This window comes from Salmo salar, chromosome 09 (assembly GCF_965601325.2).
Source record: "Salmo salar chromosome 09, fSalSal1, whole genome shotgun sequence".
NCBI classification, from domain to species: Eukaryota; Metazoa; Chordata; class Actinopteri; order Salmoniformes; family Salmonidae; genus Salmo; species Salmo salar.
The window spans coordinates 81341917-81406573 of record NC_138299.1 but is presented as its reverse complement, the minus strand read 5'-3'; the positions used below and the strand labels follow the sequence as shown (position 1 = coordinate 81406573).

The window sequence follows — 64657 nt, the reverse complement described above, 5'->3', positions numbered from 1 at the left end:
GCATTACTGACTCAAATGAACGAAATGAGTCGAAAGATTCGTTCTTTTGACTGAACGAGTCGAAATGATCAGAGTCATTAAAAAAAGAGCCGAACTTCACATTTCTACCATTGTGATTTTGAATCCGCTGTATTCAAATCACTGGAATTCCTCTTTCTTTTAACGGGGCACGTCCACCCTGTTTTGTCTACCCCGCAGAGAAGGCAACTGGTTACTGCCACAATTAAATTGGTCCTATATCTAGGAGTTTAATTAATTAGTGTAGCTATGCAGACAAGACCAAAAGGCTCTGTACAGTGAAATGTCAGATGCACTGATGTCCCAGACAGTGCTTGAAACCGTGTGTAGGCACCAAGGATGTATATAAACCCTGGATTGCTGAAGCTTTGTATTGGCCACTGAGAAGCTTTTAAGCCATGGGTCGGCTATACACCAGTAGTAGAAGTCCTCCATAGAGCCCAACAGTGGAGGTGCCATAATACCTATAAAACCTAGCGGTCAAACAGGGAAATGGTTCCAATCGTTTTTCCACTTTTCCCCATAGGGGATTTTAGAAACACTTAAAATAAGAGCTGTGTTTCATGTAGGCTTACCCTGGTGTGATGTTTTAATAATCATGTAAATCTCTCTCTCAGACAAGGTGACTATCAATATTCAGATCTATTTACTCTCAGATTTTGAAAATGCTAATTAGCATCAAAGTAGGTATCATGCAAAACTACAAATCCCTGCAAGCTCCTGGAAACCGTCATCTCTTGCTGACACCTTTGCTAAGGTATTGTGTCAATTTAAAACTTGCACAAGGTTCACAGAATTGTCAATTTAAAGAAATGTAGCCAATTTATTCATTACTACATTTAGTTAACATTAGATAGTTAATCCAGAGCACAGGCGGCTGGTGGCACCTTAATTGGGGATGACGGGCTCATAGTAATGCCTGGAATGGAATTCAACACATCAAACAAATGGTTTCCATGTTTGATGCCATTCCATTTACTCCATTCCAGCCATTATTATGAGCCATCCTCCCCTCAGTAGCTTCCTGTGATACAGAGATTCTTACATTTATCTTGATTCAGAAGTCTCTTCCAGATCATCATGGCATGTGTAGTTCTTTATCATAGCCACATTAACGTTTTATTTTTTGGGGGGGCTAAATACAGACAAATATATTGATGAAAGTCACCTTGTCCTTGAGAGATTTACACGTTTATCAAAACGTCACACCAGGGTAAGCCTACACAAAACACAGCCCTTATTTGACATGTTTCTAAAATCCCCTATGGGAAAAACGTTTGGAACCATTTCCCTGTTTGACCGCTCGGGAATAAATTGAATTTTACAGTATTTCAATTAAATGCTTCAAGGACAAAATTACCTGTATTTAAGTATTTTTTTGTTTGTTGCTGTGGTGGAGACAGTAACATTAGTAATATCAAAAAATTATACTTTAAGGAAAATGTTTTTAAATAGTTGAATTTTAAATGTTTATGTTTAGCTCACATAATTTAAAAGTATGCATTAAGGTGTCTGTAATATGCACTGAACAAAAATATAAATGCAACATGTAAAGGGTTGGTCTCATGTTTTGTGAGCTTAATCTATGGGCTAGGTGGGATGCTAGCGTCCCACCTGCGGGACACAGCCAGTGAAATATTAGGGCGGAAAATTCCAAAACACAGCAAAATGAAGCACTAACCTTTGACGATCTTCATCAGATGACACTCCTAGGACATTATGTTACACAATACATGTATGTTTTGTTCGATAAAGTTCATATTTATATCCAAAAACAGCATTTTACATTGGCGCGTGATATTCAGAAAATGTATTACCACCCAAACGTCCGGTGAATGTGCACATCACTTTACAAAAATACTCATCATAAACGTTGACAAAATAAATAACAATTATTTTAAGAATTATAGATAGACTACTCCTTTATGCAACTGCTGTGTCAGATTTTAAAATAGCTTTACGGAGAAAGCACATTTTTCAATATTCTGAGTACATAGCTCAGCCATCACGGCGAGCTATTCAGACACCCGCCAAGTTCGGGGCAACCTAAACTCAGAATTAGTATTAGAAATATTGTATTACCTTTGCTGATCTTCGTCAGAATGCACTCCCAGGACTGCTACTTCCACAAGAAATTTTGTTTTTGTTCCAAATAATCCATATTTATGTCCAAATACCTCAGTTTTGTTCGTGCGTACAGATCACTTATCCAAAGGCATAACGCGCGAGCGCTGAACGAGAGACGAAAAGTCAAAATGTTCCATTACCGTACTTAGAAGCATGTCAAACGCTGTTTAAAATCAATCTTTATGGTATTTTTAATGTAAAATTGTGATAATATTCCAACCGGACAATAGTATATTCATTCAAGAAGAAAAAGAAGGAGGGGTGCGCTCGCGGGACCGAGCATATCCAATCCCTTTGTTGCCAGGCAGACCACTCAGTAACTGAGCTCCTATACTCTGCCCAGTGACAGGAAAATGCTCAAACCACTTTCTGAAGGCTAGACAGCCAATGGAAGCCTTAGGAAGTGCAACGTCACCCCACAGACACTGGAGCTTCGATAGAGAATCAAAAGAAGAACTACAATTCTCAGACTTTTCACTTCCTGCTTGGATTTTTCTCAGGTTTTTGCCTGCCATATGAGTTCTGTTATACTCACAGACACCATTCAAACAGTTTTAGAAACCTCAGAGTGTTTCTATCCAAATCTACTAATAATACGCATATTGTCGTTTCTGGGCCAGAGTAGTAACCTGTTTAAATTGGGTACGTTTTTCATCCGGCCGTGAAAATACTGCCCCCTAGCCCAGACAGGTTAAATAAAAAATATATTTTCTATACACACGAAATGCTTATTTCTCTAAAATGTTGTGGACAAATTTGTTTACGTCCCTTTTTGGTGAGCATTTCTCCTTTGCCAAGATAATCCATCCACCTAACAGGTGTAGCATATCAAGAAGCTGATTAAACAGCATGATCATTACACATGTGCACCTTGTGCCAGGGACAATAAAAGGCCACTTTAAAATGTGCCGTTTTGTCACACAACACAATGCCACAGATGTCTCAATTTGAGGGCATGCTGACTGCAGGAATGTCCACCAGAGCTGTTGCCTGATACTTACATTTGAATTTCTCTACCATAAGCTGCCTCCAATGTCGTTTTAGAGAATTTGGCAGTACGTCCAACCGGCCTCAGAACCGCAGACCACGTAACCACACCAGCCCAGGGCCTCCACATCCGGCTTCTTCACCTGCGGGATCGTCTGAAGGCGGGTGTTGAGGGGTATTTGTCTGTAAAAAAGCCCTTTTGTGAGGAAAAACTCATTGATTGGCTGGGCCTAGCTCCCCAGTTGGTGGGCCTATGCTCTCCAAGGCCCACCCATAGCTGCACCACTGCCCAGTCAGGAGAAATCCATAGATTAGTGCCTAATGAATTTTTCATTTGACTGATTTCTTATATAAACTGTAACTCAGTCAAATCTTTGAAATTGTTGCATGTTGCATTTATATTTTTGTTCAGTATAATAAATGTGGCAAAAACAAATGTAGACATTAATACATTCCGATAGCTTCCAAAAACATTTTTACAACAGCAGTGGGGTGCAAGGTTGGAGGCACGCTGGCTTCAACACAGCGCCCCCTATTAGTCATCTAGTGTAAATACAAATAATTGGCAGGCACAAGGCAGCAGCCGCAGCTTCTGCCTTCGTTCATTCCCTCCTAATAATATGGCAGGGTAATATGTATTTTGTTCTTTAGGGGATTGAGTTCAACATTTAATAATAATCTCTGCACAAGATAGCTGTCATTGTGTAACTGATTCTGTTAAATCATATTCTATGTGATACAAAACAGCTGTTCAGGGTTTGGTAAATTAATTAGGACCACATTATTTGCATGTGAAAATACTAGATTTCCCATTATGCAGTGTCTTGTTCTCCAGGAATAGACTTCAGTGGGAGGGTACAAGAGCCTCTGCATGCCCTGTTTCTGCCATCCACTTTCTAAAATCCAATTTATGTTTGATCCAAAAATGAGGTCGGAGGCTCCATATGGAGGGTGTGACAATTGCGCACCGCTGTGCGCCTCCCAAATTTTCTAACAATGCGGAGGGCTCTGTATAGTTCCGCATTGACATGATTGGTTGACAGTAGGTGGGGGCGGGAGGTCCTGTATAAAACGCAAACTCACCTTGACAATAGCTCTGCTTCTACTCCGCGAAGCGCAATAAGTATGAATGCCCTGACTCCTGCAGAGGCTGTATCACCGTTAATGCTGCACGGCCAATGCAGAAGTCGGATTGACCATGCAGCCCCTTCAATTCAGAATCAGGCAGGTGATAGTGAGGAGGCATAAAAACATGGCCTATGAGCAAAAGACTAATGTCTTTTTGGTTCAATGTTTTTTTTCCAGTGGTCTTGTGCTCAGTGGGTGGGGTAAATCATGTTGACTTATATGGATGTATTGTTTACAAATTGCTATTATTGACATGGCGAGTGGGATATTCCCTTGAGGCTATAGGCTTATAGAAGCCTCCCACCCTTTTCTATCGAAGGCCCTGATGAAGGCGATTACACCTAAACATAATAATAAACTTATCAGATCAATGCAGAAACAGAGCTCTCCTTTTTCTTTATATTCCTGGATAGTGTCCTGAGGTAAGGAATATTTTTACATTTTCAAGTCCCTCAGTCGAGCACCTGATTCCCTTTTTGTTTAAGCTGGTCTGAAGTGCATTTGGGTACACTTTTTTCCCCCTATTGATCCATAAGCATTACGATGTGAAGACATGTTCACAGTTGGTGTTCAGCAATAAATGACAACAATAAACAGTTGTATGAATCAGCTGAAATTAAGAGGACACCAATCAATTGTATTTTTTGTAAACTTTATTTTGAAAAATCAAAACAGACTGCTAATATCATTAATATATATATTGATACACTTAACGACCAGTTGTTTCTGTTCAGTTGGAATCGTGATTCTTGTACAACGTTTTGAAGTCTGCAGTTAATCTATTCAAACCTTGGGACAACAAAAGTGACCAAACCAATGGAGACATTTCTCTAAACCACTCTGTCAAGCATTCAAAGACAATTTCAATTACACGCCCCCCCCCCCCCAAAAAAGTCCTTGCTTTTAATTGAAAAGAAAGACAACAAAAAAATACAACCTTTTGGTCGAGTTTCCTTCAATGCTTGTTTCTTTCAAACGTCCCAATTCCACCACTGAAGGTGGAAGGAAAACAGATGTAAAAAAAAAAACCTACAAAAACAGGTGAACGGTTATCGCAAAAAAATAACAGCCCAGTGCTCACATTTAGTCAGACGCTACACAGAAGCTGAACCCCCTCACTCTAACGGCACGTCAGCTCACATCACATGCTCCCCTTCTCTTCCACACACAAACAGGACCCGCTCTGACCTTAAATACAGAGTTGATCAGAAGTAAATTGGAAAACAACTAAGTCGTGTAGAGCGTGTCATAACAGCAATGACTATAGACCCCCCCCCCCAACAAAAAGAACAGTTGTGTGAGCACATCACCGCCCCTCTTTCTGCACCTCTACTCTATCACTGCAGATTGTGTGTGTGTGTGTGTGTGTGTGTGGAGGGCACTAAGAGCGTGCTAGTTTGGGCTCGTGGGCTCTCAGTGTCCCCACAGCGTCCTTTACGGCATGGTAGATGATGTTCTTCACCTAGAGAACAGAGATCCCATCAAAATTACAATTAATTACAACAATACGTTGCTGATTGATAATCAATTCAAACCTTCATTCCTTCTCACAGCAGTGACCTATACTTTTGTGGCGGCGTAGTTAGTGCTCTACTTTTGAGCAGAGCCCTGGTCAAAAGTAGTGCACTACATAGGCTACCATTCGGGAGGCAGACGAAGCGTACCTGGAGCTTGTCCTCGTGGTTGGAGTGTGTGGTGGACAGGTGTCTGAACTCCTGGGTCAGTCTGAAACAGTGCTTCACGTGCTCAGGAGACACAAAGTCCTCCGCCACCTTGATACAGCTGTACAGGTTATGGACCTGGGGGGACAGCCAGGAGACAAGAGGGGAGTGTGTGAAAAATTTGTTTTTGAAAGAGTGTGAGAGGTGTCGTGACAGAGAGAATGTGTGTCTGTGTGTGTGTGTGTGTGTGTGTGTGTGTGTGTGTGTGTGTGTGTGTGTGTGTGTGTGTGTGTGTGTGTGTGTGTGTGTGTGTGGAGAAGCAAGAGTATAAATATTATACAGCAAAAGGAAAACCATAAGTGTACCCTCTGTCCCTATGTAACCATTAAACAACCCAAAACCTCTCAATCAAACCTCCACTGTTACATCCAGTGTTTCCCCTAGTACCCACCTGGTGGGGAGCCCCGGCAGGAATGAAGACTGCGTCTCCCAGGAACTGTACGATTGCCCAGCCCTGCACACCATACTCCTCATACAGCCTCCTGCGCAGCACCCCGTCCAGGTACCAGCTCTGGTCGTGGATAGGGTCATGGTCCGGCGGGTTCTCCTGGCCCTGCTCCTCACCCACCTGACAGTCAGAGGAGAGGGGGAAAAAAACACTAATGGTAAAGCATAGTGACACTAATGGTAAAGGATATTATAAACTGGATGGTTCGAGCCCTGAATGGTGATTGGTTGACAGCAGTGGTATATCAGACCGTATACCACAGGTATGACAAAACATATTTTTACTGCTCTAATTGCATTGGTAACCAGTTTATAATAGCAATAAGGCACCTTGGGGGTTTGGGATATATGCCAATATACCATGGCTAAAGACTGTGGCTAAGAACAGCCCTTAGCCATGGTATATTAACCATATATCACATCTCCTTGGGCCTTATTGCTTAAGTAACATGCTATGGTATATCAGAGAGACAATGTCTGTGTCCTAAATGGCACCCTATATCAGGGCTCTCCAACCATCCTGTAGGTTCACACTAACCCTGTTCCTGGAGAGCTACCCTCCTGTAGGTTTATACTCCAATCCTGTTCCTGGAGAGTTATCCTACTGTAGGTTTATACTCCAACCCTGTTCCTGGAGAGTTACCCTACTGTAGGTTTATACTCCAACCCTGTTCCTGGAGAGTTACCCTACTGTAGGTTGATACTCCAACCCTGTTCCTGGAGAGTTACCCTACTGTAGGTTGATACTCCAACCCTGTTCCTGGAGAGTTACGCTACTGTAGGTTTATTCTCCAACCCTGTTCCTGGAGAGCTACCCTACTGTATGTGTATACTCCAACCCTGTTCCTGGAGAGCTACCCTCCTGTAAGTTTATACTCCAACCCTGTTCCTGGAGAGTTACCCTACTGTAGGTTTATACTCCAACCCTGTTCCTGGAGAGTTATCCTACTGTAGGTATATACTCCAACCCTGTTCCTGGAGAGTTACCCTACTGTAGGTATATACTCCAACCCTGTTCCTGGAGAGTTACCCTACTGTAGGTTTATACTCCAACCCTGTTCCTGGAGAGCTACCCTACTGTAGGTATATACCCCAACCCTGTTCCTGGAGAGCTACCCTCCTGTGGGTTTATGTTCCTTGAGAGTTACCCTACTGTAGGTTTGTACTCCAACCCTGTTCCTGGACAGCTACCCTACTGTAGGTATATACTAAAATCACATTTCTCATGGGAACAGTAGAACTACAAAAAAAAGCCAAGCAACCATTTAGTTTCTTCCCTGAAAATTTCCCAGATATAATGCATTGCCTGAAAATGAATGTGCAGATATACATTACAATGAATGGGGTGACTGTGAACCCTGACCTTGCGGAGAAGCTCGCGGATCTTCTCGGCATCCTTGGCAGAGTAGATGTGCCAGAGCGCCCCGGGCTTCTCCTTGGCCTCATACACCCTCCTCTTGGTCATCTCATCCACGTCACCCTCCTCGATGGTGGTCATCACCTCTGCAGGACCAAACAGACAGACAGGGATGAGCAAACACGGGCAGTCACGGAGTGAGCATGAACTCTTAGGGAAGGATGGAGGAAAGAAGAACACTAAACATCACACATTGACATCCTGAGGTTGTGGGCACAGGAGAAAAAAACACTACACATTCTAACTTAGAGAAGTGCTGCTTCACTATGTCAGAATCATAAGGTGCCATTTCAAAATGACACTATTCCCCCAAACAGTAGCCCATTTTGATCATAACAGTATGTGGCCCTGGTAAAAGGTAGTGCAGCACATGGGAAATAGGGTGTCATTCAAAATGCAGCCGAGGTTAAGTGTTGAGTCATCATCCAGAACCAGATAGACGCTGAGCTGGCAGGGGAACTGTACCCTCCTTGCAATGCCATTTGAAACACAGAGTTGCTAATTTATTACTAATCAAGAAAACATTTAGATGGCTAATGATGAACGGGACTAAAACATTACACTAGTGGAGCTACATGTATTATTCACTTTCTGGTCACTTGGACAAATGACCCCCAGAGCTATAGAACAAGTTGCCTGCATGTGCGTGCGAGGGAGAGACGGGCGGCACTAAATGCGGGCGCGACTACACTGTGTACACAATTATTAGGCAAGTCAGTATTTTGACCATATCATCATTATTATGCATATTTCCCAACTCCAAGCTGTATAAACTGGAATGCTTATTGGATTTAAGCATATCAGGTAATGTGTATTTGTGTAATGAGGGAGGGTGTGGCCTAAGGAGATCAACACCCTATATCAAGGTGTGTATAATTATTAGGCAGATTCTTTTCCTCAGGCAAAATGGGCCAAAAAAGAGATGTAACTGACTCTGAAAAGTCCAAAATTGTAAAAAGTATTTCAGAGGAATGCAGCACTCTTGAAATTGCTAAGATATTGGGGCGTGATCACAGAACCATCAAACGCTTTGTTGCAAATAGTCAACAGGGTCGCAAGAATCGTGTTGAGAAAAAAAGACGCAAATTAACTGCCAAAGATTTGAGAAGAATGAAACGTGAAGCTACCAGGAACCCATTATCCTCCAGTGCTGTCATGTTCCAGAACTGCAACCTACCTGGAGTGCCCAGAAGTACAAGGTGTTCAGTGCTCAGGGACATGGCCAAGGTAAGGAAGGCTGAAACCCGACCACCACTCAACAAGACATGTTGAAACGTCAAGACTGGGCCAAGAAATATCTGACGACAGATTTTTCAAAGGTTTTATGGACTGATGAGATGAGAGTGACTCTTGACGGACCAGATGGATGGGCCCGTGGCTGGATCAGTAATGGGCACGGAGCTCCACTTCGACTCAGCCGCCAGCAAGGTAGAGGTGGGGTACTGGTATGGGGTGGTATTATTAAAGATGAGCTAGTTGGACCTTTTCGGGTTGAAGATGGACTCAAACTCAACTCCCAAACCTACTGCCAGTGTTTATAAGACACTTTCTTCAAGCAGTGGTACAGGAATAAGTCTGCATCTTTCAAGAAGACCATGATTTTTATGCAGGACAATGCTCCATCGCATGCATCGAAGTACTCCACTGCGTGGCAAGCCAGTAAAGGCCTTAAAGATGAAAGAATAATGACATGGCCCCCTTCCTCACCTGACCTAAACCCTATTGAGAACTTGTGGTCCCTTGTTAAATGGACGATTTACGGTGAAGGAAAACAGTACACCTCTCTGACCAGTGTCTGGGAGGCTGTGGTTGCTGCTGCACAAAAAGTTGATGGTCAACAGATCAAGAAACTGACAAGCCTTCCATCCATGGAGTCTATGACTGTTATTGAAAAGAAGGGTGGCTATATTGGTCACAGATATTTTTTTGAAATGTTTATTTATACATTGAGTTGTTTATTATTCTCACTTTAACAGATGAAAATAAACATTTTTCATTTAGTTGCATAATAATTCTGCACACTAATAGTTGCCCAATAATTGTGCACACATAGATATTCTCCAAAGAAAGCCAAAACCTCACTTTCACTTTCTTAAATATTCAGGTTTGAGGTTTATTAACATTTTGGATTGACCGAGAGCATTGTAGTTGTTCAATAATAAAATGAATCCTCAAACATACAACTTGCCTAATAATTGTGCACACAGTGTAAATGCGGGCGGGACTAAATGCGGGTGAAGGCGGGACTAAATGCGTGTGAGTTTATTTGCTCAGACTTTCCTCTAGGCTAGGCATCTCTAGATGCCCATCTCCAACAGTCAAAGCCAGAACACCTGTCACCCCAGACAACAGAAGATGCAAAACATGAAAAAACTACTAGCGTCTACCAGCGTAAAACATTAACAATAATAAGTTGTGTTTAAAGGTTTTAAACAGAGTTTGACTCTGGCTATCCGAGGGTTAATGAAGGTCTACACAGGGTAGAAGACCACAGAAAGACCCAACACAGACCACAGATAAACCACAAAGGCTTTTAAATGGATGCACCCCTGTAGTGTTCTGGCACCGACCCCATGTGGGAAAGTACATGGGGATGGGGGGAGTGGAGGAGGAGAGAGAAGGGGGATGTTAGTCAAGAAGGCCATGCTAAGGAGGTGATAACATAAAATTGCACAGACCTTTACATCCAGCGATATCCATCTCTGTGAACAAGAAATGTTCACACAATCAACATGTGAGACCCATGGGAGGGTCTTTCCACCAGAATCCTGTCCATTGATGCATGGGGGGGACAACTCCCATTGGGCTAGTCAGAGGCCTCCAGTGATAGTCCAGGGTCCGTATCCACAAAGCATCTCAGAGTACGAGTGCCGATTTAGGATCAGTTTTGCCTTTTAGATCATAATGAATGAGATTATATAGATCAGCACACCGGAGATGCTTTATGGATACAGGCACAGGGTGGGAAACCTGGGAGAGGCCACAGGAGTGACTGACACCAGGCTAAAATGGAACATTTACACCATTGTTCTGTCTCAATGCTGAGGAATGGCTTCCTTTTCTTAATTCAATGGGACAGTACAGTATTTGATCTTGGTCAACCTATCGACATTCCTGTAGAATAGTTGGGAGCACCTCAAACCCAATTATACATGACTGGTTTTAATATTATTCTAAATATTTTCAGTTGATACTTTTTTTTTCAATTTTTTTTTTTTTTACACTTTCTTTAGATGTAAGGTGTTTAAATCTGTCATAATGATACTCCTGAAAAACAATGCAACAAACCCAAAGATAGTGCAGCATTAGATGGAATAAAACCATGACTATCCAAGGACAAAGATCCAAGGACAACCACTAACGTACCATACAAAAAAGTCTCACTCATTAATGAGTGTTGCTGGATGGAGGTGCTGATGTCCGTGTGTGAGTAGCAGTGTGATATAGCGGTTTGATATAGAAATGCACTTAGTGCGAAATGGACACTTGTGCTAAATTGCTAGCCATGCTAACGCTTACATTGTATAGTGCGATGTACGTCAATGCTGTAATGTGTCAGCTGTGCTGTATGAATATATGTTCTACCTCACTGTGTGAGAGTGTGTTGGTCCTACTCACCCTTGACGTGGTCTCCCTCTCCCTCAGGGATGCCCACGTACACCATAACGTTGACGGCATCAGACACGTCCAGATGCAGGTTGGTGGTGCCAACACTCCGGTCTTCTGTCTCCATCAGACCTGAGAGGGAGGAAGATAGGACAAAGCCGGATGATAGTGGCGAGAAAGGGGAAGAGATGGGGTGGTGGGGGGGTAGTGATAAATGGAAAGAAGGAGAGACCAAAATCAGAGATGCTGCCATTGGAGCTATTGCTAACTAGCCATCTATTGACCAGCTATGGGATCCCAGTGTTAGTCTGTAGGGTTTCTCTCACCATAAGCATTGTACATCTTAGGCCCCAGGTCTGGCCTGACAAAGAAGTTGGGCAGGCGGGAGGCCAGGTTCAGACGACCGTCTCTCTTGGTGTACTCTGGGAGGGGGAGGTTGTCCATTAGGTCATCAAACCGTGTGGGCATCATGTCTCTGAAGTCTTCTCCAGGAGGCCAGTCCTTCAGCTTCAAAACCATGGGCTGACCATCACTACCCTTCAGACGCTCTGAAAAGAGAGATAAATGAGTGAGTGAGTGAGTGAATCAGTGAATAAATGGATGAACGAATGAATGATCCCGTTACTTACTGGAGATGATCTGGAAGCCGTCCCAGAAGTCTCGAACCTTCACGTCGGAGATGATGGCACAGTTCCGACAGTTGACCAGGTCAACATCCTGGTCCCCAAACTCCTCGCTGAAGGCCTCAGGCCGCCACAGAGCCCCCTTCAGACGCTTATGGATACCAGACACCAGCACCGGCTGGAGAGGGGGGGGGAAGGGTTCAAACAATCAGCTTCTCTCACACTGCACATCCCCCTCTTCCAAACCTCTCCCCAACTAATCTATTACATGGCATGATGTAACAATGTACATATTGCCAAAGTGCATCTCTTTCTCGCTCTGAAATAAAATAACTCCATACACACAAAAAGCTTCTCTCATTTTGTGCACAAATTTGTTTACATCCCTGTTAGTGAGCATTTCTCATTTTGCCAAGATAATCCATCCACCTAACAGGTGTGGCATATCAAAAAGCTGATTAAACGGCATGATCATTACACAGGTGCACCTTGTGCCGGGGACAATAAAAGGCCACTTTAAAATGTGCAGTTTTGTCACAGAACACAATGCCACAGATGCCTCAAATTTTGAAGAAGCGTCCAATTGGCATGCAGACTGCAGGAATGTCCACCAGAGCGGTTGCCAGAGAACCTAAAATGTTCATTTCTCTACGATAAGCTGTGTCCAATGTTGTTTTAGAGAATTTGGAACCTTCTCAGGGAAGCTCATCTGTATGCTCGCTGTCCGACTTTCGGCGCCGTAACCGACTTCAGAGGGCAAATGCTCCACATCGATGGCCACTTGCATGCTGGCGAAGGGTGGTCTTCACAGATGAATCACGGTTTTAATTGTACCAAGCAGATGGCATGTATGGGGACATGTATGGTGTTGTGTGGGCGAGAGGTTTGCTGATTTCAACGCTGTGAACAGAGTGGGGTTATGGTATGGACAGCGAACACAATTGCATTTTATTGATGGCAATTTGAATGCACAGAGATACCGTGATGAGATCGTGAGGCCCTTCACCCGCCGCCATTACCTCATGTTTCAGCATGATAATGCACGGTCTCATGTCGCAAGGATCTGTACACAATACCTGGAAGCTGAAAATGTCCCATAAGTCACCATACATAAATTGAGCATGTACGACAGTGTGTTCCAGTTCCATCAATATCCAGAAGTTTCGCACAGCCATTGAAGAGGAGTGGGACAGCATTCCACAGGGCACAAATCAACTATGCGAAAGGAGATGTGTCACGCTGCATGAGGCAGCATGACACACCACCACATATTATTCACACCACCACCACATATTACTCACACCACCACCATCATCAATACCACTACATATTACTCACACCACCATCATCAATACCACTACATATTACTCACACCACCAATACCACTACATATTACTCACACCACCAATACCACTACATATTACTCACACCACCACCATCAATACCACTACATATTATTCACACCACCACTACATATTACTCACACCACCACCATCATCAATACCACTACATATTACTCACACCACCACCATCATCAATACCACTACACATTACTCACACCACCAATACCACCACATATTACTCACACCACCACATATTACTCACACCACCACCATCAATACTACTACCACCACATATTATTCACACCACCACATATTACTCACACACGCAGTAAATCCATAGATTAGGGACCAAGTTAATTTATTTAAATGTACTGATTTCCTTATAGGAACTGTAATGTTGAAATTGTTGCATTTTAAGTGTATTCGGAAAGTATTGAGACCCCTTGACTTTTTCTACATTTTGTTACATTAAAGCCGCATTCAAAAATGGACACAAAAAAATTCCCTCATTAAATCTATACAAAATAGGTTTTAGAAAAACTGAAATATTACATTTACATAAGTATTCATACCCTTTACTCAGTACTTTGTTGAAGCGCCTTTGGCAGCGATTACAGCCTCGAGTCTTCTTGGGTATGGCGCTACAAGTTTGGCACACCTGTATTTGGGGAGTTTCTCCCATTCTTCTCTACAGATCCTCTCAAGCTCTGTCAGGTTGGATGGGGAGCGTTGCTGCACAGCTATTTTCAGGTCTCTCCAGAGATGTTAGATTGGGTTCAAGTCTGGGCTCTGGCTGGGCCACTCAAGGACATTCAGAGACTTGTCCCGAAGCCACTCCTGCATTGTCTTGACTGTGTGCTTAGGATCGTTGTCCTGTTGGAAGGTGAACCATCACCCCAGTCTGAGGTACTGAGCACCCTGGACCAAGTTTTAATCAAGGATCTCTCTGTACTTTGCTCCGTTCATCTTTCCCCTCCATCCCGACTAGTCTCCTAGTCCCTGCCGCTGAAAAACATCCCCCACAGCATGATGCTGCCACCAACAAGCTTCACTGTAGGGATGGTGCCAGGTTTCCTCCAGACGTGACGCTTGGCATTCAGGCCAAAGAGTTCAATCTTGGTTTCATCAGACCAGAGAATTCTGTTTCTCATGGTTTGAGAGTCTTTAGGTGCCCAAGCAGGCTGTCATGTACCTTTTACTGACGAGTGGCTTCCGTCTGGCCACTACCATAAAGGCCTGATTGGTGGAGAGCTGCTGAGATGGTTGTCCTTCTGGAAGGTTCTCCCATCCCCACAGGGAAAGCTCTAGAGCTCTGTCAGAGTGGCCATTGGGTTCTTGGTCACCACCCTGACCAACGCCCTTCTCCACCAATTGCTCAGTTTGGCCGAGCTGCCAGCTCTAGGAAGAGTCTTGGTGGTTCCAAACTTCTTCCATTTATGAATGATGGAGGCCACTGTGTTCTCAGGGACCTTCAATGCTGCAGACATTTTTTGGTACCCTTCCCCAGATCTGTGCCTCGACACAATCCTGTCTCGGAGCTCTATGGACAATTCCTTTAAGCTCATGGCTTGGTTTCTGCTCTGACATGCACTGTCAACTGTGAGACCTTATATAGACAGGTGTGCCTTTTCAAATCATGTCCAATCAATTGAATTCACCACAGGTGGACACCAATCAAGTTGTAGAAACATCTCAAAGATGACCAATGGAAACAGGATGCACCTGAGCTCAATTTCAAGTCTCATAGCAAAGGGTCTGAATACTTATGTAAATAAGGTCTCTTTTCACTTTGTCATTATGGGGTACTGTGTGTAGATTGAAACAAAACAAGGCTGTAATGTAACAAAATGTGTAAACCACATATTACTCACACCGCATTACTTACACACACACACACCACCAATGACTCGCGACACCACCAATGACTCACACTACCTCATTACTATTTCCAGCATAAGGCAAGAAACAGTTGCACAACTCATGCAGCCCGGCCCATAGGCCAATACGTTTTGATATGGATTGTTTAACAACTGAAGTGGCCAAATAGCTTCTTAAAATTAAGCAATGCTACAACTCTCCTTCCGTGGCCTCCAACTGCTCTTAAACGCAGGTAAAACTAAATGCATGCTATTCAATCGATCACTGCCCGCACCTGCTCGCCCGTCCAGCATCACTACTGTTTAATTGCTATATTGTAATTACTTCGCCACCATGGCCTATTTATTGCCTAAACTTACCTCATTTGCACTCACTGTATATAGACTTTTTGTTTTATTTTGTTCTACTGTATTATTGACTGTATATTTTGTTCATTCCATGTGTAACTATGTGTTGTTGTATGTGTCGAATTGCTACGCTTTATCTTGGCCAGGTCGCAGTTGCAAATGAGAACTTGTTCTCAACTAGCCTACCTGGTTAAATAAAGGTGAAATAAATCAAATAAAAATACATTAGCAGCGCGTGAGCTTCAAGTTTGGGGAAGATCATTTTCAGTCTTGAAGGAGTTCCCACATATGCTGAGCACTTGTTGGCTGCTTTTCCTTCACTCTGCGGTCCAACTCATCCCAAACCATCTCAACTGGGTTGAGGTCAGGTGATTGTGAAGGCCAGGTCATCTGATGCAGCACTCCATCACTCTCCTTGGTCAAATAGCCCTTACACAACCTAGAGGTGTGTTTTCGGTCATTGTTATGTTGATAAACAAAATTATAGTCCCACTTAGCGCAAAACAGATGTGATGGCGTATCACTGCAGAATGCTGTGGTAGCCATGTTGGTTAAGTGTGACTTGAATTCTAAATAAAATCACTGACAGTGTCACCAGCAAAGAAGCCCCAGCGAACAAGCCCCACACACCCTGCTCCATGCTTCATGGTGGGAACCACACATGCAGAGATCATCTGTTCATCAACTCTGCATCTCACAAAGATACATTTACGTCATTTAGCAGACGCTCTTATCCAGAGCGACTTACAAATTGGTGCATTCACCTTATGATATCGCGGTTGGAACCAACAATCTCAAATTTGGACTCCAATATCCAATGCTCTTGTTTCTTGACCTAAGCAAGTCTTCTTATTATTGGTGTCCTTTAGTAGTGGTTTCTTTGCAGCAATTTGACCCTGATGGCCTGATTCACAGAGTCTCCTCTTAACAGTTGATGTTGACATATGTCTGTTTCTTGAACTCTGAAGCATTTACTTGGGCTGTAATTTCTGAGGTTGGTAACTCTATTGAACTTAACTCTGGGTCTTCCTTTCCTGTGGAGGTCTCATGAGAGCCAGTTTCATAACAGCGCTTGATGGTTTTTGCGACTGCACTTGACATTCTCCAGATTGATTGACCTTCATGTCTTAAAGTAATGATGGACTGTCATTTCTCTTTGCTTATTTGAGCTGTTCTTGCCATAATATGGAATTGGTATTTTACCAAATAGGGCTATCTTTTGTATACCACCCCTACCTTCTCACAACACAACTAATTGGCTCAAACACATTAAGGAAAGAAATTCCACAAATTAACAAGGCACACCTGTTAATTTAAATGCATTCCAGGTGACTATGTCATGAAGCTGGTTGAGAGAATGCCAAGCGTGTGCAAAGCTGTCCTCAAGGCAATGGGTGAATACTTTGAAGAATCTCAAATATATTTTGTTTAACACTTTTTTGGTTATTGGTTACTACATGATTCCATGTGTTATTTCATAGTTTTGATGTCTTCACTATTATTCTACAATGTAGAAAATAGTAAAAATAAAGAAAAACCCTGGAATGAGTAGGTCTCTAAACTTTTGACTGGTACTGTATGCTATTCTGTTCTTTTGAAATAGACTACATTTTCTTCATGTCATGCTTCTTCAGACCCATCTAAAATAAATCTTGGATTTATTAGACTTTTTAAAATGTAGATGTTCCAAATGTCTTCATCGGTGGCTTGGAGGCTGTGTGGAAGACAGGAGATGCTATGTGTTTATGTTAATTACATGTAAATTACCGTGAGACGGACAGTTATTTGCTTGACAATCACCTGCTGATTCAATACGGTGGCCCTACTCACGCCACCATATTAAATCACACCACATTACAAATGCACGATATATCGGTGAACATACCAGAATCAGCAGATATTAGCTAAAAATGCCAACATCGGTATCAGCCCGATGTCTAGTTTAACTCCGATGTGCAAAACTGATGTAAAAGCTGACGTGCATACCTATATAACAGATATGAGAAAAAAAAAAAAATAACGTAGATACATGATGTAATGACGCCACGTAAAATTACACGCTACACATGCAACACAGCATTCCTAACCTAGCCCACAATGTCTGCTGTGTGGATCGAGCAGTCAAACAAGTCGAGCAGTCATTTGAAAGAGTCAGGAAATTTCAGCCAGAGAACTCAAAGGCGAAATCCATTAACGGCAAGATAATGGAATTCATTTCCCTTGACAATCAACCGTTCTCTGTCGTGGGTGATGTTGGCTTTCGCCGACTGGTGGAGCACCAGTACACTTTATTTTTATTTGGTACGATTTTTCAGATGTTGCCCTACTTGAGTTAAACAGTAATAGCGTCACTGATATTAGCTTCACAACTGACATTTGGACCAGCGATATCAGCCCCATGAGCATGCGGAGTTTGACAGCACAGTGGGTCATTGAGGATTTCGTACTGAGGAAAGCCGTATGGCATGCTCATGAATATGCTGGTTACCATACCGCTGCTGCCATTTCAATGGCATTTGAGAACATGTTTTTTATTTATTTATTTATTTAACCAGGTAGGCTAGTTGAGAACAAGTTCTCATTTACAATTGCACATGCCCATTCTGACTTTGTCAATGCTAAGCTAACCAGTTAGCTAGCAGCTAGTGTGCAATGTTAGTGCTGACTAGTTTCTATGGAGTGAAGATGGCCCCTTTTCCCGACGAGGTGGATGTTTTTACTGGCCCACATTGGCGAATGAAACAGTTGCCCTTGACAACAGTTTGCCCCGGCAACAGAACTGCCCCCACAGGCTGTGAACAAGCGATTCGGTGGCCTTCTCTCTGAGCCTCTCTACTGTGTCGCCCCCATGCTCGATGCCATGTCCAAGGACCGCTACTTTGATGCAGACAAGAAACAGGGTTTACGTGAAATGTTACATACACAGCTGGACAAGATGGAAATGGACAGAGTGACAGCGCGCACCGAGGAAAGAGGCCACGGACAGACAGGTCTGAAACTTCACTGCTTGCCATGTATGACGCAAGTTTGGGGTGACATATAAATGTCCTTGTTTTTGAAAGAAAAGCAATTTTTTTTGTCCATTAAAATGACATAAAATTGATCAAAAATACACTGTAGACATTGTTAATGTTGTAAATGACTATTGTAGCTGGAAACAGCAGGTTTTTTATGGCATATCTACATAGGCCCATTATCAGCAACCATTACTCCTGTGTTCCAATGGCATGTTGTGTTAGCTAATCCAAGTTAATCATTTTAAAAATGCTAATTGATCATTAGAAAACCCTTTTGCAATTATGTTAGCCCAACTGAAAACTGTTGTTCTGATTAAAGAAGCAATAAAACGGGCCTTCTTTAGACTAATTGAGTATCTGGAGCATCAGCATTTGTGGATTCGATTACAGCCTCAAAATGGCCAGAAACAAATAACTTTCTTTTTGGTCAGTGTGTGTGTGTAACCTTTTTTAAGCTAGGCAAGTCATTAAAGAACAAATACTTATTTACAACGATGGCCTAACCCGGCCAAACCCAGACGACACTGGGACAATTGTGTGCTGCCCTATGGGACGCCTAATCATGACCGGATGTGATACAGCCTGGATTCGGACCAGGGACTGTAGTGACACCTCTTGCACTGAGATGCAGTGCCTTAGACTGCTGTGTCCATGTGTGTGTGTGTTAACTATTTAACTGTACTAGAATGCTAAATATCAGTTACCGGTATAATTGTTTTTGGCAAGGAAAATATTGGCAAGATATATATAATATATACATCCAAAAATGTCATATTGGTGCATCACTACTACATATTACTCACACCATACTACTACAATCTCTTCTCTACCCCCCAGAAAGGTCTCTCTCACCTGGCCCTGTTTCCAGCACTCTCTGAAGATCTTCCAGTTGTTGGTGTTGGAGGGGTCCTGCAGGCAGAGCAGGCGTCCGTCACAGAGCCAGGAGTGGGAGGTGTGCGGGTCTAGCACGCTGAGGCCCATAACCCCATCCCTGCGGCCAACCGCGCCTAGCTCACTGCCGCCCTCCCCCAAACGACGGCCCTCCGCCTTCTTGGTCTCCACCACCGAGGCGATGATATGGTCCAGGAAGTTAGGTAGGCTGCCCTTCAACTTGTCCCCCTGATGGAGGAGGAGGGGTCAGACATGCAGTCTAGGGCCCTAAGGCTCTGGACAAAATAGTGCACAATATAGGGCATAGGGTGCCATTTGGGACACAAACTAAAACTCTTTGTAGATTCTATGAATTCTGGAATGGCACTTTAATATGAGCATTCTGAGTGATCTTAGTTACTGCAGTAAGCTGACAGACACTCACAGCTGCTGAGGTGGAGAAGACAGATGGGAAGGTTACTCCAGAGTCTCCGGGGCCCTGGGGGAGCCTTCCCGGGCCAGAGTTGAGCAGGTCTCGGAGGCTGGAGCCCTCTGGTTTGGGCTGGGTGTTGCTGGAGCCCAGCAGCAGGCTGTTGAACAGTTTAGGACTGGAGGAGGAAGACGAAGGCTTGGACAGGGCGCTGAACGAGTCCAGGCCGAAGGGAGAGCGTGTGTCCCGGCCCATCACAGAGCGCAGCGACCCAGAATCTGGATGGGTGGACAGGAGAGGAGACAAGGTTAGAAGATGGTTAGATACCTCACAGATCCTCTCATATTAAACACATGTACAATAAATGTCGAGAGTACCATCCAGAATATGACGTAGAACTCAGAGTACAGAGAGATAAGATGTAGTCACCTTTAGTGTCCTCCACCTTGGCTTTCTGAGTGGCAAGGTCTGCCAACCAGTGCAGGGCGGTGGAGTTTCCCTCACCCGTGGAGGGGCGAGGGTCTTTGGGGGTGGGGGTCTGGGCAGGGTTTGGGGGGGCGCTGGTATGGTTGGCCCCGTTAGTATCAACCCCTCCTCCTCCCCCCTCTGATGACGTTGTGGTGGAAGTAGGCTCTGTTTTGACCACTGTCATCTCCGCCCCCTCTGGCTTAGGAGTGGTTGAACCCGCTGGACCCCCGCCACCTGTGATTGATCCACTACCACTGCTCCCCGTGCTGGAAGAGACAGCAGACTGCTGGGACAGCAAAAAAGGAAATATTAGCATTATACTGTATACTAATAAAGCCCCATGACAACCAACATGTAAAACAAGTGAGAACTATGTACTGTGCTTTTGGAAAGTTCAGACCCCTTGAATTTTTTCCCAATTTTGTTACAGCCTTATTCTAAAATGTATTAAATTGTCTGAGGTCCTGTGCGCTCTGGAGCAGGTTTTCATCAAGGATCTCTGTACTTTGCTCCGTTCATATTTCCCTCGATCCTGACTAGTCTCCCAGTCCCTGCCACTGAAAAACATCCCCAAAGCATTAAGCTGCCACCACCATGCTTTACCGTAGGGATGGTGCCAGTTTTCCTCCAGACATGACACTTAGCATTTAGGCCAAAGAGTTCAATCTTGGTTTCATCAGACCAGAGAATCTTGTTTCTCATGATCTGAGAGTCCTTTAGATGCCTTTTGGCAAACTCCAAGCGGGGGGTGTCATGTCTTTTACTGAGGAGTGTCTTCCGTCTGGCCACTGTTCTTGGTCACCTTCCTGACCAAAGCCCTTCTCCTCTGATCGCTGAGTTTGGCCGGGCTGCCAGCTCTAGGAAGAGTCTTGGTGGTTCCAAACTTCTTCCATTTATGAATGATGGAGGCCACTGTGTTCTTGTGGACCTTCAATGTTGCAGACATTTTTTGGTACCCTTCCCCAGATCTGTGCCTGGACACAATCCGGTCCCGGTGCTCTACGGACAATTCCTTGATCTCATGGCTTTGTTTTTGCTCTGAAATGCACTGTCAACTGTGGGACCTTATATAGACAGGTGTGTGCCTTTCTAAATCATGTCCAATCAATTGAATTTACCACAGGTGGACTCCAATCAAGTTGTAGAAACATGTCAAGGATGATCAATGGAAACAGGATGCACCTGAGCTCAATTTCAAGTCTCATAGCAAAGGATCTGAATACTTACGTAAATAAAGTATGTTTTTTGTGGGGGGGTTTTTATAACTTTTCAAAAAATTCGAAAAACCTGTTTTCACTTTGTCATTATGGGAAATTGGGTGTAGATTGAGGAAAACATGTAATTAAATCCATTTTAGAATAAGGCTGTAACGTAACAAAATGTGGAAAAAGTCAAGGAGGTTGAATACTTTCCGAATGCACCGTATAGATGAATAAATGTTATATTCTTTCTCTTGGCACAACATTAGAAAACACAAAGATGCAGTACCTGTGAGATGCCATTGGGGGCGCTAGGGCGCACTAGGGGCCTGTGGTGCCGGCTGGTGCAGGGGCAGTTTGCCTTGATGCCCCATTTGCCCCTGGCTGAGTGCACCATATCCCCTATGTTATAGAGAGCTGTGGGAGAGAGAACAGAGAGAAGTCAACATGGGATGACTTAATGAGAAAGATACAACACATGTTGGATGTCAAGTTCACTGCTCCAATTTGTAAGTCGCCCTGGATACGAGCGTCTGTTAAATGACGTAAATGTAAAGTTCGGGCTGGGAGTTTTTCCAGACAATGTGACCTGGGCCCGTATCCACAAAGCATATTAGAGAAGGAATGCTGATCTAGGATCAGGTCCTCCCTGTCCATAATAATCTGATTCATAATGATCTAAAAAGGGAAAAACTGATCCTAGAGCAGTAGTCTGATTCTAAAAACCCTTTATGGACCCCAAGCAGGAAAGACTCCAGGCCCTAGTTCAAAGCTCCTTTAGTTATGATGATGTTACCTGTTCCAGGTATGATCTGTGTGGGCATGAGGTTCTGAGGCTCGTGTCTCTGGCCCTTCACACACTTCAACCAGGAGAACACCTCGTCATCAGGCCCCTCGTCCACCTCTGAGAGACAAAACATGTGACGGAAGATTCATTTATACACACACACACTCCCTTTCAGCTCAATCTTCACTTCTTCAAAAACATCATCACTGAAAGAAAGAGCAGTCCAGGCCAATCACTGTACGTAGTTGAACTGGACAATACCATACCCCAGTCCTTCCCTGTGTGTGGAGTCACCATAGAGATCCTACAATCCACATTCTGTATGTTATAAAGACTCCAGATGGAACTCTGACTCTCACCCTCCATAGGGCGGTTCCTGCGTTGCCGGTAGCAGTCCAGGCACACCCCGAAGCCACACTTCCTGCAGACCCAGTGGATGTTGAAGACGGTGGTCTCACATACGTCGCACATCTCCCTGACGCCGCGCACCGCACGCTTCCACGCCACTTTCTCTGTAGAAGATGACAGAGACACAGGGTAAGCACAAGTCACCTTACTGAAAATAATGCAGAACAGCAGGGGTTTATTTATTAATGCACACTGTAGCAAAACACTTTGCAACGGAAAATGAGAGTTTCTATTGGACAAATTCAGGTAGGTCCCTCCCCGTTTGCTTCCTAGTGAATCCACAGCAGCAGTGTGCCTGCCCAGTCAGGTCAACCGTCACAGAGATCTTGGTTTGAACAATAAAGATGTGATGGGGAGAAAATAATGAGACAAACACACACCAACATTAAAAATACATGGCTACACACACACACACACACACTGAACAAGTGTCAGACTACTCACGGTGTGGCTCAACCATCATCATGGCCTCCTTCTCAGACATGACGAGCTGACAGAACTGGTCTCCCACGTTGGCCAGGATGTACTTGGAGGTGTCCAGGTCCAGGCCCTCCTGTACGGACGGGGAGGGAAGCCACAGCCCCATGGCCATGGCATCACTCTGCTGGGGGCTCAGGAAGCCCTCCACACGCAGGATGCCCTTACGTGTGAATGCCAGCCTGGGTAGGGGGCAAAGGTTTAAAGTTAGATGAGTGCAGACGAGAGTGTAGAAAACATTTGAGATGACAGTGGTTGACGAAATGACTGCTATACCTTATTGTAGCATTACATAGAAGAGGATACACCTCACAACCCATCTCTCATACACACACATGTACCTGCGGAAGTGGAAGAAGCGGCAGGCCACGTTGGGGTCGTCGTCGTCAGGCTCCTGCTCCCGGTACTTCCTGTAGCGCTCCATGCGACACTCGCGACACTTGTGGAGGTGGGGCGCCACGTTGATACAGGAACCGTCCTGCAGGAACGACTCTCCTGACTGCTTCAGACGACGCACCTTAGTCACGTCCTTCAGCACTGACTGGCCCACTGGACGACACAAAGGACCAAAGAGTTTACCTTACGTCATGAAGGGCTACAAAACCATGCAGCGACAACCTATTCATGAGTGTAGGAAGGGGTAGTCCAAACAACAACTTTACCATCAATCTTGTTAAAAGGTAGACTCAGCGATATGACGTAGATGCAGAAAGTAAACATCATAGTGGGTCAATTTCCACAACAACTAAAAGCGTTGAAGCGTGAGGCTCAACTCCTCTGCTGTTTTGGTGCCCTGGCTACCACTCTAAACGGCGTGAAGCGAACCCGAGCACAGATATTGTGTGTGCGCACAGATACTGTGTGTCAGTGAAGTCTTTTATCTCCCTCATCTCAATATCTGCGGTGCTGCTTGTGGCAACATCATTTCTCTGAGTCTACCTATTAACGTTTCATGATCCTGACCAAAATGGAATGATATTGATGACTGACATGTTATGCGCATGATGGAGAATCTCATTTACATACCGCTAATATCCTGAGGCTACAGGTCTTACCTTTGAAGGGCTTGTTGCGTGGCCGGCTCTTGGCCACCCCGGGCCCTTTACCCTTCTGCAGCAGCATGGCTCCCTCCTTGACGGGCCCCGCGAGGCCCCCAGGTGCATGGCCCCTCTCCAGACCCTCCTCTGTCTCACTTAGGTCCGACAGGTCGCTGTTGTCGCTGGAGTCCGAGTCACGTTTAGATGCCTGACCCCGCTCCTCCAGGGCAAACTTTTGGGCCTGGTCAAAAGGCATGGGTGCATTCTCACCACTCCCTCCAGCGACTGCACTCCCAAACATGGGAAAGCCCGAGGTGGAGCTGGGCCGGTCATCCAGAGAACCACTCTCAGCTGAGGAGCCCTGATCTCCTGTGGAGGAACCCTCCTTGGGCTTGGAGGAGGTGACTGACTGGGGCCTCTGGGTGAAGCCAGGGGCTGGGGAGGAAGAACTGGAGGCAGCGGCAGCTGAGAGGGAGGCGAAGGGGGAAGACAGAATGCCCTTGGGCAGCTCGACCATGGTGAACAGGTTGGATTTGCTCTCCGAGGCTGAAGAAGGGCCCAGAGTCTCAGGCTCCAAAGGGGCTGGTTTGCCACTGAAGGGACTGTGGGAGAGCTTCTCCCCGTAGGCCAGGAAGGGGTTGGAGGGCTCCTTGGAGCCCTGGAGGAACAGGTTCTGGTGGCTGTCCGTCTTGGTGCCGAAGCCACCCACCGCGACACCGTTAGTGCCACTCCTGTTGTTAGCACCACCCAGAGCTCCAGAGGCCAGAGCCAGTGGGGTGTCCATCGCCCCCATGCCCAGACCAGAGCACCTCATCCCCCCAGAGCCACTGCTGAAGGAAGGTAAGAGTATGTCCCCTGCAAAATGCTTGTTGAGCACTCCGTTGCCTGCCGACTGGGTCTCAGGCACTTTGGACTGCTCTTTGAGAGAAGCTGTAGCTGAGCTAAACAGGCCAGCTGATGCCGGAGCCAGGACAGAGGGCTTGAACAGGCTAGGAGGCTTCTTACTCAAGCTCTCTGACACTGCTGTGAAGTAGTTGGTGTCCTTAGACTGGCTCTGACCCAGAGTCTGGTTCTGGTTAGGACCACCAGGGTTCTGGCCAGTCTTCTGACCCGTCATACACTGGAAGAATAAGTTCTGGTCTTGCTGCTGCGGTTGGGCCTTGTTGTTCTTGGTGCCTCCAAAGGCAAATCCGAAGGGTCTAGAGGAGTCCTGGGAGGCTGACGGTGTGTTGGAGGAAGCGCTGGTCTTGGAGCTCACCTCTCCAAACACAGAAGCCCCAGCAGGCTTGGACTGGGGAAGCCGGAACCCAGCCGCAGCCAGAATGGGAGTCTTAGAGCCCTGAAGAGCAGGAGGAAGAAATACAGGATATTAGTGACAGAACAATGATGGTTAGTAATTACTACGTAAGGTATGAGACCAAGATCATGTAAAGTGTTACTAACTCACCTCTGACTGGTTGGTTGTTCCTTTCCAGACAGGGGGTTTGGGACTGAAGCCAAGGGAGGCAGCGAGAGCCACGCTGGTGGAACTGGCTTGAGATGGGGATGAGATGGTCACCAGGCCTGGGGAGACTAGGGCAGCCATCTTGGGGTTGGTAGACTGGGATGGCTCTTCTCTCTCTAGGGTGGGTCCTGCTGGGGAGGGTTTTGGGGCCAGAGCTCCAGGGACCAGGCTGGGCATCTGGCCCAGGGAGGGGAAGGAAGTGTTGGAGAAGGGGGAGGGGGCTTGTTTGAGGGGGGGTGGAGTGGGGGTGGCTGTGGTGGTGGAGTCAGCAGACCCCTGTCTGTCTTGTGTGGAGAGGGCACGTCCGTTCTCCTTGGTGTAGCGAGGCGGAGTGTTTGATTGGTCCATCTGGGAGGAAGTGCTGTTCGGGGAGGCATAAACCTGTGTGACTTCGGAGGAACTGCTGTTCACTCTGCGTCCTCCTCCTGCTAACTCTGCCCCCCATGTCACCATCCCCTCTTCAGAAGCCTTGGTGGAGCCGCTCCCGTTCTGTCCGTCCGCTGCTCCCTCTCCCGAACCCTTAAAGCGCTTCAGGGTCATGTCCTCCTCGCCCTCCGAGGCTGTCCTCCGTCTACGGCCGCTCTCGCCCTTCCCTCCGTCGCTCTCCTTCCTCCGTCGAGCATTCTTCCCTTTCTGACCGAGGAGAGGAAGAGATCAATGTAAAGGGATTAGATAAGGATGTGCAAAACAATTCAAGTCAACCAAAATATGTAATCCTTTAAAACAACAGCAAGATGAGAGGAATGGGACTGTATCCTTCAACCAACTTACCTCATCAAAGTGATCTTCAGCCAGCATCACGTGTATTACCCGGGGATCCACCACCTGAGTCTCCTCTCCCTAGAACACCACATCTGTTACTAACAACACATAGCTAACTACTATCATAGCTAACTACTATCAACACATCTGTTACTAACAACACGTAGCTAACTACTATCAACACATCTTACTGACAACACATAGCTAACTACTATCAACACATCTGTTACTAACAACACATAGCTAACTACTATCAACACATCTGTTACATTAACATCACGTAGCTAACTACTATCAACACATCTGTTACATTAACAACACGTAGCTAACTACTATCAACACATCTGTTACATTAACAACACGTAGCTAACTACTATCAACACATCTGTTACTAACAACACATAGCTAACTACTATCAACACATCTGTTACTAACAACACATCGCTAACTACTATCAACACATCTGTTACTAACAACACATAGCTAACTACTATCAACACATCTGTTACATTAACAACACATAGCTAACTACTATCAACACATCTGTTACATTAACAACACATAGCTAACTACTATCAACACATCTGTTACATTTACAACACGTAGCTAACTACTATCACCACATCTGTTACTAACAACACATAGCTAACTACTATCAACACATCTGTTACTAACAACACGTAGCTAACTACTAACAACACGTAGCTAACTACTATCAACACATCTGTTACTAACAACACGTAGCTAACTACTATCAACACATCTGTTACTAACAACACGTAGCTAACTACTATCAACACATCTGTTACTAACAACACGTAGCTAACTACTATCAACACATCTGTTACTAACAACACGTAGCTAACTACTATCAACACATATGTTACATTTACAACACGTAGCTAACTACTATCAACACGTAGCTAACTACTATCAACACATATGTTACATTTACAACACATAGCTAACTACTATCAACACATCTGTTACTAACAACACGTAGCTAACTACTATCAACACATCTGTTACTAACAACACGTAGCTAACTACTATCAACACATCTGTTACATTTACAACACGTAGCTAACTACTATCAACACATCTGTTACATTTACAACACGTAGCTAACTACTATCAACACATCTGTTACATTTACAACACGTAGCTAACTACTATCAACACATCTGTTACTAACAACACATAGCTAACTACTATCAACACATCTGTTCCTAACAACACATAGCTAACTACTATCAACACATCTGTTACATTAACATCACGTAGCTAACTACTATCAACACATCTGTTACATTAACAACACGTAGCTAACTACTATCAACACATCTGTTACATTAACAACACGTAGCTAACTACTATCAACACATCTGTTACTAACAACACATAGCTAACTACTATCAACACATCTGTTACTAACAACACATCGCTAACTACTATCAACACATCTGTTACTAACAACACATAGCTAACTACTATCAACACATCTGTTACATTAACAACACATAGCTAACTACTATCAACACATCTGTTACATTAACAACACATAGCTAACTACTATCAACACATCTGTTACATTTACAACACGTAGCTAACTACTATCACCACATCTGTTACTAACAACACATAGCTAACTACTATCAACACATCTGTTACTAACAACACGTAGCTAACTACTATCAACACATCTGTTACTAACAACACGTAGCTAACTACTATCAACACATCTGTTACTAACAACACGTAGCTAACTACTAACAACACGTAGCTAACTACTATCAACACATCTGTTACTAACAACACGTAGCTAACTACTATCAACACATCTGTTACTAACAACACGTAGCTAACTACTATCAACACAACACATATGTTACATTTACAACACGTAGCTAACTACTATCAACACGTAGCTAACTACTATCAACACATATGTTACATTTACAACACATAGCTAACTACTATCAACACATCTGTTACTAACAACACGTAGCTAACTACTATCAACACATCTGTTACTAACAACACGTAGCTAACTACTATCAACACATCTGTTACATTTACAACACGTAGCTAACTACTATCAACACATCTGTTACATTTACAACACGTAGCTAACTACTATCAACACATCTGTTACATTTACAACACGTAGCTAACTACTATCAACACATCTGTTACATTTACAACACGTAGCTAACTACTATCAACACATCTGTTACATTTACAACACGTAGCTAACTACTATCAACACATCTGTGACTAACAACACATAGCTAACTACTATCAACACATCTGTGACTAACAACACGTAGCTAACTACTATCAATACATCTAACTAACAACACGTAGCTAACTACTATCAACACATCTGTTACATTAACAACACGTAGCTAACTACTATCAACACATCTGTTACTAACAACACACAGCTAACTACTATCAACACATCTGTTACTAACAACACATAGCTAACTACTATCAACACATCTGTTACTAACAACACATCTGTTACATTAACAACACGTAGCTAACTACTATCAACACATATGTTACATTAACAACACGTAGCTAACTACTATCAACACATCTGTTAATAACAACACATAGCTAACTACTATCAACACATCTGTTACTAACAACACATAGCTAACTACTATCAACACATCTGTTAATAACAACACATAGCTAACTACTATCAACACATCTGTTACATTTACAACACGTAGCTAACTACTATCACCACATCTGTTACTAACAACACATAGCTAACTACTATCAACACATCTGTTACATTAACAACACGTAGCTAACTACTATCAACACATCTGTTACATTAACAACACGTAGCTAACTACTATCAACACATCTGTTACATTAACAACACGTAGCTAACTACTATCAACACATCTGTAACTAACAACACGTAGCTAACTACTATCAACACATCTGTAACTAACAACACGTAGCTAACTACTATCAATACATCTGTAACTAACAACACGTAGCTAACTACTATCAACACATCTGTTACTATCAACACGTAGCTAACTACTATCAACACATCTGTTACATTAACAACACGTAGCTAACTACTATCAACAGATCTGTAACTAACAACACATAGCTAACTACTATCAACACATCTGTTACTAACAACACATAGCTAACTACTATCAACACATCTGTTAATAACAACACGTAGCTAACTACTATCAACACATCTGTTACTAACAACACATAGCTAACTACTATCAACACAATCTGTTACTAACAACACATAGCTAACTACTATCAACACATCTGTTACTAACAACACGTAGCTAACTACTATCAACACATCTGTTACATTTACAACACGTAGCTAACTACTATCAACACATCTGTTACTAACAACACATAGCTAACTACTATCAACACATCTGTTACTAACAACACATCTGTTACATTAACACGTAGCTAACTACTATCAACACGTAGCTAACTACTATCAACACATATGTTACATTAACAACACGTAGCTAACTACTATCAACACATCTGTTAATAACAACACATAGCTAACTACTATCAACACATCTGTTACTAACAACACATAGCTAACTACTATCAACACATCTGTTAATAACAACACATAGCTAACTACTATCAACACATCTGTTACATTTACAACACGTAGCTAACTACTATCACCACATCTGTTACTAACAACACATAGCTAACTACTATCAACACATCTGTTACATTAACAACACGTAGCTAACTACTATCAACACATCTGTTACATTAACAACACGTAGCTAACTACTATCAACACATCTGTTACATTAACAACACGTAGCTAACTAATATCAACACATCTGTAACTAACAACACGTAGCTAACTACTATCAACACATCTGTAACTAACAACACGTAGCTAACTACTATCAACACATCTGTAACTAACAACACGTAGCTAACTACTATCAATACATCTGTAACTAACAACACGTAGCTAACTACTATCAACACATCTGTTACTATCAACACGTAGCTAACTACTATCAACACATCTGTTACATTAACAACACGTAGCTAACTACTATCAACAGATCTGTAACTAACAACACATAGCTAACTACTATCAACACATCTGTTACTAACAACACATAGCTAACTACTATCAACACATCTGTTAATAACAACACGTAGCTAACTACTATCAACACATCTGTTACTAACAACACATAGCTAACTACTATCAACACAATCTGTTACTAACAACACATAGCTAACTACTATCAACACATCTGTTACTAACAACACGTAGCTAACTACTATCAACACATCTGTTACATTTACAACACGTAGCTAACTACTATCAACACATCTGTTACTAACAACACATAGCTAACTACTATCAACACATCTGTTACTAACAACACGTAGCTAACTACTATCAACACATAGCTAACTACTATCAACACATCTGTTACTAACAACACATAGCTAACTACTATCAACACATCTGTTACTAACAACACGTAGCTAACTACTATCAACACATAGCTAACTACTATCAACACATCTGTTACTAACAACACGTAGCTAACTACTAACAACACATAGCTAACTACTATCAACACATCTGTCACATTAACAACACATAGCTAACTACTATCAACACATCTGTTACATTAACAACACGTAGCTAACTATTATCAACACATCTGTAACTAACAACACGTAGCTAACTACTATCAACACATCTGTTACATTAACAACACTAAGCTAACTACTATCAACACATCTGTTACATTAACAACACTAAGCTAACTACTATCAACACATCTGTTACATTAACAACACGTAGCTAACTACTATCAACACATCTGTAACTAACAACACGTAGCTAACTACTATCAACACATCTGTTACATTAACAACACGAAGCTAACTAGTATCAACACATCTGTTACATTAACAACACATCCAAAGAGGTAATAGTAAAAGCACATCCAGGCAGTGTGTGTGTATACCTGGTCCATGGTGATCTCCATGATGTGTGATTTGGGGTCGTGCCGAGAGACCAGGCCCAGGGCCCAGTGCTCCTCAAACTCACACTGGTACACCTGAACCTTCCGACCCTGGACGGTGTAGGAGCCTGGAGACACACCAGCAGGATAAGGGTTAAAGACTCCTACACCTAGAGCAGTGTGCCAGAAGGATATTATGGTGGGACTGAAAAGTGGGAAGAGAGAACAGTACTGAGGAGTAGAGGCTAACAAAGCCCAGTATTGAAGAGTAGAGGCTAGCAAAGCCCAGTATTGAAGAGTAGAGGCTAGCAAAGTCCAGTATTGAAGAGTAGAGGCTAGCAAAGCCCAGTATTGAAGAGTAGAGGCTAGCAAAGCCCAGTATTGAAGAGTAGAGGCTAGCAAAGCCCAGTATTGAAGAGTAGAGGCTAGCAAAGCCCAGTATTGAAGAGTAGAGGCTAGCAAAGCCCAGTATTGAAGAGTAGAGGCTAGCAAAGCCCAGTATTGAAGAGTAGAGGCTAGCAAAGAACCGTATTGAGGAGTGCAGTGTAGGAGAACATGGATTAGCATGAAAGCAGGAGGAAAGTCAAAGTGCCCCATACACAGGTCATTGTACAATAGGTTTCTAGTCATTCCATAGTCTAATAGACTCACCCTTCCTGAGGATCTCCTGCAGCTCAAAGTCACTGAGCCAGCTGGAAACTGCAGCCTGCAGAGAAGGCTGCTCCAGCAGGAGAGAGTGCCTCACGTCTTTCGCTGCCTACAAAGGAAAAGACCACTCAGTGATAACACACTCATAGTATAATAAACACTTCAGATGAAAGTGGACACGCACAACTTTGAGCAATGTAAGCCCACCTCAAATCTCTGGAGTGAATTCCCGTCAGGGAGGAAGTCCAGGGTTCTGCTCCCAAAGAACTCCACTGGGACCAGGGAACCCAGACCCACACGGTCCACTAGACACCGGAACGCCTAGCAGGGGAAGAGGAACATTGCTAGGACAGGAGCCACTACATTTGAAGGGTGAGATATTATATAACATTCCTATCTGGTTTAAATGGTGGAGTGGCTGGAGAATGAGTGTTTGATATCTCTAATGATATTATCATCTGGCAAACCATGAAAGGGTCCATGTTGAACTGTACTATAGAAAAGAGCAGCAGGTTGGTGTGTGTGTTGTCTTTAGGTCCTGTTAGATTTACACAAGAGGAAGACATCTCCTGCTAGGACCATTGCATTTCCACCAGCTGGTCTGGCCTCACTTCAAGGTGCAGGTGTGCCTTTGGGAGCCAGCAAGGTATGTGTGAGAGGGGAGAGCATACATATTACATACACCCTCTGTGAACTAACCATGACCCAATACCCTCCCCCACCAGGGGCATTCACCTGAATCTGTCCAATAGAAACAGTAGTTTTGGTGTTTCATCTCTACTTATTTGGACAAATTACAATTTCGCAGGTGTTGGCATATTTCGGAAAGCGAGGGGACATTCGGCCCATAAAAGTGCAAAGAGAGACATGAGCTCCTCATTCTCTTAAGAGAATTAGGGTTTACCAAATCCTGTTGTGGCGATAACACGACGAGCTAAGCAACCGATCTGGCCCTGCAGCAGTTACCATCAGCATGATCTGGGGTGTATTCACTAGAGAACACCGTAGCAACAAAAAAAAATGTGCAAAGAAAACAATAGTTCCTCTTACCCTGCACATCCTATTCATTCCTGACTGATTCTCTCAGTTTACACCCAGAATCTTCCCAGGAGAGATTAGGTCAACCCTAACCCAGAGAGGTGGCTACTCACCAGAGCTGGCCAGGCTGTCCCAGAGGTTACTCCAGCTGCAGGGTGGTTCTGGTTGGGCTGACTGTAGTTAGCCCAGACAATGGCACTCTCTACCAGTACAGCTCTCACCTCCTCCCCGTACACCTGTACCCAGGAGCGCCTGCGCCACGCACAGTCCTCAAACTCCACAAACACCTACAGGACGGGGGAGAAAATGTAGGGGAAAAACGGTGGGAGAGTGGTGCTGTTTCTGTTAGACTAGCTATATTAACTTAGGCTAGGTTCAGAGGCCATTTTCAAAAGAGCAGAGGTAAGACAAACACAGTCTTTGGTTGATGGGAAAACAGAAGCCAAAGGCAGGCAGGCTACAGACAGGCAGCAGGACAGGCAGCAGGACAGGCCTTGGTAGGATCATAGTCAGCAGAGCCCAGTCAGCACTGGCTCACAAACACAGCCCATCTACTCCTCCAAGTCTAAGCAAGGCCATCTCTATCAGGAAGACAGGTCAATCATTACAAATAGGCTTGTCAATTCCAAACCAGTCTGCCTTTCTCATTAACCCCTCATGTCAATAAGTAGTCTAGAGCAACTTTATTGATGAGGATTACAATGTAACAATGGATTGCATTTATATGGGTTAATGCTTTACTCAAGGGGCAATATATAGTTGTAAGCAAAAGCCCATTTAAAATGTGTAACTTGCTGACTCACTCTGCATAGAAAGCCAAACAGTACAGCCTATTGGATTTTAATTGTGTAGATCTGTGAGAGGATTAACAACTGCTGTGCCTTGAAGAGTGCCCTCCTACCAAGACCTGAGCAACTGCCGAGAATACTTGGTGTTTATTATGATGATTGATACAAACAGAGGCTAGTCCATGCAAAAACAAAAACACATTTACAGCCATTTACATCAACCAGCCCACCCCATAGACAGTAGACACATAACACAAACAAGAACAAGAGCTGGGGCTGAGTGGAGAGCATTGAGGTGTCTGTGGCAACCATCTGCACCTGTTAAAAAGCTTTTTTCTAAGAATGGTCCTGAGACTTAATTGAAAATCTCATAATCTGGATTAACTACTCCATGCAACACCAGTCCCTTTCTAAAATCTTGATTTGGCGATTGCTTTGGTGCATGCCTGCTTTGTCATCAAATCGTGCCAGATAATGCATGCATCAACAAATTACACCGGCTAAACTACTGTTCGGCCTAACGTTAGCTACATATCACCAAACAATATCTAGCCTACATTTGGTTATTTAAAGCATGCAAACCTATTAGACTGACATTAACATTTTAATGAGGCTATGGCACATGATTTTAATTCTGGATACTATGCGAAAGTTGGTTAGCTAGCTAACAAGTTGGGAAGAAAATATGTCAAAGGCCCAAAATCATCGGGATAAATTATGGAGGCCTCTACTATCAGGCAAGCGAAACACTGCGGCCCCCATTGACTATATTTTGGTAGATACAATTATTTGGCTAGATAATGCCAGCAAAGCGCAGACAACCGGCGACATTTGTATTATTCTGCTTAAATCAGTTTCGTTAAATACGTAGTCAGGTTATTAGTTTGTTAGGTAACGTCAGCTGTCTTCATTCACATGTAAACACTGACCGTCAGCCCCGCAGCTGCTGTTGTCGTCGCCTCTCCTCCGCTCACCTCTACCCCTGGGCTGGCCAAACCTATGACGCTGACAGCCCGGACGGTCCCCCGGAGCCAGTCGCGAGTCCAAGTGGACTGCTCCGCTTCGGGTCCGGCTGCGGACCTGCCATCGTTGAGGAGCAGTAGAAGTCGCTTCCCAATCAGTTCAAGAGAGTCCCCCATATTTAACTAGCCACCATGAATTGAAATATCAACTTCCTTCGCTGTATTTCTGCTGAGAACTCCGATGCACTTAGCTAGCTAGCCAGGTTATATCGGCCTATGTGACAGATTTAAGCCTCAACTACCGCAACTTTGCTGCATGCACGGCGGATCAAGTCACGCCACAAATAGAGAAATGCCGAGATGTTATTGTCCTCAAAGCTACTGTCCCGCTCTATCCGCCATTGAGGCTCTCAACAATCAAACGCACTCCTCGTACTAGGATCCACTGCGGCGATAGCAAGCATGTGAATTGCGACAGCGACTCATGCTGGTTCATATCAGGTACTACACATAACCTGTTTAATCTGGAATGCCAAGTAAAATGCTGCGTTCACACCGCCAGCCCAATTGTGATATTTTTTTCAATAATTGGTATTTTGACCAATCAGATCAGCTCCAAAAACGAGCTAATGCGTAAAATATGATGTGATTGGTCAAAAAAACATATAGTGGAAAAAAAGTTCCGAAGTGTGCTGCGTTGTCTGGATATCTGGTGAGAAAAAAAATACATTTAGCCTAAAACTTAAATCTAAAGATATATATTTTTTCCTGACCAAAATTACTTCTACCTGGACACAACAGAGATGCGGTATACTCTGTAGAAAGCAGACACACAGTGTTTAGAAGCAGTCATTTTTTACCTTTTGCTCTCCTTAACCCACAAACTGCAAATCTGTCAATTTGTTTCACAGTCTAGTACATGCATTTTAGTGTGGGGTTTTACCAGTTGGCCTATTCCCCCTCGAGACTGAAAAGATTTGGCATGGGTCCTCAGATCCTCAAAAAGTTCTACAGCTGCACCATCGAGAGCACCCTGACTGGTTGCATCATCGCCTGGTATGGCAACTGCTCGGCTTCTGACCGCCAGGTACTACAGAGGGTAGTGCGTACGGCCCAGTACTGGGGCCAAACTTCCTGCCACCCAGGACTATACCAGGCGAGGAAAGCCCTAAAAATTGCCAAGGACTCCAGCCACTTCTCATAGACTGTTCTCTCTGCTACCACACGGCAAGCGGTGACGGAGCGCCAAATCTAGCTCAAAAGGCTTCTTAACAGCTTCTACCCCCAAGCCATAAGACTCTGGAACAGCTAATTAAATAGCTACCCAGACTATTTGCATTGTCCCCACCCTACCCCCCATTTTTACGCTTCTGCTACTCTCTGTTTATTATGCATGCATAGTCACTTTACCTCTACCTACAGTACATGTACATATTATCCCAATTACCTCGACTAACCAGTGCCCCCGCACAGGAACCCACTGTTTATAGCCTCGCTACTGTTTTTTATTGCTGCTCTTTAATTATTCGTTATATTTCTATATTTTTTGGTTTTTCTTAAAACTGCATTGTTGGTTTGTAAGTAAGCATTTCAGCATTTTTAGATTTGAGATAGTCATCTACAACAGGGGTTCCCAAACCTTTTCGATCAGGCCCCCATCCTAGCATTGGGGAACATCTCGCACCCTGTCTATTTCTATGGGCACAAGCACTGTCCATGACACAAACTGTTAACACCTCTCTTGCTGGCAGATAGAACATTTTTGCAGGTTTAAAGCTCATTTCCTGCAGTTATACACATTTTGTCATGGTGTGCAGAGAACATTTAGCAGTTTTAAATCAAATCAAATTTTATTTGTCACATGCGCCAAATACAACAGGTGTAGACCTTACAGTGAAATGTTTAACTTACAAGCCCTTAACCAACAATACAGTTTTAAGAAAAATAAGTGTTAAGTAAAAAAATAGATAGGTCAAAAATTAAAGAGCAGCAGTAAAATAACAATAGCAAGGCTATATACAGGGGATACTGGTACAGAGTCAGTGTGTGGTGGCACCGGTTAGTTGAGGTAATTGAGGTAATATGTACATGTAGATAGAGGTAAAGTGACCGTGCATGGATAATTAAAGCTCCTTTTCTTGCAATTCTATACATTTTGCCATGTCTAATGTGTATTAATGTGATATTTAAGTGACAAACATTACAACAAAATCTATGAGCTAAAAAACCTAGCTAAAAAACATTAGATGAAATGGGCTAGTTGATCTGAACATTTCTGACAAGTTATAAATAGGCTCTCTAAGATATGCAATGACCAGTGATGTAAAGTACTTAAGTAAAAATACTTGAAAGTACTACTTATGTTGTTTTTTGGAGTATCTGTACTCTATTTATTGTTTTTCCAACTTCATACTTTTACTTCACTACATTTCTAAAGAAATTATTTACATTTTACTCCATACATTTTCCCTGACACCCAAAAGTACTTGTTACATTTTGAATGCTTAGCAGGACAGGAAAATTGTCTAATTCAAATCAAATTGTATTTGTCACATGCACTGAATACAGCATGTGTAGACCTTACAGTGAAATACTTACTTACAAGCCCTTAACCAACAATGCTTAAATAAAAATAAGTGTTAAGTAGAAAATAGAAAATAAAAGTAACAAATAATTAAACAGCAGCAGTAAAATAACAAGCAAGGCTATATACCGGTACAGAGTCAATGTGCAGGGACACCGGTTAGTTGAGGTAATTGAGGTAATATGTACATGTAGGTAGAGTTAAAGTGACTATGCATAGATTATAAACAGAGAGTAGCAGCAGCGTAAAAGAGGGTTCTGGGTAGCCATTTGATTAGCTGTGCAGGAGTATGCTTATGGCTTGGGGGTAGAAGCTGTTAAGAAGCTTTTTGGGCCTCGTCTTGGCACTCCGGTACCACTTGCCATGCGGTAGCGGACAGAACAGTCTATGACTAGGGTGGCTGGAGTCTTTGACAATTTTTAGGGCCTTCCTCTGACACCGCCTGATATAGAGGTCCTGGATGGCAGGAAGCTTGGCCCCAGTGATGTACTGGGCCGTACGCACTACCCTCTGTAGTGCCTTGCGGTCGGAGGCCGAGCAGTTGCCATACCAGGCAATGATGCAACCAGTCAGGATGCTCTCGATGGTGCAGCTGTAGAACCTTTTGAGGATCTGAGGACCCATGCCAAATCTTTTCACACAATTATCAAGAGAACATCGCTGGTCATCCCTACTGTTTCTGATCTGGCAGACTCACTAAATACATGCTTCGTTTGTAAATTATGTCTGAGGGTTGCAGCATGCCCCTGGCTATCCGTAAATACATTTTAAAAAACAAGAAAACGGTGCCGTCTGTTTTGCTTAATATAAGGAATTTCAAATGATTTATACTTTTACTTTTGATACTTAAGTATATTTAAAACCAAATACTTTGACTTTTACTCAAGTAGGATTTTACTGAGTGACTTTCACTTCGTTTTCTATTCACTCCACTCTATTCACTATTTCACATAATTTTTCTTTTCACTTTCAGAGTCCTTTTCTATTAAGGTGTCATTACTTTTACTCAAGTATGACAATTAGGTACTTTTTCCACCACTGGAAATGACTGAAATGACAAGAAGAAAACTGATTATGCACTACCCAATTTCAAAATTGCATCTTGTGAATTCTACTATTACAACTTTCAAGAGTAAGTTGAAAGCCTGACTGAGTTTCTTAAAAAAAATATATATATATATATTTCTTGTTTTTTGGGGGGAATGACCCAGGGCCGACTCCAACAAGATAATTAATGTGTCCCAGTGTCAACCACAAGGTGGTGCCATAACATTGAAAAACGCACTGTATGTCAATACACCATGTAACAGGCACAGCACTCATCCGAGTTGTAGAAGATGGAGACAATAAAAGCAAGATATTACTGCATAATTAAATAGAACACTTGTTTGATAACTCGTTATTGGACTATGAAGTGTTTGTGTACAAGGTTTTGAAAACTGAATCTGTGTTCAGCCAGCACTATCGTGGAATCTGTAACGCTAACAGTTTGTATTTTTTTAAATATATTTTAATTTTATTTACCCCTTTTTCGTGATATCCAATTGTTAGTTACAATCATGTCCTATCGCTGCAACTCCCCTACGGCTCGGGATAGGTGAAGGTCGAGAGCCATGCTTCCTCCGAAACACGACCCTGCCAAGCCGTACTGCTTCTTGACACACTGCTCGCTTAACCCGGAAGCCAGCCGGACCAATGTGTTGGAGGAAACATCGTCCGTCTGGCGACCAAATTCAGCTTGCAGGCACCCGGCCCGCCACAAGGAGTCGCTAGAGCGCGATGGTACAGGGAAATCCCCCCAAGACGACGCTGGGCCAATTGTGGGCCACCTCATGGGTCTCCCGGTCACGGCCGGCAGTGACACAGCCTGGGATCGAACCTGGGTCTGTAGTGACGCCTCAAGCCCTGCAATGCAGTGCCTTAGACCGCTGTGCCACTCCGTAGGCCCCATATTTAATGCTTAAACTTGACAGATTGAATAGAGCCTTTAGCGTCCTGTCCAGGAGGTGTACTTGTACATCAAGCTTCATTGTAGCTTGGATAAGGCCTACTGAATAGTGATACAAATGCATTTTCTTTTATTCAACGTTAAGAGTGTAGTGCTTTGCCCTCTTGTATATCTGTTGATATGACATTTAGTGAATCAATGTCCATGTCGTTTAGTGATATTTATTAGTGACTCCATGTCTTTATTTAGTAGGTAAAGGCCTTAGCCAGACCAATAAAGAAGTGTCAATACTGTTAAAATTACACATGACACAAATAAATTGTGGATTACTGGAACTCCTATTAGACATAATTCAAGGGCGTTCTTCAGTGTGACAGCAGTTTCACATTTGGACAAGGCCTTTTCATAACTAACACATTAAGACTGTTCAGCTCTCTTGGCATTGGCAGAAATCAAAGAAAACAGACGTTTGTATTTACTGAAAACACCTCCATTTGTATTTATTTCATCATGAGTTACACAAGACACAACATAATATCCAGTATATACAAAATGTGTCCATCAAATTAAATAAGAGTGAACAGATATAACTGCAAAAAAAAAAACTTGTATCCCTTTTTCTTTTATAAAATCGTCTCTCTCCAACTTGGCCAGGGTTTCTGACATGGGGTTCTGGGCTATAGTTAGCCTTCAGTTGTGTCTTGTGAAAAGGGTATTTATAAATCTGTCTGTGTGGTTGTTGAATGATGGCTGTGCGCTGAGCTGAGCATCATGTAAGATTCCCATATAAATCAATGCCCCAGGTTCCACAACGTAAGAGAGTATTATTTATGTGCAAGGACATACTCTACATAGCTGTGTCTCTCTTATGTCCACTGATAATGTCATTGTTCTCTTTTGCCATGTGGGTGCTTGTCATCGATCAACAACAGTGTTTCTTAGTACAAGTCCTCAAGAAAAAGTATTAGAGGACTGGTTTGACTTCAGGTTGACTTTAGTACTCTATATCAAGACCACATCAAAAAGTAAACTCCATTTAATACAAAACTGGCATTCTGCAGTGAAAGAGTCCATTGCTTACATTATTGTGGTCTGTTTGTGGTGTAGCATAACTCTCAGAGTCCGGCAATGTGTATGAGTCCCAGTGTTAACTTGTAGATGGGCATGGGAGTCGCTCCAACTAGAAGTTCCCCCTGATCTAGGATCAGCTTACCGTTCCCAACCGAATCCTAACCTTACTGGCCTAAACCTAAAAGACTTCAGATCAGTGTCTAGGGGCAACTTCACCCTACTCTGTCAGGGGTCACTGGGGCTTCAGGCAGTTGTAGGCCGTACACTCGGTCTGCTCCTCCATCTCAGGACAGGGGGCTCCAGCGTTAGCTGGCCACAGGAGGATGTAGCGGGTACGGTGGCGGACCCCTGCACTGGAGCAGGGCCCCAGACACAGACCCCAAGACGACCACAGAGACACCTCACAATCCAAAGGTGTCTCTGAGAGGTGGATAGAGAGAGAGAGAGAGAGAGAGAGAGAGAGAGAGAGAGAGAGAGAATGTAGTGAATTAATAGCATAGAAATACACTGAATTGTGATAAACATAGAGAGAGAAAAAGACAGATTTGAAAGAGGCATGCACACGACCGTGTCCATGTCAACCTACCTGAGAAGCGTTGAGGGTGGCTAGGGTGAGGCAGAATGTGATTGGACATGGGAGTTTGACGGGAGGATGAACGTCTCTGTCTGGTTAGCTGTATGGAGGCTATGGGTGGCAGCTCTGTGAGACGGGGGTAATAGAAGGAGTTGGCTGGGTGCTTGGGCATCTGGGAAGTAATCTGGAGGGGGACAACAGTACATAGAAAACTGTCAACAACAAACCCTAAAACACAAAATAAAATCACAGATTAGAAGCTGTGTGCTTGAACTGTGACATTATGTTAGTGGAAAAACTAAATTAGGCCTACACTTTCAAGTCTTTCATATTAGGGTAATGTTAGCAGCATACCTACATAAAAGGGGGTGGGCCGCTTCCCCTGTACAGGCTACGTTTGGTCTATTTAAAGCCTAGTCATTACAGAGGAAGGGGCAAACTCCATGGCCCTATTTCCCCCTCAGGTGAAAGTGAAAAGAGGGGAGAAGTCATCCGTCTCACCCGTGTGATGTTTTCCTGGGGGACGGTGGGGTAGTTGGGAGAGGAGAAAGTGAAGCCGCTGTCGGTTCCCGCATCAAAGGGTTGGAGGTCAAGGGTCACTTCCTGTTTCCACTTGTCGCCTTCACAGAGGTTGAGACTGTCCACCCCCACGAACCAATCAGGGCTGGGGATCACTTTCACCATCAGAGAGAGCTGTGTCCATAGAGGGAGGGAAGGAGTGGGAGAGTGGGAATGAGAGAGAGGTTAAATGCCTAGCTTCAGCCCAAGCCCCAGAATACCGCTCCAGCCTAGCCGGGCCCTAAGTTCATCGGGGGAGACAGCAGACAGTCCAGGCAGGACGGATGAGTGCGTTTGTGGCAATAGGGCTGGATGCTAAACTTAGCCTGATTGGAACACTGGAAAAGACTAGCGAAGTGTTTGGTCAGGGAGTGTGGATTGAGTCAAGGGGTTTGCCTTTGGTGGGGCCGGATCATGAGTTGACTATGGATTGAGTTGAGGAGTGTTTGTTGCTTAGGTTTTGTAGTGGGAGCGGAGAGCAGAACAGAGTTGATAAAGTCATGGCGTGTCCGTATATTTAGAGAGAGAGAGAGGAACTGGACTATGGAAAGGGTTGTGGAGAGGTTTATGGAAAGCAGTAACGTGTGTGTAAATAGTGGTGTGTGTGCACGTATGTGTGTGCCTGTGTGTGTGTGTGTGTGTGTGTGTGCCTATGTGCGCCTGTGTGTGTGTGTATCATGCCTACCAATGGGCTCCGTGGTTGCAGCAGCAGTTCTGTGGAGCTGTGCCCGATGCCAGTGGCGATGCCTGCTGTTCTGTACATGGCACCGACCGCTCGTCTCTTCCTGGCATCCTTCGCGCCCTTCACCAGATCTACCGTCACCCCTACCTCAGCAAAGTTCTGCACCCCTATACTAGCCAGCGCCCCCTCCTGAAACAGCCGGTGCTGCTTATTATGGGTGATAGCTGTTGGAGAGGACAGGGAGACAGATTCTTTTTTAATCCTCTGAAAATGCATCTCTCCTTCCTTAATGTCATCATTCTCTGATCTAGCATCAGTTCATCTCACTGCATTCAAGACCTTTACTCGCGGCAGGTAGCCTAGTGGTTAGAGTGTTGGGTCAATAACAGAAAGGTTGCTGGATCGAATCCCCGAGCTGACAAGGTAAAAATATGTCGTTCTGCCGCTGAACAAGGCAGTTAACCCACTGTTCCAAGGTAGGCATCATCATGTTCCGAAATGACTTGCCTAGTTAAAAAAAAAAATCAATTAAAAAGACATTTAAAAAATTTACACATCCCATGACCTTTACTCATCCCAAGACCTTTACTAATACCATGACCTTTACTCATCCCAAGACCTTTACTAATACCAAGACCTTTACTCATCCCAAGACCTTTACTAATACCAAGACCTTTACTCACACCAAGACCTACAGTGAGGGAAAAATTTGATCCCCTGCTGATTTTGTATGTTTGCCCACTGACAAAGAAATGATCAGTCTATAATGTTTTTTTCCCTCACTGTATACTCACCCCAACACCTTTACACACACCAAGACCTTTACACACACCAAGACCTTTAGTCACACTAAGACCTTTACACATACTAAGACCTTTACACATACTAAGACCTTTACTCATACTAAGACCTTTACTCATACTAAGACCTTTACTCATACTAAGACCTTTACTCATACTAAGACCTTTACACATACTAAGACCTTTAGTCATACTAAGACCTTTAGTCATACTAAGACCTTTACACATACTAAGACCTTTAGTCATACTAAGACCTTTAGTCATACTAAGACCTTTACTCATACTAAGACCTTTAGTCATACTAAGACCTTTACTCATACTAAGACCTTTACTCATACTAAGACCTTTACTCATACTAAGACCTTTACTCATACTAAGACCTTTACTCATACTAAGACCTTTACTCATACTAAGACCTTTACACCCCCCTTTCTGATATCTCACAGTCCCACTGTTTTCTTTACTTTGGGACGGATGGTTGCCTTTGTTCTTTCTTTGCCCTTAAGAACTGATGTTCTTTGTCCTGTCACTCCCCATTATAAGCCACATGTGACCTGGCCCAGGATCAGTTGTTATATGGTTTGCAGAGGGTCACCGACCACAGTCTCAGTCTGTCTTATAACATCTCTGCCTTACCTTACCACACGCACACACACACTCCAGATGCACCCATAAAACACACATGATCCTGTTTCTTCTCAACCGCCGTCTCTTACACACTTAATTTCATTTCCATACTAACAGGTTTCCTACAAGCGTCAAGTCCCTGAAACCCAATAATAACATGTCACGTTTCAAATTATTCCTGCAAATAAATGATCCCCCTCCTCAACTCCCAGACCCCTAATGGGTCATGGTTTTCTTCTCCAGCTGTAACAACCTCCATTCATTGGCCCCTCTGACTAATGACTCTCTTGTATAACTTTCTTCCCTGGGCCCCATGTCCCTGACCCCCTGGTCCCCTCCAGTCTAAAGTCATCAGAGATGTGTCCATGTCCCCAGGGCCTACAGTATGTGCAAGGTTACTGTCTCTATATGCAGAAACAGGCCATCACTCTCTGGCAGGCTGACAGGGCATGGCTGGGAGTTCTGGAAGCCAGACAAACCAACGGCGGCCACAGACAGTGATGCAGAGATCAAGTCTGGCGCACACACATCTCTGGCACACGCATCTGCCATCCATGCTGGCAAGGCAGGGCAGCAGAGCCAAGTAGAGCCTGATCCCCCTTTCCCCCCTCCCTGAGTGAGGTAAGATATTTGACCCCACCACACCCTAAAAAACATCTTAGCACTCATATGCCTCCAGGACGCCAGCAGCCCCCAGATGGAGAGAAGGAGAGAGAGACAGAAGGAGAGAGTAGGAGGGAGAGAAGGAGAGAGAGAGTATGAAGGAGAGACAGAAGGAGAGAGAGTAGGGGGAAGAGACAGAAGGAGAAGGAGAGAGAGTAGGAGGGAGAGAGAAGGGGAGAGAGACAGAAGGAGAGAGAGAGTAGGAGGGAGAGAGAAAGATACCCGCCCTGCATCATCTGGTAGTGTTTAGCTTGACTGCCTCACCATTCTCTACCTCCCCATCACTGCTTTCCTCATTAGTGTCTCTCTGTCTCTCCCCCATGTGTGTGTGTGTAGTGGGCTGGGGGTTGGCTGGAGCAGGGGACCGCAGGGCCAGGCTATGGGGAGAAAGAGAGGCCCTAGGCCAGCTGTGAGCCCTCAAACCTCCAACACTTGATTAGGTGAGGAAAGGCGCAGTATCCCTGACTGGCCTGCTATCCCGGACTGGCTTGCTATCCCTGATCTGCTCTCTCTCAAAATAGCCCCCCTCGGTCCCCCTTTTTAATTAGGAGCCCTGAAGTGAAAGGACTTGAGAGATGAGTGAAGGTATGAGTGTCCTTTCCATTCACCAACCAGTTGTCATGAGGGGAAAAAGGCAAAGAGATGAGGCCATTATAGGTAATTGAGACAATACCAATATGGTTTGGAATACTGTAAGGAGCTTATGCTGTATATGTGTTCACATCCACTTCTTTCTGATCATCAAGGGGGTATCATGAAGTGTCTGGTAGTGGCTAGGGCCTGATTTTGGACTGAGTTGGTGGCTCATCTTACCCATGAGTTTGGACCACTGTGCAGGGGGACGGAACCGTGGGTACTGTTTAGGGAACGTCTGGGGGCTCCAGTGACCCGTGAAGACCAGAATGTAGGAGGCAGGACCTCTGGCTGTGCACTCTGTCCCATTGGTCGGTTCGGCGAAGGACAGGGTCAGCTTCAGGAGCACCACCAGCAGCTGCTGCAGCCAACCAAAGGACAGGAGCTCCGATGACATCATCTAACGTGGACACAGAGAGAAGAAAAGTGTCAATCAAAAGTGTCCTCAACAGGAAAAGGGTTAGGGTTTAGACTCAAATGATGTCAATTAGCCTATCAGAAGCTTCTAAAGCCATGACATCATTTTCTGGAATTTTCCAAGCTGTTTAAAGGCATAGTCAAGTTAGTGTATGTAAACTTCTGACCCACTATAAGTGAAATAATCTGTCTGTTAACAATTGTTGGAAAAATGATTTGTGTCATGCACTAAGTAGATGTCCTAACCGACTTGCCAAAACTATAGTTTGTTAACAAGAAATTTGTGGAGTGGTTGAAAAACGAGTTTTAATGACTCCAACCTACGTGTATGTAAACTTCGACTTCAACTGTACTGTGTGTGTGTGTGTGTGTGTGTGTGTGTGTGTGTGTGTGTGTGTGTGTGTGTGTGTGTGTGAGTGAGTGAGTGAGTGAGTGAGTGAGTGAGTGAGTGAGTGAGTGAGTGAGAATGTGTGTGTGCCCCAGTTCTCTGTATTTTTGCCATTGTCCAGCACAGCTTTAGCGCACAGGGCTACTCTCAACAGCACCACATTTTTTATATTTGCACCAAATTTAAAAGTCAGTTAAGAACAAATTGTTATTTACAATGATTATCTATCCCAGCCAAACCCTAAACCGGACAACGCTGGGCCAAATTGTGCGGCACCCTACAGGACTCCCAATCACAGCCTGTTGTGATTCAGCCTGGATTTGAACCAGAGTCTGTAGTGATGCCTCTAGCACTGAGATGCAGTGCCTTAGACCGCTGCACCACTCGGGAGCCCTCACATCTGCTACCCTTTGCAAGAAATGGCATGCATAGTGCAAGGAAGTGCAAACAACCTTGCGTGCTCTGCAGAACGAATGGTAGATGAATAAATTCCGACAAAAATGACATGCACTATGTCTACAACTCAACTAAAGATATCTATGGCCCTAAAAGTCGCTCCATCACCCCCATGAAAACAGCTGATTGTCTGACTCTCTTGAAGGACCAAAACCAGATCCTTGGAGGTGGGCTGACCACCAAAACCAGATCCTGATGAGGTGGGCTGACCACCAAAACCAGATCCTGATGAGGTGGGCTGACCACCAAAACCAGATCCTGATGAGGTGGGCTGACCACCTAAACCAGATTCTGATGAGGTGGGCTGACCACCTAAACCAGATTCTGATGAGGTGGGATGACCACCAAGACCAGATCCTGATGAGGTGGGATGACCACCAAAACCAGATCCTGATGTGGGATGACCACCAAAACCAGATCCTGATGAGGTGGGCTAACCACCACAACCAGATCCTGATGAGGTGGGATGACCACTATGAAGCACTACTCAATCAGCACTCTCCTACAGACCACTCCATCCTGGAAGAACTGCCTGTCCTTCAAATCAAATAAAATTACATTTTATTAGTCACATGTGTGTCTACAACCTTAGAGTGAAATGCTTACTTACGAGCCCCTAACCGGCAGTGCAGTTTAAAAAAAATACGGATAAGAATAAGAGATAAAAGTAACAAGTAATTAAGGCAGTAAAAAAGTAAAATTTATACAGGGTCAATGTGCGGGGGCACCGGTTAGTTGAGGTAGTATGTACATGTAGGTAGAGCTAATTAAAGTGACTATGCATAGATGACAAAAGAGAGTGGCAGTGGTGTGGAGAGGGTGGGGGGGGGGGGGGGGGGGGGGGCAATGCGAATAGTCTGGGTAGCCATTTGACTAGATGTTCAGGAGTCTTATGGCTTGGGGGTAGAAGCTGTTTAGAAGCCTCTTGGACCAAGACTTGGCGCTCCGGTACTGCTTGCCATGTGGTAGCAGGGAGAACAGTCTATGACTAGGGTGGCTGGAGTCTTTGACAATTTTTAAGGCCTTCCTCTGACACCGCCTGGTATAGAGGTCCTGGATGGCAGGAAGCTCGGCCCCAGTTATGTACTGGGCCGTTCACACTACCCTCTGTAGTGCCTTGCGGTCGGAGGCCGAGCAGTTGCCATTCCAGGCAGTGATACAACCAGTCAGGATGTTCTCGATGGTGCAGCTGTAGAACCTTTTGAGAATCTGAGGACCCATGCCAAATCTTTTCAGTCTCCTGAGGGGGAATACGTTTTGTCGTGCTCGCTTTATGACTGTCATGTTGTACTTGGACCATGTTAGTTTGTTGGTGATGTGGACACCAAGGAACTTGAAGCTCTCAACCTGCTCCACTGCAGCCCCGTCTATGAGAATGGGGGCGTGCTCGGTCCTCTTTTTCCTGTAGTCCACAATCTCCATGTCTTGATCATGTTGAGGGAGAGGTTGTTGTCCTGGCACCACCCGGCCAGGTCTCTGACCTCCTCCCTATCTGCTGTCTCGTTGTTATCGGTGATCAGGCCTACCGCTGTTGTGTCATCGGCAAATTGAATGATGGTGTTGGAGTCGTGCCTGTCCGTGCAGTCATGAGTGAACAGGGAGTACAGGAAGGGGCTGAGCACGCACCCCTGAGGGGCCCCTGTGTTGAGGATCAGCCTGGTGGATGTGTTGTTACCTACCCTTACCACCTGGGGGCGGCCAGTCAGGAAGTCCAGGATCCAGTTGCAGAGGGAGGTGTTTAGTCCCAGGGTCCTTAGCTTATTGATGAGCTTTGAGGGCACTATGGTGTTGAACGCTGAGCTGAAGTCAATGAATAGCATTCTCACGTAGGTGTTCCTTTGTCCAGGTGGGAAAGGGCAGTGTGGAGTGCAATAGAGACTGCATCATCTGTGGATCTGTTGGGGCGGTATGCAAATTGGAGTGGGTCTAGGGTTTCTGGGATGATGGTGTAGATGTGAGCCATGACCAGTCTTTCAAAACACTTCATGGCTACAGACGTGAGTGCTACGGGTCGGTAGTCATTTAGGCAGGTTAACTTAGTGTTCTTGGGCACAGACACTATGGTGGTCTGCTTGAAACATGTTGTATTACAGACTCGGACAGGGAGAGATTGAAAATGTCAGTGAAGACACTTGCTAGTTGGTCAGCGCATGCTCGCAGTACACGTCCTGGTAATTCGTCTGACCCTGTGAATGTTGACCTGTCTAAAGGTCTTACTCACATCGGCTGCGGAGAGCGTAATCACACTGTCTTCCGGAACAGCTGGTGCTCTCATGCCTGTTTCAGTGTTATTTGCCTCGAAGCGAGCATAGAAGTAGTTTAGCTCGTCCTGTAGGCTCGTGTCACTGGGCAGCTCTCGGCTGTGCTTCCCTTTGTAGTCTAATGGTTTGCAGGCCCTGCCACATCCGATAAGCGTCAGAGCCAGTGTAGTACCCCTCGATCTTCGTCCTGTATTGATGCTTTGCCTGTTTGATGGTTCATCGGAGGGCATAGCAGGATTTTTTATAAGCTTCCGGGTTAGAGTCTCGCTCCTTGAAAGCGGCAGCTCTAGCCTTTACCTCAGTGCGGATGCTCCCTGTAATCCATGGCTTCTGGTTGGGGTATGTACGTACTGTCACTGTGGGGACGACGTCATCAATACACTTATTGATGGAGCCAGAGACCGATGTGGTGTACTCCTCAATGCCATTGGAGGAATCCCAGAACATATTCCAGTCTGTGCTAGCAAAACAGTCCTGTAGCTTTGCATCTGCTTCATCTGACCACCTTTTTATTGATCTAGTCACTGGTGCTTCCTGCTTTAATTTTTGCTTGTAAGCAGGAATCAGGAGGATGGAATTATGGTCAGATTTGCCAAATGGGGAGCGAGAGAGAACTTTGTATGCATCTCTGTGTGTGGAGTATAGGTGGTCCAGAGTTACTTTCCCTCTGATTGCACATTTAACATGCTGATAGAAATTTGGTAAAACCGATTTAAGTTTTCTTGGCTACTAGGAGCACCGCCTCTGGGTGAGCGTTTTCTTGTTTGCTTATGGCGGAATACAGCTCATTCAATGCTATCTTAGTGCCAGCCTCTGACTGTGGTGGTATGTAAACAGCTACAAAGAGTATAGATGAAAACTCTCTCGATTGGTAATGTGGTATGCAGCTTATCATGATAAACTATACCTCAGGCGAGCAATAGCTCGAGACTTCCTTAGATATCATGCACCAGCTGTTGTTTACAAAAATACATAGACCGCCGCCCCTTGTCTTACCAGACGCCACTGTTCTATCCTGCCGGTACATCGTATAACCAGTCAGCTGTATGTTGATATTGTCGTCGTTCAGCCACGACTCGTGAAGCATAAGATGTTACAGTTTTTGATGTCCCGTTGGTAGTTTAATCTTCCCAATAACTTGTCCATTTAATTGTCCAAAGATTGCATGTTTGCTAGCAGAATTGAGGGGAGTAGGGGTTTATTCGATCACCTCCGACTACTCAGAAGGCAGCCCGCCCTCCGGCCTCTCTTTCTCCACCTCCTCTTCACGCAGATCACTGGGGTCGGGGCCTGTTCCCAAGGGAGCCGTATATCCTCCACCTCGGGCTCGTCAAAGTTGTGAAAAAAGAAAAAGGATTCTGCTCGTCCGTGGTGAGTAATAGCAGTCCTGATGTCTAGAAGTTATTTTCGGTCATTAGAGACAGTAGCGGCAACATTATGTACAAAAATAGTAAAAAAATAAGTTAAACAACCAGATAAATGAACAAAAAAAAAACAATCGGTTGGAGGCACGTAAAACGTCTGCCTTCTGCTCTGGCGCCATCTTAGCCAACCTTCCAAGGGTTATCAGCTATCCTTTCCCTCAAGAACAACAAGACTCCTGGTGCTGACAGCATCCCGGCAGAGCTATTAAGAATGGATGTTACTTCTGCACCAGAACGCTCCACCAGTACATCACTGAGGTTTGGGACCGGGAGATTGTCCTCCAACAGTGGCGGGATGCAAACATTGTTACCATCTATAAAAACAAGGGTGACAATTCCATCTGCGGCAACAGCCGGGGGATATCCCTTCTGGCTGTTTCCGGCAAGGTCCTGGCCAAGCTGATGCTACACAGGCTGGTGAACAACATCACAGAGGAACTGCTGTCAGAGTCACAATGCGGCTTCAGAAAGAACAGGAGTACGGTCAACATGATATTCACGGCACGGTAACTCCAGGAGAAGTGCCGTGAACAACATCAGGACCTTTTCATGGCCTTTGTCGACCTCTCCAAGGCCTTCGACACAGTGAGCAGGGAACTACTTTGGGGCATTCTACTCAAATTTGGCTGTCCAGACAAATCCTTTGCCAGTTTGCCAGTTCCATGATGGGATGATGGCTCGGGTGGCCATAGGTGGAGGAGTCAGTGCCCTTTTCGAGTAAGCATCGATGTGAGGCAGGGGCGTATGCTGGCACCGGTACTCTTTAACATCTTCCTCCTATGTGTCACCCAGCTTCTCCACAAGGAGCTTGAAGACAGCAGCAGTGTTGTAGTGGACTTCAGGCTGGATGGAAACCTATTCAACATCAGGAGGCTCCAAGCAACCACCAAGGTTTTGACGGAGCGTGTTCTTGAGCTGCAGTATGCTGATGATTGTGCTCGTGGCCCACACTCCGGAAGATCATCAGTTTGTCCTTGTAGCGGCTGTGAGGGTCTATAGTAGGATGGGACTGTTTATCAACATCACCAGGACAGAGGTGGTCTGCCAATGGAAATCCAGCCCTCCACCCACCATGACTGTCTTCACCATTGAACACAAATCACTGGCAATAGTCCCGTCCTTCCAATACCTGGGCAGTATTGACCTCTAAATTCAAAACAGGATCAAGCAAGCATCAGCTGCCTTTGGGAAACTTAGACGCAGGGTTTTCCAAAACAGGGATCTCCACCTCTACACCAAAGTCACCGTCTATCAAGCCATCTGCATCACCACACTTCTTTACAGCTGTGAAGCCTGGGTCATGTACAGTCGCCACAACAAGCAGCTTGAACGATTCCACATAAGATGCTTGCAGCACATCCTGGGAATCACCTGGTGTGACTGTGTGCCCCATACAGAAATACTTGCTAAGACCAACTGCAAGAGTATGGAGGCCATGGTCACCCAACACCAACTGCGCTGGCTTGGGCTTGTCATTAGAATGTTTCAGGAGCGTTTGCCGCGTTAGATCCTGTATGGCCACCTACATCTTGGATGGTGGTCTGTGGGGGGGCAGAAGAAGTGCTACAAAGACCAGCTAAAATTGTAGCTGAAAAAGTTCAACATCAAACCCATAGACCTAGAGGATGCTGCTGCCAGCCGTTCAACCTGGCGGCAGCTCTGCCAGAGCGGTGTACAGAGGTGCGAGGAGGAGAGGAGCACAAAAGAGACAGTAAAAATAGCTCAGGAGACATACCACTATGCCTGCCCCCGCCAACACAGACTGCATATGCCCCACCTGCAATAAAGTTTGTGGATCTCAGATTGGACTCTACAGTCACCAGAGAATTCACTGTTAAAACCTGTTGGGGCTCGGGGGCAGTATTGAGAAATTTTGAAAAAAATATGTGCCCATTTTTAACTGCCTCCTACACCAACTCAGAAGCTAGGATATGCATATTATTAACACATTCGGATAGAAAACACTCTGAATTTTCTAAAACAGTTTGAATGGTGTCTGTAAGTATAACAAAACTCATATTGCAGGCAAAAACCTGTGAAAAATAGATCAACAAAAATGTGAATTTTGTGACTGTACTATTTAGTGTCATTCTTTTATAGATACCATAGTGAGAAAGGATTCATTTCGCAACACCTACGGCTTCCACTAGATGTCAACGATCTTTATAAAGTTGTTTGAAGCGTCTATGATAAACAGAGAGCAAATTAGAATGCAAGGAAGTTGACATGTCGTCACGTCATTTTGTTGCGCCTGCGCATAAATCTGAGAAGCGTGAGTTTGTCATAATAGTTTATCTAGACATAGGATAGGTTGTGTGAAAATATTACTGATGTTTAACGTTAAAAATGGACCAAAAGATTAATGCTAAACAACGTTTGACATGTTTGAACGAACGTAAATAGATTATTTACTAGGTTTTTTTAGCTTTTCGGCGTGATTTTACACCCCCCCCACCACGTTTTGTGGGAGCATAATGAACGCTAACTACTTGGTGTTATTTGGACATGAATTATGAACTTTGTCAAAAGAAACCACATTTGTTCCGGACCTGGGATTCCTGGCAGTGCCTTCTGATGGAGATAATCAAAGGTAAGGGGATATTTACAATGTTATTATCGATATTAGATGATGCTAACTGTATAGCATAGCTTATTGTTCTTAGCATAGCACCCCGTTTATTGCAAAATGTGATTTCCCAGTAAAGTTATTTTGAGATCTGGCCATTCGGTAGCAATTACGAGATGATAATATATTATTCTTTGAATGACAATATTATAATTTACCAATGTTTTCAAATAGTAATTTTGTTATGTTCACCGGAAGCATTTCAGAGAAGAAAAAAATCTGAATTTCACGCTACTGTAAAATGCTGTTTTTGGATATAAATATGAACTTGATGGAACAAAAAATGCATGTATTGTATAACATAATGTCCTAGGAGTGTCATCTGATGGAGATTGACAAAGGTTAGTGCATAATTCTAGCTGGTTTCTGCTTTTGGTGACACCTGACCTTGAATTGAAAATGGATGTTTGTACTTTTGTGGCTATGTACTGTCCTAACATAATCTAACTTTATGCTTTTGCCGTAAAGCCTCTTTGAAAATCGAACAATGTGGTTAGATTAAGGAGATGTTTATCTTTTAAATTGTGTAAAATAGTTGATTGTTTGAGAAATTGAAATTATTAGATTTTTGATGTTTTGAATTTCCAGCCTTGTTAGCAATCCCGACTCGGGGTTCATTGCTAACCTGTAGCCCCAACAGGTTAACTCAGAAGTGGAAGTCATCATCGGATACGATGGACAACCATAAGCAAGTAAGCGTGTGTGTATGCATTTTGGGTGCCTGTATGTGTGTGTTTGCCTGTGTGTGCGTGCATGCATGCATACTGTCGACACTAGGGTGTGTGTGTGTGTGTGTGTGTGTGTGTGTATGTGTAGACATCATGGTTTCCGCTTTGTACAGTGAGGGAATAGAGTATGACTGCATTGGCACTTCCATCTCTCTGTCATAGTCTGAACTGGGACCGTCAATGGACCACAGCAAGACTGAAGAGGGGACAGTGGTTTTGCAGCTTATTCTCAGACTGCCCTCAGTGTCTATGGTTGCATTCCAAATGGCACACTATTCCCAATGTAGTGCACTATGTAGGGAATAGGGTGCCATTTGGGACGCAGTCTATTTTTTTATCTCAATTTCCATCTACGGACTGAACATACACTCCTGCAACCCGCCTCACACAATCTGCTATTTTTATACTTTACAACCGGAACCCCTATCAGCAGCTAGCCAGCTAACTAGCTACTAGCTAGTAGTCAGTTAGCCACTGCTAGCGGTCATCACTGTTAACTCGGACATCAGCCAGCCTCAGCCCGGTCAATTCCTGCCAGTCTGCACAGCGCAATATCAACCCAGAGCTTATCAGACTGCTTTTTCTCTATCACATCTCCGGATTCCTACCGCAAGCTCTGAACCTTTACACCGGATCATCACAGCTAGCTAGCTGCTATCCGAGTGGCTACTCCTGGCTAACGTCTCTGTCTCGAAGCAAGCACCAGTTAGCCTGGAGCTAGCCTCGAGCTAGGCCCATCTCCCGGCTAGCCGAAGAGGTCCATCAGCCAATTCTTGGGCTACAATACCTCTTTTGCCAATTGGCCTGGACCCGTTACTGCCGATACGGGGACACGGAGCCCCGCCGATCCATCACGACTGGTCTGCCGACGTAACAGTCCGAGGGGGTTTCAACAGGCTTTTCCGTTGCGACGTCCCCCGGAGGCCCATCAGCTAGCCCCGGCTCGCTAGCTGTCTGAATCGTCGTGTCTCCAGCTCGCCTAGCTACTCACTGGACCCTATGATCACTCGGCTACACATGCCTCTCCCTAATGTCAATATGCCTTGTCTATTGCTGTTTTGGATAGTGATTATTGTCTTATTTCACTGTAGAGGCTCGAGCCCTGCTCAATATGCCTTAGCCCTTTTGTTCCACCCCCCACACATGCAGTGACCTCACCTGGCTTAAACGGTGCCTCTAGAGACAAAACTTCTCTCATCGTCACTCAATGCCTAGGTTTTCCTCCACTGTACTCACATCCTACCATATCTATTCTTCCTCTCCCAGAAATCTGCTCCTTTTACTTTCTGCTCTGAAAGCACTAGACAATAGCCTTTAGCCGTACCCCTTATCCTACTCCTCCTCTGTTCCTCTGGTGATGTAAAGGTTAACCCAGGCACTGCAGCCCCCAGCACCACTCCCATTCCCCAGGCGCTCTCATTTGTTCACTTCTGTAACTGTAAAAGCCTTGGTTTCATGCATGTTAACATTAGAAGCCTCCTTCCTAAGTTTGTTTTATTCACTGCTTTAGCACACTCCGCCAACCCGGATGTCCTAGCCGTATCTGAATCTTGGCATAGGAAGGCCACCAGAAATCCTGAAATTTCCATCCCTAACTATAACATTTTCCGACAAGATAGAACTGCCAAAGGGGACGGAGTTGCAATCTACTGCAGAGATAGCCTGCAGAGTTCTGTCATACTATCCAGGTTTATGCCTAAACAGTTCGAGCTTCTAATTTAAAAAAATAATCTCTCCAGAAACAAGTCTCACTGTTGCCTCTTGTTATAGACCACCTTCAGCCCCCAGCTGTGCCCTGGACACCATATGTGAATTGATTGCCCCCCCATCTATCTTCAGAGTTCGTACTGTTAGGTGACCTAAACTGGGACATGCATAACACCCCGGCCGTCCTACAATCTAAGCTAGATGCCCTCAATGTCACATCAATTATCTAGGAACCTACAAGGTACAACCCTAAATGCATAACCATGGGCACCCTCTTAGATATCATCCTGAGCTATGTGCCCTCTAAATAAACCTGTACTGTCTTCAACCAGGATCTCAGCGATCACTGCCTCATTGCCTGCGTGCATAATGGGTCCGCGGTCAAACGACCACCCCTCATCACTGTCAAACGCTCCCTAAAACACTTCAGCGAGCAGGCCTTTCTAATCGGCCTGGCCCGGGTATCCTGGAAGGATATTGACCTCATCATGTCAGTAGAGGATGCCTGGTTGCTCTTTAAAAGTGCTTTCCTCACCACTTAAATAAGCGTGCCCCATTCAAAAAATGTAGAACTAAGAACAGATATAGCCCTTGGTTCACCCCAGACTTGACTGCCCTTGACCAGCACAATAATACATCCTGTGGCATTCTGCATTAGCATCGAATAGCCCCCAAGATATGCAACTTTTCAGGGAAGTCAGGAACCAAACTAAGGCTAGCTTTTTCAAACAGAAATTTGCATCCTGTAGCACTAATTCCAAAAAGTTTTGGGACACTGTAAAGTCCATGGAGAATAAGAGCACCTCCCAGCTGCCCACTGCAATGAGGATAGGAAACATTGTCACCACTGATAAATCTACAATAATAGATAATTTCAATAAGCATTTCTCTACGGCTGGCCATGCTTTCCACCTGGCTATCCCTACCCCGGCATACATCTCAGCACCCCCTGCAGCAACTTGCCCAAGCCCCCCCCACCCACCCGATTCTCCTTCACCCAAATCCAGAAAGCTGATGTTCTGAAAGAGCTGCAAAATCTGGATACCTACAAAGCAGCTGGGCTAGACAATCTGGACCCTCTCTTTCTTAAACTATCCACCGGAATTGTTGAAACCCCTATTACTAGCCTATTCAACCTCTCTTTCACATCGTCTGAGATCCCCAAAGATTGGAAAGCAGCCGCGGTCATCACCCTCTTCAAAAGGGGGAGACACTCTATACCCAAACTGTTATAGACCTATATCAATCCTCTCTGCCTTTCTAAAATCTTTGAAAACCAAGTTAACAAACAGATCACCGACCATTTTGAATCCCACCGTACCTTCTCCACTATGCAATCTGGTTTCCGAGCTGGTCATGGGTGCACCTCAGCCACGCTCAAGGTCCTAAACAATATAACCGCCATCGATAAAAGACAGTACTGTGCAGCCGTCTTCATGGACTTGGCCAAGGCTTTCGACTCTGTCAATCACCACATTCTTATCTGCAGACTCAGTAGCCTTGGCTTCTCAAATGACTGCCTCGCCTTGTTCACCAACTACTTCCCAGATAGAGTTCAGTGTGTCAAATCGGAGGGCCTGTTGTCCGGACCTCTGGCAGTCTCTATGGGGATGCCACAGGGTTCAATTCAGGACGACTCTTTTCTCTGTATACATCAATGATGTCGCTCTTGCTGCTGGTGATTCTCTGATCCACCTCTACACAGACGACACCATTCTCTATACATCTGGCCCTTCTTTGGACACTGTGCTAACTCACCTCCAAACAAGCTTCAATGCCATACAACACTCCTTCCGTGGCCTCCAACTGCTTTTAAATGCTAGTAAAACTAAGTGCATGCTCTTCAACCAATTGCTGCCCGCACCCTCCCGCATCGACTAGCATCACTACTCCGGACGGTTCTGACTTAGGTATTTGTAGTTGTCCACATATTCTAGGTGTCTGGTTAGACTGTAAACTCTCCTTCCAGACTCACATTAAGCATCTCCAATCCAAAATTAAATCTAGAATCGGCTTCCAATTTCGCAACCAAGCCTCCTTCACTCATGCTGCTAAACACACCCTCATAAAACTGACTATCCTACCGATCCTTGACTTCGGCGATGTCATTTACAAAATAGCCTCCAACACTCTACTCAGCAAACTGGATGTAGTCTATCACAGTGCCATCTGTTTTGTCACCAAAGCCCCATATACTACCCACCAATGCGACCTGTATGCTCTCGTTGGCTGACCCTCACTACATATTCGTCGGCAAGCCCACTGGCTCCAGGTCATCTATAAGTCTTTGCTAGGTAAAGCCCTCCCTTATCCCAGCTCACTGGTCACCATAGCAACACCCACCTGTAGCACACGCTCCAGCAGGTATATTTCACTGGTCATCCCCAAAGCCAACACTTCCTTTGGCCGCCTTTCCTTCCAGTTCTCTGCTGCCAATGACTGGAACGAATTGCAAAAATCACTGAAGTCTTATATCTCCCTCTCTAACTTTAAGGATCAGCTGTCAGAGCAGGTTACCAATCACTGTACCTGTACTCAGCCAATCTGTAAATAGCTCACCCAACTACCTCATCCCCATATTGTTACTTATCCTCTTGCTCTTTTGCACCCCAGTATCTCTATCTGCACATCATCATCTGCACACCTATCACTCCAGTGTTAATGCTAAATTGTAATTTTTTCACCTCTATGGCCTATTTATTGCCTTACCTCCCGACTCTTCTACACTTGCACACACTGTACATAGTTTTTCTATTGTGTATTGACTGCATTAACTGTTTGTTTATGTGTAACTGTGTTGTTGTTTTTGTCGCAGTGCATTGCTTTATCTTGGCCAGGTCGCAGTTGTAAATGAGAACTTGTTCTCAACTGGCCTACCTGGTTAAATAAAGGCGAAATATTTTATTTTTTTAAATGACAGAACTGTGCAATCAAAGCAGGTTCCTCTCTGCTTCCATACTCATGGTATGTTTATGGTTGCCTGTTAAACTTTGCGGTTCATAATATACGTTTAAAGGGGAATGGGTAACATGCTGACATATACAGCTGCAAACAGTGACCTATCGCTGCAGCCTACTGGTGATACGCCATGAGAAAAAAAGTAGAGTTTTGGAGCAGCCTACATTAGAGGTAACATTATCTGGCACTAGAAATGGGCTTCAGGGACAATGTCTTGTATGATGGGTTTGTGTGTGTGTTGGCTCATTTTAACTGTCTGCATTCTGTGCCTGCCAGCTGTTTAGGGGGCTCAGATATGTTAACTATAGAAACATCACACACCATGCAGATATGTTAACTATAGAAACATCATATTCCATGCAGATATGTTTCCCTATAGAAACATCATATACCATGCAGATATGTTAACTATCGAAACATCACATACCATGCAGATATGTTAACTATAGAAACATCATATACCATGCAGATATGTTAACTATAGAAACATCATATACCATGCAGATATGTTAACTATAGAAACATCATATTCCATGCAGATATGTTAACTATAGAAACATCATATACCATGCAGATATGTTAACTATAGAAACATCATATACCATGCAGATATGTTAACTATAGAAACATCATATACCATGCAGATATGTTAACCTATAGAAACATCACATGCCATGCAACGACCTTTCAATATCCCTCTCCCTTTCGAGTCTTGACAGTGGCAATGGAAAGTTGTTTAATGCAATCTCTCAACAATCAGTATGCCATCATATGGGACTAACTGACGTTAGAAATATAAGGGTTGGGAGTGCAGTCAGGATACAGGATGAAATACACCAGTAACTGACTCACCAAGATTAACACACCACAGACCACTGACACACCACAGACAGACCAGATACCACAGACACACCACAGACACGCCACAGACCACTAACATACCGCAGAACTGTGGCACACCACAGACACACCACAGACAGACCACTGACACACCACAGACAGACCGCAAACCACTGACACGCCATAGACCAATGACAGACCACAGACCACTAACATACCACTGACCTGTGGCACACCACTGACACACCAGACAGACTACTGGCACACCAGACAGACCTCAAACCACTGACACGCCACAGACCAATGACAGACCAGAGACCACTGACAGACCAGAGACCCACCACAGACCACTGACATACCAGACACCACAGACCAATGACAGAGCACAGACCACTAACACACCACAGACCTGTGGCACACCACTGACACACCACAGACAGACCACAAACCACTGACACACCACAGACCAGAGACACACTACACCACAGACCAGAGACAGACCACAGACCACTGACACACCACAGACCAGACACACACCACATCATAGACCATAGACACACCACATCACAGACCACTGACACACCCCAGACCAGACACACACCACACACCACAGACCAGACACACACCACATCAAAGACCACTGACACACCACAGACCAGACACACACCACACCACAGACCACACACCACACCACAGACCAGACACACACCACATCACAGACCACTGACACACCACATCACAGACCACTGACACATCACATCACAGACCACTGACACACATCACATCACAGACCAGACACACATCACATCACAGACCACTGACACACATCACATCACAGACCACTGACACACATCACAGACACACATCACAGACACACATCACAGACCACTGACACATCAGACCACTGACACACATCACATCACAGACCACTGACACACATCACATCACAGACCACTGACACACATCACATCACAGACCACTGACACACATCACAGACCACTGACACATCACATCACAGACCACTGACACATCACATCACAGACATACCACATCACAGACCACTGACACACACCACATCACAGACCACTGACACACATCACAGACCACTGACACACATCACAGACCACTGACACACATCACAGACCACTGACACACATCACATCACAGACCACTGACACATCACATCACAGACCACTGACACACCACATCACAGACCACTGACACACCACATCACAGACCACTGACACACCACATCACAGACCAGACACACACCACATCACAGACCACTGACACACCACAGACCACTGACACACCACAGACCACTGACACACCACATCACAGACCACTGACACAGATTAACAGCACAGGTACATTCATTGTCATCAGCACAGTAACAGCACCGACACCATTCATTATCATCAGCCAACCCACACACAGCCCAGACACTTTTTATTTAACTAGGCAAGTCAGTTAAGAACAAATTCTTATTTACAATGACAGCCTAGACACAGCCCAGACAGCCTCATACTCACACAGCCCAGACACAGCCCAGACACAGCCTCATACTCAGACACAGTCTCATACTCAGACACAGCCTCATACTCATCCCAGACAGCCTCATACACATCCAAGACAGCCTCATACACATCCCAGACAGCCTCATACACATCCCAGACAGCCTCATACACATCCCAGACAGCCTCATACACATCCCAGACAGCCTCATACACATCCCAGACAGCCTCATACACATCCCAGACAGCCTCATACACATCCCAGACAGCCTCATACACATCCCAGACACATCCTAGACAGCCTCATACACATCCCAGACAGCCCCATACACATCCCAGACAGCCTCATACTCAGCCCAGACACATCCCAGACAGCCTCATACTCACACATCCCAGACAGCCTCATACCCAGACACATCCCAGACAGCCTCATACTCCGACACAGCCTCATACTCAGACACAGCCCAGACAGCCTCATACTCAGCCCAGACACAGCCCAGACAGCCTCATACACATCCCAGACAGCCTCATACTCCAACACATCCCAGACAACCTCATACCCAGACACAGCCCAGACAGCCTCATACTCAGCCCAGACACATCCCAGACAGCCTCATACCCAGACACAGCCCAAACAGCCTCATACTCAGCCCAGACACAGCCCAGACACAGCCCAGACACATCCCAGACAGCCTCATACTCAGACACATCCCAGATAGCCTCATACCCAGACACATCCCAGACAGCCTCATACCCAGACACAGCCCAGACAGCCTCATATACCCAGACACAGCATCATACCCAGACACAGCCCAGACAGCCTCATACCCAGACACAGCCCAGACAGCATCATACTCAGACACACAGCTACAGTAAATACACATGAGTTTATCAGTGGACACACTAACAGACTTAGACACAGAAGTTTGTCTGGGTTTCTCTGGGGCACAAGACAACATGTGGAGTGGTGCCAAACAGAGTGCCTGTGGTCATTCGGGCTCTTACACTGTGTAGTTACACTAACCTCATGCAGTGCCGGGCTCTCTCTCTCTCACTCACACACACACACACACACACACACACACTCACCATGAAAGGAGGTCATATTATTACTCTCTTCCAAATGCAAGCTGAAGACAAACCCCAATGTGGACAGTGCAGGCAGGAGTTTGGAGAAAGAGAAAGGGGAGGTGCAGATGACTGCAGGCTGGGTTTGGAGAGAGAGAGAGAGGAGCATATCCTGAAGCAGAGACCAGGCATTGTTCTTTTATGATAAAACTACTCAGCAGAAGGTAGGGATGAGGAAAGAGGCAGTACTCAGACAGCCCTCTCACCATTGCCTTTTGGTAACCTGAACATACACACAAACATAGCATCTTAAACACACACTGTACCACCCCACACACTGTACCACCTCACACACTGTACCACCTCACACACTGTACCACCCCACACACTGTACCACCCCGCACACTGTACCACCCCGCACACTGTACCACCCCGCACACTGTACCACCTCGCACACTGTACCACCCCGCACACTGTACCACCTTGCACACTGTACCACCTCACACACTGTACCACCCCACACACTGTACCACCTCACACGCACAGGGACGCACAAATACAGACTCACACACAAATATAAAAACATTTAGAGATGTGCAGTTTTTACCAGTGTGCACACGCGCACACGCACGCACGCACACACACACACACGCTCACTAATACTCCTGCCGGTACTCAGTGTCTGAAGGGATGCAGACTGAATTTGTTACCTGGTCAGGACGAGTCAGTCAGTGACAGAGGATATATCAGCAGGACAGCTCCAGCCACTCTCTCTTCTCCTCTCTCTACTTCTCTCTCTACTCCGTGTGGTTGCAGGATCAGGGAGCCTTATCACAGTCTCTCTCCAGATATACCTTTCTACAACCCTCCTCCTTCATTGTATTCCCCCCCTTTGGCTTTCTCTCCCCCTACCTCTCCTTGTATGGAAAGGCACTGCACAGCCCCCCCTCCTCTACAGTAGCTCTCTCTTCCTCCCTCCCTCTCATTCTCTCCCACTCTCTGTATGTGTGTACACACACACACACACACACACACACACACACACACACACACACACACTCTCTCCCACTGTCTCTGTGTTGCTGTGTAAACTCAGTAGCCCCTAACCTCATATTGCTGACGAGGTAATGAACACCATGTAACCCACAAATGAATAGATCTTACTTGGCAGTCAGTGCATTCCTATTGTACAGTATTTCTGTTTTCCATGGACCATTTAAAATGTTTTAATTGTTACAGTTGGAGCGGAGAAATCCCAACAGTCTGGTTGTTTAATGACGCCAGATCAGCAGTCTGGCTCTGGAAAAGACAAGTCCATGTAGTGATAAATAGAGTAGGGTCTTAGTGGTCAAACCAGCTGATGACTCCACTGGACAAACTTCCTCTGGTCAGTGAAGTGAAGGAGAGAGGGTTAAAGCCCGTCTGTGTCTTGACATAACTATTCCCCCACAGCTGGCAAACACATGGACAATGTATTACTGCGCCACTACTGAGCGGGCTATTGATCCATGTGTTGGGGCTCAGTATGAAGCTCAGTGTGAATGAGCCTGTGCGTGTGTGTGTCAAACTATTTAACACACGCACACACACGTCTCTGGACATTCCAAAACATGTAATTTGTAAATATTTAAGCCTTGGGCTATCCTCCTCTCAGCTACCCTTTTCTCTCCTCCATCCTCCAGACCTTAGATGTGGGCTAAGACTGGATTTATCCCAAAGCTAAGGACGTTCATTCTCCTAAGCTGTGCTGTAATGATAAGAAGCCGCCTGGGTTAATGGGCCACGATGACCTCACAGTGAACCCTCTATAGGAACCAACTGGAAGCCCTCTTTCCCCTTATCTCGCCTCTGCCCTTCTCCTCTCTTGCTGAAAGTAGGTTACGGAAAACCCAGACTTGCTCTGCCCGCTGATTAATGACAGAGCTGGGCGTCAACACTGGCCTAAAGGTGAACGTCTCACACACACACGCATAAAACTGGAACATACACGTTGGCATTGACCACACTGGCCTGTTCTGGATTTCCGTCACAGCAGGATGAGCACAGCCACAGAGCAACTTACCACTTGGCGCACATCACACACACTAAAACAACTGATATCGAACCGCGCGCACGCACACACAGTCCCCTTGTCAAACACTCACTAACACTTGCCAAGTGGCAGAAGCCAGAAGTCCATTATTGAGACACGCTTATAAAGGATAACGGGGATGGAGAAAGTAGGCCGGATACAAAGTTCTAGTTATCGGAAATCAACACAGAACTCAGTACTGATGATGTCATCTCCAAGCCATCCATTGTAAAGATTCATATTTATATGGCGACGGGCAAATATTAGAGGTCTCATCTTTGGGTTGCTAATACAATCCCTGGATTGAATGCGAGGGCCTGAGGAGTCTATACAGAGGTTAATTTATCATGCACATAAAGATAAAGTGTTTCTTGTTGACAAGACAGAAGACAATCTCACTTAAACAATATAACCTTCCACAGCTTACCTCATCCATGGGCCCTGGAGCTTCTCTCTTGGGCTCCTGGCCCTACACTTGACCAGTGGATCCCAACAGTTTTTATTACTCTAACCTACCTAAAGCTTTTTACAAGTAAAGCTAGTTAGTAAACAAGACGTTTCTAGCCAGCAGGATGTAGTCTGGTCTTCAGCGACCACCCCAAAACAAAATACCCCATTTTCCATCATATGACCCCGACCCACCATGACAGGCACTAACCAACTTCCCTAAAGTACATTTTTTTACAGGTCCACCGATGTGTTCCAAGGTTGTATTGACGTCTCTGAGGATCAGTATCCCCCCAACCCCTAACACACACACACTAGTGGCAGATAAATATCCTGGTCCAGGGCCATTGTGGGGCCTGGCAGGGGAGTGCAGCAACAGGGCTGGGGCTAGAGGACGGATGAGGGCAAACAAACTAGCTCAGAGTGGGAAACGGTGGGCACAGGGGCCAGTGAATCAACCTGTTAAAAAGCTGTTTTCTCCCCGGGCCTCCGTCAGAAGAGAGATCATTATGCAACCTGTTCTTTCCCCTGACGAATGCTTC

General features: G+C 44.8%; 2 protein-coding genes across 5 annotated transcripts; both read right to left on the bottom strand.

The window, feature by feature from the left end:
• Window positions 1–4895: 4895 nt before the first annotated feature.
• On the bottom strand, window positions 4896–35521 carry LOC106611934 (lysine-specific demethylase 3B). 4 transcript variants are annotated; one of them, XM_082955967.1, is made up of 24 exons: window positions 35083–35521; window positions 33434–33607; window positions 32490–32603; window positions 32286–32391; window positions 31638–31762; window positions 26611–26679; window positions 25783–26472; window positions 24354–25674; window positions 23640–23847; window positions 23266–23480; window positions 22773–22925; window positions 22423–22530; window positions 21916–22043; window positions 20389–20713; window positions 19975–20237; window positions 19512–19778; window positions 12081–12252; window positions 11778–11999; window positions 11464–11583; window positions 10524–10547; window positions 7792–7931; window positions 6373–6549; window positions 5925–6059; window positions 4896–5722 (listed from the first exon to the last, which is right to left on the bottom strand). In XM_082955967.1, exons 1-24 carry the CDS (start codon window positions 35245–35247, stop codon window positions 5642–5644), a joined length of 5502 nt encoding a protein of 1833 aa, XP_082812093.1. In that variant the 5' UTR covers window positions 35248–35521; the 3' UTR covers window positions 4896–5641. The 4 variants fall into 4 exon arrangements, with proteins under 4 accessions (XP_082812093.1, XP_014068091.3, XP_014068092.3 ...); XM_014212616.3 differs by having other exon boundaries at window positions 35038–35520; XM_014212617.3 differs by having other exon boundaries at window positions 20389–20710; window positions 35038–35520.
• Window positions 35522–40052: 4531 nt separating this feature from the next.
• LOC106611935 (spondin-2) lies at window positions 40053–62469 on the bottom strand. The gene is made up of 6 exons (XM_014212619.3): window positions 62308–62469; window positions 45391–45610; window positions 42491–42711; window positions 41749–41940; window positions 41260–41431; window positions 40053–41093 (listed from the first exon to the last, which is right to left on the bottom strand). The coding sequence occupies exons 2-6, from the start codon at window positions 45608–45610 to the stop codon at window positions 40906–40908; spliced, it is 993 nt and encodes a 330-aa protein (XP_014068094.1). The 5' UTR covers window positions 62308–62469; the 3' UTR covers window positions 40053–40905.
• Between the last annotated feature and the right edge of the window lie 2188 nt (window positions 62470–64657).

Excerpts from the sequence above, each read along its gene's own strand:
- LOC106611934 (XM_014212616.3), bottom strand. The coding sequence starts at position 35,247 with ATGGGGGACTCTCTTGAACTGATTGGGAAGCGACTTCTACTGCTCCTC. Across the intron at positions 12,253-19,511 it reads AGTGCTGGAAACAGGGCCAG|CCGGTGCTGGTGTCTGGTAT; the intron begins GTGAGAGAGACC and ends CCCCCTCTCCAG. Across the intron at positions 11,584-11,777 it reads TAAGATGTACAATGCTTATG|GTCTGATGGAGACAGAAGAC; the intron begins GTGAGAGAAACC and ends CCTCCCTCTCAG.
- LOC106611935 (XM_014212619.3), bottom strand. The coding sequence starts at position 45,610 with ATGATGTCATCGGAGCTCCTGTCCTTTGGTTGGCTGCAGCAGCTGCTG. Across the intron at positions 42,712-45,390 it reads ACAGTGGTCCAAACTCATGG|CTATCACCCATAATAAGCAG; the intron begins GTAAGATGAGCC and ends CCTCTCCAACAG. Across the intron at positions 41,094-41,259 it reads CCACCCTCAACGCTTCTCAG|AGACACCTTTGGATTGTGAG; the intron begins GTAGGTTGACAT and ends TCCACCTCTCAG.